This window comes from Solea solea, chromosome 9, assembly GCF_958295425.1.
Source record: "Solea solea chromosome 9, fSolSol10.1, whole genome shotgun sequence".
Classification (NCBI taxonomy): Eukaryota; Metazoa; Chordata; class Actinopteri; order Pleuronectiformes; family Soleidae; genus Solea; species Solea solea.
Genome location: NC_081142.1, coordinates 11,891,008 through 11,963,096, shown reverse-complemented (window position 1 = coordinate 11,963,096; position 72,089 = coordinate 11,891,008). Strand labels below are relative to the sequence as shown.

General features: G+C 39.9%; 3 protein-coding genes and 1 long non-coding RNA gene across 9 annotated transcripts; 2 read left to right on the top strand and 2 right to left on the bottom strand.

Moving 5' to 3' along the window:
• The first annotated feature begins 1,645 nt into the window (after positions 1 to 1,645).
• Positions 1,646 to 2,910, top strand: LOC131465147 (uncharacterized). The gene is made up of 3 exons (XR_009241287.1): positions 1,646 to 1,943; positions 2,022 to 2,081; positions 2,829 to 2,910. It is a non-coding gene; the product is annotated as an uncharacterized LOC131465147 (long non-coding RNA).
• A 19,096-nt stretch (positions 2,911 to 22,006) lies between these two features.
• xxylt1 (xyloside xylosyltransferase 1) lies at positions 22,007 to 38,867 on the bottom strand. 5 transcript variants are annotated; one of them, XM_058638875.1, is made up of 6 exons: positions 38,589 to 38,867; positions 38,329 to 38,470; positions 36,980 to 37,617; positions 35,265 to 35,412; positions 29,727 to 29,859; positions 22,007 to 23,489 (listed from the first exon to the last, which is right to left on the bottom strand). In XM_058638875.1, the coding sequence occupies exons 3-6, from the start codon at positions 37,514 to 37,516 to the stop codon at positions 23,093 to 23,095; spliced, it is 1,215 nt and encodes a 404-aa protein (XP_058494858.1). In that variant the 5' UTR covers positions 37,517 to 37,617; positions 38,329 to 38,470; positions 38,589 to 38,867; the 3' UTR covers positions 22,007 to 23,092. The 5 variants fall into 5 exon arrangements, with proteins under 5 accessions (XP_058494858.1, XP_058494860.1, XP_058494857.1 ...); XM_058638877.1 differs by having other exon boundaries at positions 38,219 to 38,470; positions 38,593 to 38,867; XM_058638874.1 differs by having other exon boundaries at positions 38,593 to 38,867.
• A 522-nt stretch (positions 38,868 to 39,389) lies between these two features.
• Positions 39,390 to 47,238, top strand: srsf11 (serine and arginine rich splicing factor 11). Of its 2 annotated transcripts, none has more exons than XM_058638872.1 (12): positions 39,390 to 39,747; positions 41,299 to 41,432; positions 44,051 to 44,160; positions 44,317 to 44,406; positions 44,500 to 44,546; positions 44,654 to 44,787; positions 45,044 to 45,125; positions 45,226 to 45,339; positions 45,802 to 45,891; positions 46,029 to 46,100; positions 46,189 to 46,366; positions 46,471 to 47,238. In XM_058638872.1, exons 1-12 carry the CDS (start codon positions 39,626 to 39,628, stop codon positions 46,681 to 46,683), a joined length of 1,386 nt encoding a protein of 461 aa, XP_058494855.1. In that variant the 5' UTR covers positions 39,390 to 39,625; the 3' UTR covers positions 46,684 to 47,238. The 2 variants fall into 2 exon arrangements, with proteins under 2 accessions (XP_058494855.1, XP_058494856.1); XM_058638873.1 differs by lacking the exon at positions 39,390 to 39,747 and adding an exon at positions 43,684 to 43,803.
• A 3,710-nt stretch (positions 47,239 to 50,948) lies between these two features.
• On the bottom strand, positions 50,949 to 71,645 carry ankrd13c (ankyrin repeat domain 13C). The gene is made up of 13 exons (XM_058638871.1): positions 70,898 to 71,645; positions 68,879 to 68,920; positions 64,124 to 64,228; positions 59,629 to 59,714; positions 58,868 to 58,913; positions 58,083 to 58,149; positions 57,011 to 57,155; positions 55,721 to 55,852; positions 54,850 to 55,011; positions 52,424 to 52,503; positions 52,022 to 52,120; positions 51,680 to 51,780; positions 50,949 to 51,233 (listed from the first exon to the last, which is right to left on the bottom strand). The coding sequence occupies exons 1-13, from the start codon at positions 71,277 to 71,279 to the stop codon at positions 51,103 to 51,105; spliced, it is 1,578 nt and encodes a 525-aa protein (XP_058494854.1). The 5' UTR covers positions 71,280 to 71,645; the 3' UTR covers positions 50,949 to 51,102.
• Between the last annotated feature and the right edge of the window lie 444 nt (positions 71,646 to 72,089).

The window sequence follows — 72,089 nt, the reverse complement described above, 5'->3', positions numbered from 1 at the left end:
TTCGACGACCAATTAAAAGTGCCCATTTTCATTTTCATCTGTTGGATGGTAATTTGGATAGTAATGATTGACAGACAGATGGAGAGGGCCTGACAGCAGGAGGAGAATTTTAGTTTCCTTCATCTTCATTAGTGGACTCATCTGTACTCACTTGATAATCAAAACTAAGGAACAAAGTGTGTTCCTTATTCCTTCCTGTTCAATATGGAACATCTTTTATCTTTCAAATACGGAGCAAGTCCTTATTTTAAGGAACGTTTGGCAACCCTACATAGGTGACAGGTCCAGGATAAGAATGAGTTTTATGGTGAAACTTCAAACTGTAACATAGTTACCTGATTTTTTATCCAAACATCAGGTAACTATGTTTGCCTTCACATATCAAAAAGGAAGTTGTTTTTCTTGTTTTTGTTTTGTTTTTCAAATAAATATTAATTAATGTGCCATTTCCCTATCAGATCAATCAATAAATAAACCTAAAAATGCAAAAAGCACACTGACTGATTTGTCTGTTTTGGCTGCTATAGAAGATGCACGAGATAGCATCCTTTGCAACACACTAGATCTTAAAAGTCTTTCATTTTGTCTAAAAATTCAGTTATTTTATGTGCACTGTATCTGTATTTATCATTTAAATGCTGACATATTCAGACCTTCTTTTTTTTCCCACTCATCTCTGCGTTAACCTGACTTTCACACCAAAAAATGTTGAGAAAAAAAAGTGTAATTAGTTCTCCGTCATCGATCCAGCAAAAGTAACCTCTCTCTCTCTCTCTCTCTCTCTCACCTCCATTTCCACATTAGTGTTTTGTCGCCATCCACAATTTTTTCCAGCCTTTTCAGCCACTCAGCTAGTTGACAGTGAGCCATGCAGACAAATGCACTACTCTAAAGAGCCCTGACTGATTTGATTAATCAAAACGTGAGCAGAGGGTGAGTAGCTTTGTCTGTGTGGTGTCACCTTTTTGAGTCAGTGTGTGTGTGTGGTGTGAGAGAGAGACCAAAACCTCAAAAGTTCTAATGAGGCAGAACCTAATTTCTAAGGAAGTGGTTAAGTTCAGGGCTAAGATTTGAATTTTGATTTAGCCAAGATTAGGCAGATTAGGCTGGCTGTGATAAGGCTTTGTTGAGGCTGTCTAAATGAATGGAAGTGAGAGAGAGAGAGAGAGAGGGAGAGAGAGAGAGAGAGAGAGAGGGAGAGACAACTATTGTTGATGCGTTTTTGTCTTTGTCTTTTGTCTAATAAATTGTATTCAAAACATTGTAATTGTTCTTCATAGACTGCTATATATAAAAATATAATCTGATTGGAATAAACAAAACTAGATACAAAGAATGAGCGACTGTAATTAAAAGAGACACTCTTTAATGCCACACAGGATAAAGTCAAATATCACAAGAGCCACTTTGGGAACTGCAGACATAATTATGAATTCCTTCTTGGTCTCTCCGTCTCTTTCTCTCTGACACACTGTCTGCTCTTCCATTCATTTCACATTATCTGCGTGAAGTAGCGACTGAGTGCAAGTTAATTATGAGAAGGAGAGAGGAACAGGGAAAGAGGGCGGGCGCTGACCAGTCTCTACACTCTAAACACTTTCCCCCTATTGGAGCGCAGCCTGAGAGCTGCCCCACTGGCTCACTGGTGCACCAATAAAAATCCTCCATGAGAGGCTTGAGTAAACCTCTCTGACTCAGTCCTGTGACCTAAAACTCACCCGGGCATCGGTGTAAATTAGCAGGCAGCCACTGTCCACACCCAGGCAGAGGATATAAAGTACACTGCACCCCTGGAGGACAGAACGTTGGTGCAGCATATGGCTGGAAACCGTGCATGAACCCTGATGCATAAAATTGGAGCTCACAAATGTGCAGTGCAGGGTGACCCCTCAGCCAGATGTGGACCAGAACCACTCACAGAGTGATCGACCAGAATCAAATAGGTAATTGAGTCATAAAATCTTTTCCTCTCATCTTTCTCTCTCCATTCACTCGTGAGATTGTAATTTCTTCTCCTACAGGTTGCACATCTTTCGGAATCATGCATCAGTTCATCAAAGCCCAGAAAATGGGACACTGAGGTATCATGCACCCACTGACAATCTGACAACAGCTGCCATCCTAATTCAATTTTCAATTTTACATTTCGCGTTTTAATGCCACTGCTGCTCCCTATACAGTCCCTCTGGGTGCTCATCTGGAACAGTAACAACATTTAAATAATAAAGAAAATAGTTATGCAATTGCTGAACGTACACAAAACGCTGTCACAGCGAGAAGGTTTAATGTAGATGTTGAAGAGATGAGACAAATTTCATTTGTTGCAATACTGCGAGGGCTACATGCATCTGGGATTTTTTCTTTTTCTCAATGTAATGTAATGTAAACAATATAAAAGGATACAACTATTATACTACATTATTAATGGATTGGCTTTTAAAAACAAAGATTTCACAGAAACACAAAAGATGCCAAACACTGCAAGGTTGCATGGTGAGTCCAAGTGGGAAACTGAGTAGTAACTGTTGTTCTTGTGACATAATTATAATAGTAATAATAATAATAGTACAACTTTATTTTTTTAATCTAAACATTAACATTTATTTTATCTAAACATAGTCCTTGAAGTCTGACTTAGCCATGACCTGAAAAATGAAAAATTGCAGATGAGAACACAGTGTTCCTCGCACTCACTCTGCAGAGATCATTATCAGCTAAACAGATACAGAATGGCCTTACACACCCTCCATTGCACTGCACTTAAAGTGAAGTCTAAAATGACTCTATCCTTTCCCTGTCTTTTTTTTTCTTTATATTTCTTTCTCCAGACTGAAAGGAGTGGCTCTTAGTCCCACAGTTCTGGTGGAGGCTGAAGTGGCTAGAATGGAGAACTGAGCATCTGAACATCAAGGCTGTGTCACAGGGACACAGAGGGAGCTCGACAACATGGGAAGGTGTTGTTGTGAGAAACATGAGCTTGGCAGAAGTGTGAAAGATACCACAGTCACGTCTCAGTTTTTTTCTTTTTTGTCAGGGCAACACCAGCCTTCACCACATCCTGTCAGGCTGTAAGACTGCACTCACAACCAAGTCCTGACAAAGTTAGTCAAGGTGCAGGAGAAACAAACTGAAGGAAGGATATGAGCAGGTGCCATCCACTACCAGGAGAACGCCCGGAACATTTCATCAGAGCAGGTGGGGGAAGCTCAAACACAAGAGTTCCCCCAGGGACAGTGCTCTCCTATCAGCAACATGAGAGTTGATCTTAGCAGGACGCTGCAGTTCTCTCGGGAGATCACTACCACAAGCCTCTGACCAGATCTTGATGTTCTAGTGACACCAAGATCCTGCCCCTTATTTAGTTGACATTTCCAGGAGGGCAAAGAAGATGGAGGAGAAGAAGAGGTTATAGTATAATATTATGACCTCAACACAGAATACAAGGAGGCCAAATATAGAACCATCATCTATCTGAAAGAAGTCGTATAACGTGGCTTCGTACGTCCCTATAACTGCGCACTATATCACCGATGACTAGAGGCTAATGTCACATGTGCTCCAAACAAGAGCAATGGATGAGAGCCACACGGGTGCTAATGATGCTGAGCTGTGAAACATAATTGCATGTAAAAGCACGGCTCAGTCTACATTTTCTCTTAAATTTGTGAATTGTGATTCAAGATATGACTTCTTTACAATACAGTTGTAACTTTCTAGCTTACACATTTCATTTCGTTTAATACAAGATAATGGAAATAAATTAAACTCTGTTGTTAAAAATAGTAGAGGGTAAGTGGTGAGTGATCACACAGTGATGTTCAAAAGACTGATAGATAGTGCATCAAATGCACCGATAATTGTTTCATAATCGAATCGTGGCCCCTGAATCATAATTGTAAGCACCTAAAGATTCCCACCCCTAGAGCAGACTAGTGGAAGACACTGAAGAAACTGGATGAGGAGGCCAACAAAAGTGGCTTTTGGCTTTGTTTGAGGAGGACAGGGTTTGGAGCAGGATGTAACACCAGCAGGGAGACGTCCTCGCTGTCCTGCCACCAGGAGAAAATCCCAGTTTAAAGTGTTGAGATGTTGCAGAATGGTGGATCCCAACTGAGGAGATGCTTCAGGCAAGCGGAGCCAGTACAGAATAACATTCGTCTGTATATTCAATGTCTTTCTCCTGGAGATGCTGCTCATTCTCTCAGAGACAATAACTATCTATTGTGATGGTCCTCCTTTCTCTTGGACTCAAACACGTGAAGTTTAGCACAAAGACTCAACATTCCCAACTGCATTTCCTTGGAAATTATACAAATCCTTGAGATTTAATATTAATTAGAAATAAATACAATGTTAAGTTAAATGAGATAAATACTTCACTTTTCATGAGTCTCTATTAAGATGATATAAAATAATAAAAAATATATATATATAAATTAAAGGAAAATCTAGAAGAGACCACAATCGTTGTGTAGCATAAAATATATATAGCAATTTCATAGCAATATAGAGCACAAGTGATGTCCCATCCCACAGTAAGTCATAGGCTGGCACTTGGTTGAGGTGGATTATATGTTTCTGTTTTTGTGCAAATAAGATAGGGCATCTTATCTTATCCCTTCTATTAATAATTATTTGATCTCATAATTAAAAGGTAATTGTCTGTGATTCATTTCCAAGAGTTGAGATACAAGACTTAACTCACAGTCAGCACAACCAGCTACAGACAACAAGTGGCAGACAGAATAGAATCGTGCCACTCAAACACACCAAACCAACAATTACTAAAAACACACACACAAACAGATTGTGCACGGGCACTGCACGTGTCTATTTAAGTACAGATTCAATCTATTCATTTTGCATAAAAACATTGTGTTAAAAGAAAAATGTTTAAGAACAATTAATATGCTATAAAATTTCTATAAGACACTGCTGCTCCACATCGGAAGTTATTTATAATACCAGTTTAAAATGTACGTGTTTGTTTTTGGTGTAAACAGGCGAGTGGTGGACTGAAGCAAAGATTGTGCATTGGTTAAGGAAAGGCACCAGAAGATTTTTGTCAGGAATGAGCTCAGCCAGTGTATTTCTAGCCTCTCATCCAGACAGTAGAATCAGTGAAATATGTCTCACTGCTGTGAGAACACATTACCTCAGGATTTAAGAGACAGTAATAGTGTGGTGCACAATTCAGCAGCATACACAGATAAGAGCGAGTGACAGCCACATTTTTTTTACAGTATGTGTGATATCATACACTATCTATCCTGACTATTATCCTACCACAGCACTCTTATCTTCAAACAGTGGCTTCTTGAAAACCAGTGGACACGAAGTGAATTTTAATTTCAAACCCAGCACTGCCTTAGCTTCAAACACAAACTGGAGCAGGATATTTCTTCCTTACTGAAACCACAAATGCCACGGCGGGCCAGGAAAATAACAATAATAAAAATAAAACAATGTTTATACCTGTGGTTGTGCTGACCCAAGGTGGAGGTCACCGTAATCCAATGTCCGGCAGTCGATTAAGCGGAGTACGCATGCCAATTTTGTCATGACCATCACGACCCTGGGATGACGATGTGGATGTGTTTGCAGTCCAGTCCAACTTTCCTGCCGACAGCCCCAGAAAACATGTTTCTCCGCCCAGACATAATTAAAAAAAAAAAAAAAACATCTTAAAAAGTAGCTGTTTTGCTATAGTTTCTGTAAGCTACAGGAAATCACTTGACAGAGCGACGTGATGTCACGTAAGCTTGACATCAGGCACGTAATATGAGATGAAGTTCAGAAAAGGGTTGCACTTATTGTAAGTTGCTTTGGATAAAAGTGTCCGCTAAATGACATGTATTGTAATGTAATGGTTATTTTAAAACACTCATGACATTACAATTTAACATTCAAAGCAATTATTATTATTATTATTATTATTATTATTATTATGATTTATTATCAGTATCATAAGCTTCACGAATCTGATAGCATTAGCAGGCTGTCCATCTGGATCGAGGCCCATAAGTAGATCTGCCCAAGCTCAGAGGCAGAAGTTAAAGTTCAATCAATCCTTTATCAAGCAGTAGTTGGTACGCAGGCAAAGGTATCGTAACAAACTCACTAGGAATGCTACCGAAAACACTGGAACACTCACTGGGGTAAAGAAGATCAAGCACTGAGGGAAGTGGATACAGAGCCTAAATACACTGGGAAGAGGGAAGACAACGAGGACCAGGTGCGGCACATTAGGGCGTGGCAGGTAATCACAAGAGCGGGAAACTTGACAGGAAGTGGGGATCTAAAAACAACACAAGAAAGATGTTACCAAAATAAAACAGGAAAAACCAAATAAATATAATTCAGTTCAATTCAATTTTATGAGACCTGGCAGTTATCATTATTAGTATATGAGTCTCACAGTGTTTTGCAGTAATTCTTCTTTTTGAGTAAAGAATGTTTCTACTTTTAAATCAAAGCTCAAAACCTTCCCAGGCTTATTACTACAATCCTAAACCTTGACCTCATTTTGATTTATTTGGTATTGTTTGGACTTGCATTTTCCTGATTTGGTTAAAGCTTTATTTTTGACAGTGGAGTGTATCTTTTTATATTTTAGACATTAAAAGGACATACACTGCAGCTTGCAGAAACTGAATGGAACAAGTATTAAACAAGTATTAAAATGCAATAATAGGTACATAGTGCAAGTATGGAGTTTGTGCAAGGTCCTGAAGGTGCAGATGTTACAATAAATGACAAAGAGTCCAGCATGTTCACTGCCAGAGAGAGCCAATGGTCCACATCCTTGTGCTGAAAAAGTCTATAAAGAATAAAAGCTGTGGGATGCCGGGATGCAATAAAGTAATAGAATAATTTGCACAGTTTAAAGTGATGAATACATATTCAGAGCTTCATGCAGACACTGATTTCTCTCTGCTACCTCCATGGATTAACAAGTCCCTCCCCACACTCTGTGTGAATGAGGTTACAGATGGAAACTGGGTTTGTGCCTCTGAGTACATAGGGGGAGTGTGTGAGAGTCGGGCATGTCAACCCACAATCACGTGTCATGGTCGCCTGCTGTGGCCCCCCTGGTGCCTTGTGGGGAAGAAAAAAACAGGGCTGATTGATCACCTGCTGCACAGAGGCATCAGGCAGCATCTATTCTGTGTCCACAGGGAGATGATAGAAGAGATGTAAGCAAAGAAAAGAGGAGAGAAGGAAGAGAAGAGATATGAACATGAAACAAACATAAAGCATGAAAATAAATTGACAACAAAGGAGAAAAACAAAGGCAAAGGAGAAGCATTGTGAGAAAAAGATGACAAAACAAAACAAGATGAATGACAACAGAGATAAAGATTTGTTTCAGTATAAAGCAGATGGTGGATGAGAAGCAAAAGGGGAAGCACTTGTTCAGTGCCTGTAAAGCACAGGTGACATTTTTTTATTCATTGATTATGCAGCATCACATCCACAGAGAGTCAAGTGCTGCTTTTGTGATTGAACACAAATGATTGTGATTGGGGAGAGCACAGGACAGGGGGAAAAACAATGATGATGCAGTAAGCACAGCTGCCCTTCCTTTAATTAACACAAGGGTCAGTTATATACTTGCTCATATTTGCTGTGTGAGTAGAGAAACAACTTCTTCTGAGGCCTGATGGATGTACTAATGTACACATTCTCTAAAACAACGTTGAAATTTACATTCAGTTTACAAGCAACAGCTCTGGTGGACATCGCTCCAGTTAAATTCTGTGTCATCTGTGGCCAGGATTCAAATTAAGGAGGAGTAAAGGAGAGCTAGGCTTGAGACACTCAATGTATGCGTTTACATGCATGTTCAAAGTTGGAGAAAGATAATAATTCCCGTTTCTTGAAGTCATATAAACACGATAGACTGACCTAAAATAGAGCTCGTCTTAGTGGGACTAGCATACCTTGATAATGTGATTCATAGTCTGATTACTCCTGCTTGTATACGCTTAGTCGGACTGGAGTCGGACTTGGTGTTCTGTGCATGCACTAAAATTTCCTTTCCGGTCTTTGACCCGGAAGTAGAAGGAGACAATGTATAAACTGCAGAACTGTTGCCGGAGAAGTACAAACAACACGATGCCAGAGCGAAATCTACGGAGAAGACCCACGTTTGGACTGATGTACAGCAGGTACGAAACATACAGAACCACAGCACAATCCATCTCACCATTCGCTGTTTGTTTCAGGTCAACAGGAAACTGATTCAACTAGCTTATAGAGAGATACAGCGCCACCTACAGAGGTAAAGTCAGACATACACAGCCAATAAATTGATTTTCTACCCCGGACTAGGGCCGTAGCTTGATTAAACTGTGCATGTAAACGTACTGACTGAGGGGGTGTTCTGAAACATCGTCTGTTTTTGTGTCACAGGTTACAGACTTTGATTTTCTGTTCTATGAGGTTCAAGAAATAAATGACTTAATGGTAAAATACATAAATATGTGTTTATTTTCCCACTACAAACACTAATAAACCTAATGATATTCCTGCTGTTGCCACCCACACGTGTCAGTGCTGCGCTCAAATCACCTACATTACATTCCCTCTTGACCTGCTCTTCACTGAGATGGCACGGCCACTGTATTTGCGTGGAGAATAATCGTTAAGGTGCCTGCGTGCTTGTAGGACAGTAGGGAAACGACAGGAGGGTGACATGACGTGTGAGAGAGGCACACACACGCTTATTTCGTAGTACTCTGCAAATGACCACGCTGCCACGTGCATGTGACATGTCTAGTGGCGGTGCTATCTGAAAATAGGGCTCCACCAACAGTCCCAGTGTAATTCAAACACTGTGTGTGTCATTGTTGCATGAAAGAACTGTACATTGAAGTGGCCTTTTATTGTGACCGATCCAAGGCTCACCTGTGCAAAAATCATGCTCCAAAAATTTGAGACAAAAAAAGTTTTATTTTGCATATAGAACACTTTACATCTTTTATTGCAATGAATGTGGAATGAAAGCAACCACAAAATATTTGCATTATATTTTTGTTGAGTATAGAAAATATATACTAAAGTAAAAAACAGCTCAAAGCATCTTTATTTATTCTTTGTGGCAGTAATGTGTACTATAACTCAGGGTTTCTCAATCCTGGTACCCGGGACCCACAGCCCTGCATGTTTTGGATGTTTCCCTGCTCCAACACACCTGATTTAAATCAGGGTCATTACCAGGTTTGAGAAACATTGCTATAACTCATATGCATGACTTCCTCCCTGGTCCAAAAACACACCGTGACACAATAGGTCTAGGGCTCACTTCCCAATCTCAGTGACTTCTGGGTAAAACAAAGGTTGAGTAAATCAATAAATGTGAGCAATTATCATCATCTGAATATGTCTGACACAAACTGAGGACGCATGGTGGGAGCAGGATGTGACAGTAGGAGGCAGTGGGATAAAGGAGGGGAGGAGAGAGAGAGAGAGAGAGTGCGAGAGAGAGAGAGAGAGTGCGAGAGAGAGAGAGGGGAGTTGCTATAATGAGTGATGAAGCCCAGAGATGTGAATGTAGGTCATCGATTCAGAAATGTATGTCAGTATGTTAGGATACAAGACAACATAAGAAAGCAGCATGTGAGAGACAGATGAAAGCACGGACCACCACACAAAGGGAAACAACGTGTTAGATGAGTAATAACAGGGAGAGTCGTTAAAGAATGGACAGGAGAGAAGAGAGAAAATGGAAGTTGGATGAGAAGTGGAAAAACACAGAGAGAGACTAAATCAAATAGAGAACAATAAAAGAAAGATGTGGCTGCGATATATTTTACAGCACATCAATCTGCTTTTGAATTATCCATGGTCCTAAATTGCTCAGGGATCACAGTGTGTAACCATGCAATTAACAGTCCTGTGGTAGATCAACAGGTCAATACTGTGACATTTAACAGGACAATACATGGATAGAGGAAAATAACAGAGAGACAGAATATGTTCACATTCACTGTATTACCCTAATACAACACAATACAATCTCTCCTCTCTGCAAAGACCTCATGTTGCTGTCTGACAAACACTGGGCTGAGAGAATCTGTGTGTGCATGCAAATGGATTTGGCCCATTTCATGATGAGCAGCGTCAACAATGCTCCCCCCTCTGAGTGCCTCCCATAGGCAGCCCACAGGAAGTTGGGACTCTTGACTTCACTGCAAACAGAACATAATGTACAGAAGTGTGAACTATGTGTATTTGCTCAACTGCTATGTGACACCTTTTCTGGCTCCCAGACTTGATATTTAGATTGTGAGCTGCTGATGTACACATGAAATGAAACAGGACTCTTCCACTGCACAGACACCTATGAAGTAAATTGATGAACTTAGTTCAGAAACTGATTACTGAGGATCATTTTGGAAGAACACTAGTATCACTCACTCACTCACTCACTCACTCACTCACTCACTCACTCACTCACCTTCTATTTGTTATCCATGTGAGTCGTGGGTGCAAATCAAGGTTATTATAAAACTGAAACTGAATTGTGTGTTTATAAAACTAAACTAAACTACAATTGTAGCGAAAATGTGCTTAGTTAGTCATCTTTGCAAATTGATTTCATACACAATACTTTTGAGTTCATATGATGTATATTTATTTTTTTCTCTGCAAAGCAATTTTGCAAGGTTATACCTATTAACACCTTCATGCATCTTGCACCTGGCAAATACTCCATATTACAAAAACTAACACTAAAACTAGTAAAAACTAAACTAAAACTAAGCATTTTGTCCACGACTATGTTAAAACATACAGTATAAACAGAGGCGGTAAGAATGTGCAATATAGGGTGTCTTATATCCTTTTTTCAGCACAACCTATAGGCAATTTGATGAAAATGTTTTTTTTTCATTTTCACCAACTACATAAACACGCCTGAGCAAAAAGAACTAAAAATGTCTGGAAATACGTCACATTTCAAAGTTGACTTGGCTCGTTTTGCTGGACAAAGAAGATTAAGGATTACAACCAAAAAGTCAAAACAAAATAAAAAATCCAAAACCTTTATAACCTTGGTGCCAATCTCAGCTGACATAGCAGGCAAAAGGCAGGTACACCCTGGACAGATTGCCAGTCCATCACAGGGACACAACAACCATCCACTCTCACACTCACATCTACGGTCAATTTAGAGTGTCCAATTTGCAACGGTAGCATCCTGTTTTTCTAATCATCTTTAGGGAGGAATAATGTAATCTTCGTCCAAGAACAAACACCATCTTGTGTTGTTTTTACAATCCTGAGGCCTGAGACCTTGAGTGAGAGCAGCTGCAATCGAGCTGGCATTGATAAATCAAACTACCCCTGCAGTGGTTAACATAAAAAAAAGAAAAAAAAAAAAAAAAGAGCCGTGGTTAAAGTTACACCACGCAATTAACTGGAAGCACAGTTGCATCAATATGTAATTCCAAGAAGAGCCAAACACCCTCTCCTCATTAGAGGCAGTCTCTGTGTATAGGACACATGGCGGTGGATGAGCATGTGTGTGCATGTCTACATTTGTGCATGCAGTTTTGCACTGGGCATGTTTTGTACATACAAGTACGTCTTGGGGTTCCACCAGCTTTGTTGTTTTTATGTCTGTCAAATGCTTTGATTATTGGAATTGGATTGGAATGCTGTGACTGAATGTACATATATATATATATATATATATATATATATATATATATATATACATATATATATATATATATACAGTATATGAGCAAACTGCCAATGAGTTTAACTCATACAACACATGAATGTTATTCTCAGGCATTAAGTGACATTTGTAGAAACCAAACAACTCAAACAATAAATCTATTGATTGCCTTAAGTTTACTGTATGTTTTGAGATACATTTTCTTTTCACATGTAATATAATTTATATTCTTATAGAGTACAACTAATACTGTACATGAATTCACTGTATACAAAAATATGTGTGACAATAAATGTAAAGTAGTTGGAAGCAAGTCATGGTTGTTTAGTTCAAGCCACGGTGTGAAGCACTGGGGGATTTTTGTTGTTGTTGATGATTCTGCCTCTGTTTGGTCTTTGTGAATAAAAACAATGTAACATTGTTTGTGTGCTGTGTCCTTCATCTGAAAAGTGTTTGTGTGTATACTGTGCAGCAGCAGCAGCAGCAGCAGTGCAGGGGCAAGAGACATGTATCCTATCTTACTGTTTCTGGAAATGACCAGGTTTCTAGCAGCAGAATTCCCAAAGGGCTCTTTTGTGTCTTCAAAGTCACACTTTACTAGAAATCTCAGTGCCGCTATTCTGAGAAACATGGACGGAGTCATGAAAGACTTCTGTGACACGGTAGGGTGAACATTAGAAGTGATGGTTCACAATTTCCCTGTGATTACACCCCAGGAAACCCAGTAGAAATCTATGTAGGTGAGATTACAGAGTTGCTGTGGTCAGTGTCACTCCTGCAGATGTCACAGCAGATATGAGTGGGTTGTCCTGGCTGCTGACCGAGGCTTCATGCCAGGACTGAACTGGCAGCTTCTGTGGGGCAGAAGGCAGAAGCAGCACTGCCATGGGGGTTTTAACCAATGATACATGGTTCTGCTCAAATCCCTGTGTGGCTTGAGCCAGAGAGTGTGGAGACTTTCAGAAACTCTGAATGTGAATTTTCATCCGTCAAGAGTGATCCCCTATCACATTAGAAAAATGAGTTCAAGCTTAAAATTGATGATTTAGTTCAAGCACATGCCGAAAAAGGGCACGCGCACACACAGCCTGTGGTGGCTGGATGTGCAGACACGGATAATTGGTTTGTTAAACCTTAACCTGAACACAAACTACAGAGACAGCTGGTGCTGGATTCACTACAACGGCATATTTATTACACTAAAAACAAAGAAATGCCGATAATACTTAACTGCCATCAACATATTTCACCAAGAACAGTAATTATAGGACATCTGAGGAAATGTAATATGGACGCTTTTTTTAAGCATGTCTTAAAAGTGACCAATGGAGGAAGGTCCCATAGCTTACAAGCTGTTTTTCTTCATCATCTATTTTAAACAGCTCTGCATTTCTATTTCAGTTTCTGTAGAGCTGGTGCGAAAAAATAACTGAAACCAGGTTGTGTTTTTTTTTTATTGCATAATCCTATCTCTACAGGAGGGCTGAAGCACAATAAAGATAAATAGAGCACAGTGTTACACAATTATTTTGGTTAACTTTCCTGCTGTTTACTCTGCTCAGGGGACTAAAATGTACCACACAATCACAAAAAAGGCTGACTTAACAGAGACAAATTGTGCCGCTCTTCAAAGCTGATTAAATCGGCTAATTGCGACAAATGACAGCGGTTAAGATGGAGATGGTACAACATGCAGAATAACTTAGCAATATAATATAGTGTGTAATTCATGCATGAGTACACTAAACGTTAGGCCTGCAGGTATGAGGCAAAGTCATAGTTTCCTTAAAATGTGAGCCGTGTGTGGTCTGAATTTCTTGTTTATAACAAGATCACCTGTGTCAACGCAGGTTACGGGGAAAGCGCACTGTGTGTCCTCAGGTTTACATTTGTAGTTTCATGTTCACATTAAAAGTGGGAATTCAGGCAAGGCTGAATTCAAACACAACTCAAATATTCACTGCTCAAATGCTACTGCTGAAATCTTACTCTTACAACACATGTGGAAACAAACCCTTTCCCTGAACAGAATGTACCATCATTTAAGCAGCTGAACATTTAAAGCAGTGCAAGTATGTAGCCCAGCAGAGCCACCGCCCCGCCCCCACCACGGGGAGCGGTAATTTTCATTCAAATAAATCAGTGCACTCAGAGAGAGAAAGAGGAGTGAGATTGGAACAGTAGCAATCGTTCCTTGTATGGACACAGAATGTGGGTCAAACTTGATAGAAATGAATTCATTCTGCTGCGATTACATTTGGCCTCACGCATCCATGTGAATTCCACACAAAGATATATTTGCATTGGTGCGCTTACCACAAATGTCCTCTATTTTATTCCCCTCATAAATGGGAAATGTTTAAAAAGAAATCGGATTACACTTGTGCGATAACCCCCAACCATCATAAGTGAGTAACATGACCTACATTATTGTATAACACCGGTCAGTGGCCCATGATGGAGAAGAATTACTTAGATAAAAATAGTCTTTTAGATTCATAAACAAGTCAGAGTAAGGGGGAAAAAAATAAACCAGCGGATGAATATATGGAGCATGATCATTCAAGACAAAATGAAGAAAAAAAAAATGTTGTCAGTGGTGTCTGTTTTACTTGGTATTTTCCCTGCATAGAAAGTATATATACATATATATATATATATATATACATATATATATATATATATATATATACATATATATATATATATAAAATATATACTGTATATACCTAAAAGAAAGAGAAAATAATGCAATCATTTGTTTTCTTTCCAATAACTTTACGTTTAAATGCCCATTAGCAGCACTTAGTCATCAGTATCAGTGAGTAAGACAGAAAGAAACTGACACTAGCTTCCCTTTTTGATTTTCTGTACAATGAGGTTCCTGAGATGAATAACCTAATAAAAGTATAATATATATCAATATGTGTTTATTTGCTCATTACATACCAATTTCCAAACATTTTTTCAAGATCTCCTCTAATGAACCTAAAGATATTCCTACTGTTGTCACCCATGTGCGGCAGCACTGCGCTAAAATCACCTACATTTCACTGTTATGATACACATGTTTTTTTTTTGTTGGAACTCTGCAAACGACTGTGCTGCCACACACTTCCATGTGTGCATGCGTGCTTAACAGCGTCACCTGACAACAAGGCTCCTCCAAATGTCACGGTGTAAAAAATATCCCATCAACATCCACAATGAAGTATCCTTGACATAGTATATGAAAACAATATTTACAGCTAAAGAGCACGAGCCATGGTGTTCAAGTACTGTATTTTTCCTCTGCTATTGGTTTGAATTGTTCTTTGTGTGTGTGTGTTAATTATTGTAAGAGCAAAACACCACTGTTCTGTTAGGGGAAAAACATTGCTATTCTATTCTATTCTACAGCTCATTTCTGGTTAAAGAACAGAGTCATGATGAACTAGACTCATCACAGGCCACACTGTGACAAGTCACTCACTTGTGTGTGTGTGTGTGTGTGTATATATGAGGAACTTTTGATTAAGACGCCTTCCTGTTAACGAGCAGTGTGGGCATTTATTAAGAAGGCTTTAAATAAGTGACTTCTCGGTCACAAGTGCCAGTGAGTCACCACCACTGCTTTGGCAAACACAAAGGTCATGGACACTGGCCATCTGGGCCAAGGAATGAGGTCAGAGCTGTGGACACACAGGCTGCCTGTGGGGCATGCAGTCATTTGGTAGTGGCTTATAATGATGCTCTTAACAAAAGAGACTGGATTTGTTGAGAAGTTACAGTGTGCTTGTTGCCATCACAGTGCTTCTTCTTCTTCTTCTTCTTCTTGCTGGATGGACACAAAGCCCAGGAGAATAGGGATACATTTAAGCTGTCACTTTTGAATATAAACAAATGTCCGCTACATTCAAATCATTGTGAATGAGATCACAAAATGCCATCGAAGCAGTGATTTGTTTTTAATGTATCATCCATCATTAACCAAGATGGAAAACTAATCTGGACATCTGCACATTTCTATACAATTTTAAATTGGGGCTTTTTTTCAGGTGTTTTCTCAGCAACACTTGACCAGATCGCAGGCAGAACAAGTGACCGAACATCATCCAGAATCAAAGATGGACCAAATGCTGCAAATTTCCTAGAAACAGCAAAGACACCAAGACAGTGGATTAGCAAACCAAATAAGCCCAGTAATTTGGTTATTCCATCTATAGACAAGGTTAAGGTTAGTTTAAGATGGGAGTTCAGTGCCTCCAGTGTGGCAGCTGCTCACTGTCATGTAACATAATCATTAGTCTAAATGACTGAGACTCCATTGGCTGGTCACACTGACCCACAGTGAAGAACTACAACATTTTCATAAGTTTTTATTGTGGTAGAAAATACTTTTTCCTTATTGTTTGGAGTGGATCACTGATGAATCTTCCACAGACGGACTCTAAACAGTGACCTCCGTACCCACGTCCTGTTTTAACATGTGTCACTCTCATAATGTATGGAGCGACAGGGCCTGAGTGGTTGGTAATCACCACTGAAGCCTCTCCACTGCTGCCCTGTTGCATGTACAGTAGCACACTGACCTAGTTATGTGCTCTGCCGTTTGTGTTTTACGCATCTTTCCTGACGCACGGAACACAGAATGGGTCTGAAGTATCAGCGCCTCATTATAACACTCTTTCACTCTCCTTTTTCTCTTCACTGTATGCTATTACTGTCTGTATATAGGACAGTGATAACTTTGGCCAGAGAGTGTCTGTACTTAGCTCTATTGTATAAGTAAAGCAGCAGATATGAGTTAGGAGCTGGGAAATAGGATCTTAAAAATTAAAACACAATATTCCATCATGATATCGTAATAAAGATATTCTTGATGATAATTTCAAAGTAAAAGCAATTTCATATGGAATGATGTACACTTAGAAACACATATAGGACACAAAATAAATCTATTAAGATTAAAAACAGAAGTTAAAACACTAAATTATATACTGTAAATCATATGTGATACATTTAATAAATGTCTTATTATTACTATTATGTCTATATTCTATCACCTCTCTGGCAGCTGTGCCTTGGTCACAACGCTAAGTTTAATTATAGATTTGTTTTTATATAAGTGGTGTGGCCACATATAATTGATTTGAGTGCCGCATGTGGCCCGGGGGCTGCAAGTTTAACACCTCTGTCCTGGCCCCCTTACCTTAACCATCTCAACTAAACCAACCCTAACCCTAAAATCAAGTTACACAAGATACATAAACACACTCCCATAAATGCAATCTAATGATCTTGCAGAGGTCTTACGTGATGCCTCGTCATGAATCAGACGTCACATCTTCAGAATGGGGTTGATTTTCAGGTCGTGTCAGGAATCTGACACACACACAGAGCTAAAAACTTAAATAAGCGCGGCCATCACCGAGTTCACAGAGCTCACAGCCGACGTGCTGTTTCATCACAATAAGCTCATCCGAACTGTTGTCTCTGGGCATTTTAACAGGGTGGTCATTCTGACCTGGAGAGTGTCACAGTTGCAAAGGCCAAGTCTGTCAAGATTATTCAAGACCAAATGAGGTTTCAACTATGAAGTAGGTGCCGCGCCTCTGCCATTTTCCAGAGCAGACATTTCTCTCAGCCAACCCATCTCCCCGAGTGTCCTATAATCAAAGTCTTGTTTGGTTCGAGGGCCATTGATTTATTTATTTAATCAGTGTTTAATGAGTCAAGGGCGCTTTTCTGCTCTGCCACGTCCACTATGAACTCAGGCTTCACTGAAAATCCTTACACAGAGTCGATCAAAACAGAAAAAGGGGCGGCATTATGACTTACTTATACCGTACTTTGATAAGTGCAGTAGTTTCGATTAACTACGTGTATTACATTTTTTTTTTTTTACTTCAAATTAAAAGATTGGCTGTACTGTATAAATAAACTAAAGTACAATTATATACTGTTACTACAGAGAACACACAGAGAGTGGAAACCTTCCACAAGGCTTCTCAGTTTTCCACAATGTCAATAATCTACACAACATCCCTGTGCCATAACCCACATCCCCAGAATATTTCATCCGTGACTGTCCTTTACCTTTTGAGTTATGCAGCTCACAAACAGAGGCAAAAACACAAGCTCTTTGGCAGCAGTATAACTATATGTAGAAAGTGCATAAAGCAGAAACTGCAGACAACTGTGATTCTCCATGACCAACTGCATTAAGTTACAGTGAACTGTGTGAACTTGGCAGGCAGAGCTGGCAAGCAAAGTGTAAACTGTGAGTACAGTCCAAGACGCTTGTTAAAAAGGAGGTGTGTAAACACCATTGACGGTGATTAGATAAGGTTCTGCTATTTGAGACTTATTTCAGAGTAAATCCAACTTTAATTTCAGGAAGTAAAATATTCATTCAAGGCAACACATTGTTTTATGATTTGGGATTTAAACAAATGAATCATGAGTCATGACACAATTATTTTACCGCTCCACTGCACTGGGTTTATGTTTAATGAAATTACCTGTATCTTAAGAATAGTTTGCCACCTACAATTTTACATCTGATTCCGCAGCTGAGCAACACAGAGACCTAATTTCTGCCGAATGGAGCCATATATTAAATGGGTCAGCCTCCCAGCCAGTGTTCACAGTTCACATCCTCCCAGAAGGCATTATGAGTCCATATTTAGTGAATAAAAGACAGTAATATGTCTAGGTGTAGCTCTTGAGACAGTCTGTTCATATATCTCACTGTCGACACAGTGTGAGCTGGTGTCCTCCCCATGGTGCGTGATACATCTCCGTCTATCTCCTGTACCCAGCCCATCTCACTTGGTTTACCTTGTGTCATTCACATGATTGGAAACTGAGTATACAGTGCATAAGAGGAAATGAGCTTACGTGTCTCAGAGTTCTCTTGTTGTGCTTTAACTGTACTCTTCTGTCCAGTGTATACATAATCGCTTTGTGGCTTTTTAGTAATATTATCTCACAGTGGCTGTGTAACTATAGACTATTGTGTTTCCATTCATGTCGGCAAGATTACGCAAAACCTACTGAATTGAAATGCACTCAATTGTGTAAAATGTAAACAGCACAACATTTATGAATGTTACATCAGCATAAATTGCACAAAGGCTGAGGTACACACTCTACGGAATACATTCATAGTTTCTTAAAGTTTGACCATGTAATGAGGAGTTAAAAGAGCAATATTTTGTGCTTTTTTGTCTTTGGAGCTCACTTAGTACAGTTTTTGCTGCTTTAAGGTTGAGTGGTAAAGACAACCTAAAGTTTTAATAGAATATAGATATAAATACATTTGCCTGCCACATTTACCATATCTTACCATATCTTGTGAAATGTCAGCATCTGTCTGCTTATCCACAAAAAAATCATTTTAGCACAACTTCCTGTCAGATGCGATTATTCCAAATAAATCGAGTATGTGTTTGTGTAGAGAAGGTCACATTATAGGGTTATATCAGAAGTGCTTCTAGTATCTTGAATTAAGAAATGCACGTGGCACACACTGGTGTTAAGGCAAAAAGTTAGACAAGATCAAATCTACTGTCATTAAGCTTCGTTTAACATCCCTATAGGTATGTTAACAAAATCAACCATCCAGTGCTGCTCAACTGATCTGTATTATATATTTTTTCTAATCATTTTAAACTCTTTAGTGAAACATTGACAAGTTTTTAATGTTTTGGACCAGGCAGCTCCTCCAGTTCTAGTGTTTATGCTAAACTAAGACAGAAGAAAAACATAATATGTATCTTGCAAACGACGCCTTCTGTGATATAAAGCACCTCTGAACATTGTGATTGTGATTGTGAGTATATTTCATTTGATTTTTGATTTGATTTGATTTGAAAGGCACCATGTGCAATTAAAAACATAAATGTCACCATTTAATGTATTACACCAGAGTAAGCCTTGGGCTAATTTACATCTGCAGTCCCTACCTAAAGAAAAATACAGCACAGATAAAACATTACGCAACAAGTAAGAACATACAGCAATGTAGGAAGTGCCCCTCAAAGGTGCACACACATACACATACGCACACACATACACTCACACAAATAGCCACTTGCAAATTAGTGGGTGCATTGTTGTGAGATGTTGTGTATCTCATCGTCTCTTTGTAGCTTATACTTTCTATCGTCAGCATCAGCTCACATTCATTTTAAGATCACACAATCACACCTGCCATTAACTCAGACTAATGAGTGGCAAACACGATGTTGACAGGCGGAGGTACATTTACGAGCCATGCCCTTTCAGCTGATGTCTCACAAAATGCCCCTCTGTCATCATGACCTCCCATCCTGTGCATGAATTACTGTGCTCTGCTGCTACAGTGAGAGGTTGAGAGGTAGGAAACAGAGATGAAGGCCACAGCTAGTGGCGGTGTTCACATGCGTCATTATCTGTGTCCCTCTTTTTAAGCAAAAAAACAAATAAGGTGAGTGCACGGTGAAAAGGAGTCAGGGCATCAAACACGAACCCTCTGCTGTCCCCAGAATTGTTGCTTCCTCAGCTGATGGAGTCGTGTACATGGACAAGATAACTGACCATAATTTCCTCACATTCACTGAATCACTGGTGATTTTCATCATTTTGATTTCTTTTTTTTTTCCCTCACTACCAGGCAGGCACGTGAAGGCCTTTACACGTGGAGTCAGCAACACACGTCATTCCTGATTGCTTATATTCACCTTGAGATTGGCTTTTGTTGACAAACTGTCAGGTTGTCAGGAAATACAGCTTTTGTGGCAGTCTCCTGAATGAATGGAGCATTTAAGTGCATACTGACAGTGTAAAGATGAGTCAGAGGCATTGGCAAAAGACGGCGGTGTATGTTGCAGTGAGGCCGCATCGCATATATAGGCATCACACCATGACGGGATGCAACAACTAATAAAGACTTGGATGATAAAATCATTTTTATAAGCTTAATATTAATTTGAACTTCCATCCATCCATTTTCTACCGCTTTATTCTCCACATGAGGGTCGCGGGGGCGCTGTGCCAATCTTAGCTGGCATAGGGCGATAGGTGGGGTACACCCTGGACAGTTTGCCAAACTCCACGCAGAAAGGCCCTTGTTTTACGACTGCGCTCATTTGTACTTAAGTTTTAAATAAATATCATAAATCAACAGTTTTGTACAAAGAGTGAAAATGCTGTGCAGATGTCTTTAGATGTTTTGTGACTCCCAGACAAAGTAGAAATTGTAGATAATCAGCAAAAAGCTTTAAAAATGTGGCAGAACACTGTCAGCCTAAGACAAAAATGGTCTTCATGTGACGTTAGCGTAGTCAGACAAAGGCTAAAACATTTAATCCATTTTAGGAGGGTAAGAGACGAAGCCACACGGAGGAAACCAACAAACCACAGGAGGAGATATGACTCAGGTTTGCAACTACCTGCATGCAAAAAGTTGACACAGTAAAGGACAAAACAAAATAAAAAAAGAGCATATGCACCGTGTTACGTCGACAGGTATTTCTAATATTTTGTCCAGCACACTCAAATCGTTGAGATTTGATTTGCATGATTTGGTGCCGTTCAACAGCACGAGACCACATCCACCGAGGAAGGTTGTACAACTTTAACCCTGACACCAGGACATCATCGCACCTGCCAGCTGGATCCGTGTCTGACGACAAAACAAACTTTGCAAACAAGAAAACAAACACACACACACACGCATGCTGGTTTTGCATTATTTGTGTGGACATATAGACATAATGCATTAGTCCCTGACCTTAACCTTAATCACAGGCTACTAAAGACATGTACACACACACACACACACACACACACGTCAGTACTCCATAAAGTAAGGCATTCCCACCTCATACTGTGCCGTGTTTTGCATCTTGTGGTGAACACACGCACGCACACACACACAGAAAACAGGTTTATAGGTCACTTGTTTAAACACCATTTAGAATTTGTCGTCATACGCACAAGCACAGGTGCTTGTCTGTCAGAGTAATATTATATATGTGATGTTTCTGTTGGCGAAACGCGTTATTCCCTTTTGGATGAACGTCACAGTGAGGTCACTGCATGATGCGGTGGTTAATTTTGATCTTCACATGGTTATTTTAATGTCTGTACATTAAGTAGTAGCGGCGGGTTGTTGTTTCTCCATCTATGAAGCCTTGGTTGCCTCATGTCTGGCTTATAGCAGACAAACAAGAACACAGCTACAGCTTTAACAACTCATTTTTTTTACCCTCATTTTCCAGCACTGAAGTGACCAAAATCACCCCCACACACACCTTACACACTAGAACAAAAACAGGGAATGACTTTTGTGTAGTTTATTATTTTCAATAAAACATAAAATGTTGCCATAAAAGCTGAACACACAAAAGTTAAAAATATATATATATATATAAAATCACTATTACTATTCTATATGAGATATTCACAGATATCTCATATATAAAAGATTTCTAATCTGTTGAGGGACATTCATTCATTCATAAGCCCGTCAAAAATATCATTGCACATTCAACTTACTGACGCAGATAAATCATTTACTGCTTGGACACGGACAGCATTGTGTAAAACCGTGTAACGTGGGAAATTGAATTTCTCACCTCACTCATCACGCGTGTTGAACTGTTCATCACTGAAGACATTTTTCAGACTGAATACTAAGTATGAAGTGGTTTTGATTCTGCGTTTTTATAATGAGCGAGCACAGTAAAAAAACACTCACTCCTTATGAAAGGTGTTTGACTTAAGTGGGTTCGTTGGCCTTTGCTGAACTGTAATTGCAGAGCACTAACCACAGCCACCTGCAGAATTATTGTTCATTCTCTGACCCCCGCAGAAAGATGCATTAGAGAGGAGCTGTGGCAGAATGTTATGGCCGACTGGTGTGAAACCTCCCTATCCACAAGCCACAGAGGTGGAAAATAAAGTGCCCCAGATTGTTTCTTTAAAATTTCCACAAGGTGTCATGGGCTCCTCAGATGCAGTATTATGGCTTTTTTCCACTACCCAGTTCCAGCAAGGCTTGCCTCGGCTCGGCATGGCTCAACTCTACATGGTTTAGTGTGGTTTTCCATTATAGTACCTCCTCAATGTGGTGTCATCATCGCACGGCTAAATGTTGGAGATTAACGCTTGTCTTTAGGATTTTAAATCTTTTTTAACTGATCTGCAGTTCTGCACTGTTCGGTTTCATTCTTGTTTCGGACGTCATGCTCATGACTCCTCCAGTGCCGACACTCTGCCAATCAGTAGCCGGCAGTCTGTCGACGTCACATTTAGTATCGTCTCAGCTCGTTTTGAACCTTGTCAGAGCAGATATTAAAAAGAAGTACCATGTCCTATCGCTAATGGAAAAGCAAAAAAAAAAAAAAAAGTGCTATTAGCACAGCACTTCTGCATTTAGTCGTCTGGTATGGGGGAGTTACAGTTCCCATGATAGATATACACGGGTCCATCACAGCGATAATACAGCTGAAACACGTTTCCGTATCCGTGGTCCCTCCACCACGTGCACAGCTGTCTGTTCCAGCCACAGAGCAGGGAATGAAACAGTTCAGGATGCTCCATGCCAATCATGGTGAAGAAGTCCTGGTCACCAAGGTGGCCCCGGAAACGATACTGGTCAGCCAGTTTGGCCACGTTACTGGGCTTCAGCAGTTCGTTGTAGAGAACCGAGGTCCTCATTGCTCTTAGGTCCAACAACATCACACCACTGTTGAAGCCCGGAAGGCCGTCAGGAGGAGGCTCGCCAACTTTACTCTGAGGGTTCTCTTTCCGATACTGCCAAAAGGTGTGTCTGCAGAAAGAGGAAGACAGGTGCTTGATGTAGGTGGAATTGACTGTGGCGACTTATTTAGCCCAATCAGCAGGTGAGGAAAGTGATTTATATTATTCTGCTGAACATTTAGTCTCAGAATTTACAATAATTAAAAAACATTATTCACATGAAGTGGCTTAAAGTCAATACATCTAACTGCAGATTTGCCTGTGTGAAGGGTTAGGGTTAAAGATAGTGTGTCAAATTTAGCAGCATTTATTTGTGAAGTTGCATTTTGAAGATCCCTCACCTTCCCTTCCAAGTGTGCTGGAGAAGCTATGTAGCCTTCAGTTTGCATGAAAACTCAAAAGCTGGTCCATTATGAGGCTATTGATAAAACACTGTGGTCCAAAATGACGGCCTCTGTGGAGCTGACACAGCTCGTGATATAATTATCCAAATTTTCATTCTGGGATAATGAAAACCAACAACTAATACAATTGTACAACGAAAAAAAACTGAAATTCCTGACTAATGAAAATAAGTTCACCTTAATTTTACACAATGGACATTTAAGTAAACTGAAAGCGTTACCAAGCTATTCATACCACTTATTTCAAATATGAATTTTATTGTGCCACATTTCAGGGCCTACAGAATTACTTCTGATTTCACCCAACCCCAGTATTGGTAATAAAAAATCGCCAAATAAAGACACGGGTGAGAGATTAAATGCAACTGTTTGGACTCCAAATGCTGTAAACACCAGAGAAGAATTAAAAGAACACTTTTGGGAAGCATACATGACACATATCCCCCTGTAAAACCCAATTACTTAAGTTGAGTGAGTAAAAACAATACCTTCCTGTAACTAATCTCTGTCCACCGTCAATGATGACTCATGTGATTGTGGTCATATATGAGCATGTTTGGGCAACTGAGGGGAAAGTTTCACTTGTTTACTGAACAAACAACACTGGCCAAAACAGGAAAAGGGTTCAGACAATTGTGCTAACTTGGCGCTAGGGCTGGGTGATATGGGCAAAAAATAACTTAGAATATATTTGTACAGATTTTGACTATAACGATAATTATTCAAAACCAGCCATTCAGGGAATAAATCTTTCCCACCACTATTTGGCACCTAGTTCTGCCAAAGTACCAACTCTCAAGTACTGAAACACATTGATTTGATCTTTGAACCAATTGAGGGTTTTCTTTAAATTAACTTATTTCTTATATTTTGATAACAGATTTTCCAGGAAAGGTAGTTTAGTATAACGTTGACTTTGTAATAAGTTATGCATCGAGTAAAGGACAGTGATACTTGAGGAACATGCATACTGGAAAAAGTATCAAGCAACATCGTTTTACTTTCCTAAATAAGCACAATAAATCATTTTATTCAATGGTCAGTTTTTGTTGTTCTTGGTGTTTCATGGCAGTCGGCGTCCGGGATGTTGTTTCCTCGATTTTTCACAGTTCCTACCTCTAAAACAGCTGGGCTGCAAACAGATTGTATATGCATGTCAGGACTATCAATCGACGTTTAAGATTTATTCGCGATGAATTGTGGTTTTGTCCATCGTATCAATGCCTAACTCTAACCTGAAATGCAATTCTAACCCTAAAACCAAGCTTTAACCCTAAAAAAAAGGACCAGCCAAAATGTCCTCACAATAAAACAGAATGTCCTCACAGTCTACTACAGACACGTGCACACATGCACGCACCCACACAACTAGAGTTGGTTATTTTTGTCACTGACCAAGCTAAAAGAAACCTCTACATTAAATATTAATGGTACACCGTGCACTCCGAAACACATGGGGATAGAGGAAAAGGAGCAGTTAAAAAAAGAAAGAACCGCGCCAGCTCTTTTGGTGCAGATAAACATGTGAGAAAAATCACATTGAGTAATTATGCTTGTTATAGTAGAGAATACTACCCCCCTCCCCCCCACCGTATGTGTATGTTTGTGCACAGTTTGTTTAAATCATGAGGGATTCTCTGAGTCACACTTTGATATTATTATTACTGACCTATATTTTGCAGCTGCAGCATGTCAGCACAGTTGTATAAAGTCTGTTGATTTGGTGGCTGGGGACCAGTGGCCCCCGTGGAGCATTCATCACTTTAAGGACTTACATAGAGACTACGTGCTGGCAGACACATTCTGGGTGAGCGTGCCCCATAAGGGAACATTTACAAAACTTCACTATTCTGCTGTTTTGACATAATGTACCAAGTGACTAGCACTGCATTTATTTTAGTTTCATGACAGGTTTTGATGCTCGTCACCAAGCTGTACAAAAGCCTGATAATGACCCATTCATTTGATTTGACTTAAAATCACCATCAGCATAATGTAAACATTTCTCCAGTCAAGTGCTTACTTAATAACACCAGGGATTATTTAGAGAGCTTCAGACATGATGCACAAAAGGTACATGTGTACAATTACTAGTTTAACCTAATTCTCACACACTGTATAAAATACACCATCACTTAAATATAACCTAATAATAACCTAAACAATATATTTACTCCCATGATACCTTATGGCGCAAAAGTACCTGGTACATTTTCAGTACCTGCTCAGGCGAGGTTCCAAGAGAGCTGAGGTGATACTAAGTGTGACGTCGTCAGACTGCCGGCCACTGATTGGTCAGACTGGCGTCACTGGAAGAGGCGCAAGAATCAAACCGAACAATGGCGATACTGTAGATCAATTAAAACGACTTGAAAATCCTCACAACGTGCGTTAATCTCCATCATTCAGCAAGGAAGTGTCTAAAATCACAATATTTAACAGTGGAGTCTGGGGTTGTACTTGTGCAATGACAATTAAGAGATTACAATTCTGATGACACACTCATTGTCTATCACTTTATCCTCCACATGAGGGTCGCGGGGGGGAGTTTGAGGCAAACCCAGCCGACATAGGGCAAAAGGTAAAGCCTTGAAACGTCGTCAGTCCATCATGAGACAAACATAAAACTTCAGCATATACGGGGCACTGTGACAAAGCTTCTTTTAATCACGTCTGATGATGTTGTGAAATTGGAGTGTCGAGTACAGGATGTAGCTCTGTTGTCTGTGACAATGTTCCTTTGATCTGGTGTACTCTAACAAGACTGAGTCCAATGACACAGCCTAAGCCTCAGACTGTCACTAAGATCACTGCTCCAAGTGCCACAAGTGCCTCTTGTCCGGCCCTGCCAGTTCACAGCGCCATCGTCTACTCTACCGCTTCCAATTTTCAACCTTTCAAGTTAAGTGTCTCTCTTGGTTGTGAAAGAACGAAAAGCAATAGCAGGTGATGGGGACATTCTGTACTGAAATCCCACCCAAATGTGTCCCCCACTTTGTTCAGGACAAGAAACAGCCTGAAAGCTGTGTGTAACACTTACTGACAGGCGGGAGTCTGGTTCTAGGATGCACACATAGCAGTTTGGCGACATAATGGGCATAAATTGAAGAAAATAAAGTCAAAACGTTGAGCCTTCAAACGATTAAGTATATGGTGCTTTTGCAGATTTAAAATTGAAAGTCGTCAATTCATGAAATATTTTGATCAGAAAAAGAGAGACAGGAATGTCCCAATTGGAACCTTGTACACAACTCAATACTATCTGAGTGACAACACTGAGACGCAAAACTTGATAAAAAATGATAAATATTTCACACAGTATCAGATTCCACCCGAGACCAAAACTTGAGAATACGTGGGATGTGTCACACGAAGGAGACTCGACGTGTTTCATGCTGATGTCTTTCATTGTGTTTGCGGTTTCGACTGTAACACTTATGTAAGTGGGTCTCGTCTCCTGGGGTTTAAAACATAACAGATGCAGCTGCAGAGAGAAGACATGTGGCATTTTTTCCTGATAATGAACTTTTCATTGGCAGGATGTTCTCTGAATGTGGCTGGTGGGAGGATGTGTGTTGTTGTTCTCCTGCATAATGCTCTGTCCATTAGCACTGCAACAGAGTGGGAGCTGAGAGCCCTCTCCACTCTTCACAGGAAGACACTGCAGTAAAGAGGAAGCACACAATGGCTTAAAAAAATATATATACATGTAATATTTCAAAGTACATCAGCCACTGGCTATGGGCAAACAAGCCCATTCAACAGGCTTAAAAAGAGCTGCTAGATTTGTTTCCTGTATCTTAACCTGAATAAAAGACACCCTGACAATGTATCACTGATGGTTTATATTGGGATGTAGTGCCACTGCACTGACGAATCCTCCTCCATTCTCCAGTGACTTTCATGAATCACAATGTAATGAATCTGATTAGTCTATACTTTTACATGAGTCAATGACGTCTTTTTGCTTGTACAATGAAGAAACTGACATCTGTTAAAGCATAACCAAAAGCCCTTCTTACTCAACAAGTTCTTAGATCAAATTAGTTTCTCCAGTCACTATAAATTGTCACTCAATTCAATGAAGTCTCCTTCAAACACTTAAGGTGCAACGTAGCGACAAGTTAATCTAAGATTAAGAATGACTTTTCCAGCAGAAAATGACAAAGATATGACACTTTGACTCTCTATAATAAGATAATTCCATGCTGTTCTCTCTCCCGAGTCCCCCCACAGTTGGTAAATGGTATCATTTGTTACATCTGTCATAAAATACAGTATAATACGGCTGAACTGTGATGTATGCCATACATTAGAATGTAATTTGTAGCTCTTTTTGTGGCACCCACTGAAAACCAGAAGTTACACCGTGCCAATGCAGGCGATGCTGACCTGCTCAGGCTTTGACAGAGACATCATTCATCCTGTCCCAAGTTCATGTAGCATCAGAATAATCTTGGAGACATTATTTGAAGGGTGAAATCCTACAGTGTGTTGCTTTATATATAAATATGAATTAAAGAGGAAACTTGCATGACACACATTTACAGGTAGAGAAAATGCTAATAAACGCTATGAGTAATACTTATGAGTAAAACATTTGAATAAAGACATTTAGGGTGTTTAGGGAATCGATTTTACACTTTTGTTTTACTAATCTAGTGATTTTGATCAAGACAACAAAAGGGTCACTACAACTTGAAATTATTATTAAATGTTATTGATGGATATAAATTCATTTATGAACCAGACATATAGGGCAGATGATACAACGGGTTGTAAGAGGTTATATAGGGACCTTTCAGTGTGTTGCCAAAGGATATGAGAAAGTTGTTTATTTACTCTAGACAGGTCTGACAAAATGGTATATCCAATTCATAGGATGAGTGCAAAACATTTCCTGACAAGAAGCGTCTCTCTGCTCAGATCCTGCCAAACCCTCAATTATTCATCTTAAAAAAGCTTATTCATAAAAAAACATTACATCATTCTCATCAGTCAGTGTAGCACCAGCTCTTTGCGACCACTCTACTGGCTACGATCACAGATTAGTAGTATTTTGCAGCACTGTTTTGATGCTGCCAGGTAAATGGATGGGGTTTGGTTTGTAATTTCCTGCAGATTTTCATTTCTTTATTTGTTTATTTATTATGTGGGGAAACAAGTGCAGAACACTTAGGGCTGGGGGATATGGACAAAAACAATAATATTCCAGTATAATTTGGCTGAAAAGCAACATACTTATTATTTATATATGAAAGAGAGAAATAAATTGGGAGTCGGGAGGAGCTGTATGAAGTAGCTCTACTACTCACGGTGCTTTAGCACAAAACATTAAAAAAGAAAAAAATCATAAAGGTGAGATCGGACAATGTTTAGTGGAAAAATAATGCATCCAAGGGTGCATGCCAATTCCACTTGGGGCTGTGAGAGTACATGTGCCTATCCTCCTCTTCCTCACACACACTTGAGATGTTGTGAGCAACACTGGACCGAGACAGAGCGTGAGGTGAGTTACTTCTCTCATGCTCCCATTAAAATCCTTCAGAACTTCAATCACTCTGACAGAGAAGACTCTTCTCTGCTCTGATGAAAGAAAAGTGACAGTGTGGATGGAATTGGGTAATTCTGTACCACGTTGGAAAATATATCTGGATGTCACAGGGATGATTATAAATCAAATTTGATCATCATGATAATGAATTTGGCCCCACTGACTTGTGTCCAACTGAGATGCTTGAAAAACAAAACAAAGTGTGACACTATTTCTAGGTCAAACACTTTATTAAATTGCATTCTGTGTCACATTAAAGCGGTTAAAGGTCGAGGCTACCTTTAACGGGGTGGACACAGCAGAAGCCCTTTAATACCTGTTGTGCTGTAGTGTGTTGCATAGTGTTTACCTGTAAACTGGCTGCATCTCTCTGGCGATGCCTATAACTGCACCTGGAGGAAACTGGTCAAATTCTTGGAAGAGGTCTCTGATGTTGGTCCGGTATTTCAGATCCAGGTCAAGCTGCACAATTCGTGTCAGATCTAAAAAAAAAAAAAATAATAAAAAAAACACATTTACCGCATCACTTTGTGGCAACTGCAACCAAAATACACCAGTTAACGCTTAAGTTTAATCGGTGATTGTTTTAAACATAAGCACTAAAAGGATAGTTACTGTTTGATGACGGATGAGTGACCTACATTCATGTGGATAAAAAAATTCATCATTTATTTTAAACCAAGTTGAAGAAAGGAAGATGATGGTAGGAGATGCACTGTATATGCAAGAGTAAGGGCTGCAATTCTTGACATCTAGCACATCACACAGTGACTGCCTGCCTTATCACTTCCGGGAGGCCCTACTCTGGAAGACAGGGTAATAACAGGAAATTAGCACAGACTGCATGACAATGTCTCTCCATTGTAAGGCGGAAAGGATGGAAAGTTGCAAATACTATCAATTTGTGCACAGTTTGGGTTTTCACAACTGTGAAAGTATGCACAGTAAATAATTAACAATGTATCTTGTGCAAAGATAAACATCAAAATGGTAAACAGGAAATATTCGGGCCCTCATCTGTTCATTGTTTCGGGCTTCCTATGTTTTGCTGGTTGGCATGGCGCTGAAAAGATGGGGAAATACTCAGGATTGGTGCACCACAGCAGGCACAACCTAATGAGTGCACTGATGGAAACAGTTGCCATGTCAGCATGAGAGATGCCATCAGATGACAATGGCCTGTTGTTCGTTGGCAGTAAATGTTTATTGGCAACACGAAAGGTTTGGCTTGATGGCATCTGTGGAACTGATACAGCTGGAGCTGTGGGACTTGGAGGATAGAGCTACTTAGGAAGTATTAGCTGCACAAAATATACATGCTTAAAATGCATTAAGCTTGATTAGAGTAATGGCAGCAAAAATGTGTGTAGCACAAAATGCTACTAGTTCAAAAAGGTTTTATAGAACCGTGTAGAACTTTCCCACCATGAGCATCCAGTGAGAAGTGAAAAATGAAATACTTACACAAAATAATTGATCAAAAACTGGTATTTTAGTCATAATCAATATTATATGTTATCAATATTATTATGGATCACAACTGCCTTAAAAGAACAACAAATAAATAATGCCATCCAACAATAGACAAAGTTATTGTGCATTGTATCTCTCAAATAATCAACTATTAGAGACTTGAACATTGCATATATTGACTGATGAAGACTCAGCGAAATGGCAGCAACCTGTTTTCTGTGCTCTCCAAACAAGGAAGCGGTCATGGTGAGTCTTTCGTGCATTGTGGCAACAGTGAGGGTCATGGAATGTAATCTATGAGTGGTGGGCGCCTTTTGTTTGGACAGACGGGGCTTAGCGAGAGGAAGTGAACCAGAAAGAGGGTCTTAAGTTGTTACAACATTGTAATGTTTTGGATTTGATGTTTGATCAGTGACAGTTTTGAAAAGTTTCAAAAGTAAAACTTTCCGTCAAAAATGATAGAGGAACATCACCTCGAGAAATTCGCAAGTGTTTGCAGCTGAACCAGGATTGGGACATAACTTTGCCTCATTTTAGGACTGACTGACTATCTCCAGATACATTTACCCAGGAGTTTTCCTTTGTTCTGTCAACTTTGTTCTGTCTCTCAACACTATCACTTTGTACAATTCTTGACTGCACCGTTTTTATTTATTTTTGTTGCACTTCACTGGCCGTTCTTATAAACTTGAGAGTTGACTGGGATTGTTTTGAGTCAAGTTTGATTGTGCTGTGCGTGACTATGTTTTTAGGTGCTTCTTTATTGTGTTTTCTAAATTTCTGAATTGAGTTTTACCAATATAGGGTAACCGGTGGGTAATGTGGCCGTACTTCAATCCACAGCCAATTTGCCTCGCTTCGGCTCAGCCGATCAACCTGATTCTCTGATGGCTGAGATAAAATGATGACGATGCTAATGAATGATGAAAGTAATTGCACCAATTACACAATTAACCCAGGAGAAGTCAACCGTAAGCAGTAAATAAAAATGACAGAGATTCATTTAGTATTGGTATGGGGGTGTTTGCAGGAGTGGAAATGTATTGCAGGAGTAAAACCTTTAGCGTGGCTTAGAGCTCGCTTGAGGGTTTGATTAAAAGAGGCATTATTAACTAAACCTTTACTCACCCACAACAACAAAACAACAGGAAGCTGTTATTTAACATGCCAATTTTTCAGAGAAAAAGTGGGTCAACCTAATTAACCTCTAAAAATCAGTCTTGATGTGAGCATTTACAGCCTCTTTGTAAGGGTCAATGTTTTCTGTTCTGTCCAGCATTTCCTGGAAGAGACACTGGTCTACTCTATTTTTAAGAAGTAATCACTTGGAATTCATTTAAAAAAAATCATCAGTTTACCCTGGCATTGAAACACGTGTGAATCGTCACGTAACACGCATTAATTAGAGGAGGCGACCAGACAAATAAAGAGAAGAAACAGTGAAGAGAGGAAATACATAATTGAGCTTTAGAGCAGCATTGTCTCTGAATGAATGAATGAATGAATGAATGAATGAATGAATGAACAAGGCATTTATTCTATCCAAATATAATTTTTAAACCCCCTTTAGTAATAATAATGATGGAGAGCCAGGCTACAACTGGAAATTAATGAATACAAAACTGAAACAAAGTGAACCCCTTAGCTGGCTTTCATCACGATTGTTTTTGGAAACTTGTATTTCATTGTAAATATTTCCTTCAGTAATTAATGTTCACTCAAATGACTGGAAGCCTTCCTGTTTGTAAACTCCAGTATGCTTTTTCTCATGCATGTCCGATAGATTGGATATGCTTTTTGTCAACAATGGCTGTTTCCCTCGCGTTTGTCTCTTGCTTTATGTGGGAAAATGCGGCCCTTCAATTTTCTTCCACTTCACGTGTGTAACATGATCATTCTTGTTGGTTGTTAAAGATTTTATGACAAAGTCCACATTAGACCCTTTGTCGACCTGAACCACTATATAACCGCGATGCAATCAGGACATTTAAATTCAGCCTGAGTGTGTGCCGTTCCACCATTCCAGTCACGCTCACTCTGTTACCTTACATCCATATGAGAGAGAGTCATTAGCTTTGTGTTATAAGCTCAGGGGGAAACAGTGTGGGAGGTTTGATCGTTGCAGAAATGTCTACTGAAGTTCAGCTTCGTGATAAAAAAGGTAATAGACCAGATATTAAAGTCACTTGATTCTTAACAGGTTTAATCAGCAGAGCAGCGGTTTGTCTGCATTGTTAGTTTTGATCATATAACCACTTCCCTCGCTTCTTTTTCACATTGGTGGTGCCACTTTTATTTTAGGTGGAAAAAAAAGGTTAGAGTTGTTGAAGAGGCTCAAGTCCAAACATGCCGGGACCTCTAGAGGGGCCGCAGAACACGTAACACCTCGTCACCAACAAAAACAGTTTCTTAGGAAACTTTATCATTAATTACCGCAGAGGTCCACTGTGGAGTTTTATTGATGTCCCTCTGAGGACAGGTGGTGTTAAAATAGTCCTCTCTCTACATGACTGCTTTCATTATGGTGTGTGAGCCTGTCAAGGTGGAAAAAAGCTGCCGAATATTTTAGGAAATAATCTCATGTTCACGTATTCTTGTTTGGACTGTATCTCATCAGAGACCACCTGTCCATTCGCAAATGAAGACCATAAGACACGGATGAAAGCTCAAGAGCATTACATTTTTTAAACTTCTATTGTAGATCATTATTAAAGACAAGGTCACGGTCAAGGATGAGCTTTCATGCTCATTAGCATGCAGTAAATAATGAGAACCATTGATCTGAGGCCTGAAATATTGTTTCTTTCATAGCTAATGCTGGCACACAATTTCCACTCATCAGCTAATAGAATACGATTGACTTCCAGCTGACATTTGTCCAACAATATGGTCAATGGTTCCTAAACCAAAGGTTGAATTGTATTTCATTATTATGACCAAAATATGTGTAAGAAATTGCTCATGTTCATTGTCATCACCCCTATTTTGCATGTAATTTTAAAACACTGACAAAAAAGAAGACTGTAACTTTAATGTCATCAAAGCAAACACTTTCATTCAGGCTGTGTAGCTAAATCCTAACTTCTATAACAGTCTTCCTTTCCCCCAATAAAATCTACAGAATGTTAAAAAAAAGGGTCAATAAATGACAAGATTTGTGCACCACATATCCCTGCACTAGATGAAAGCCTTCTTTATATAGAGATAGACGACTGCTTGGAAACACAGGGTAGATGGGTGATGTGTGGCTGATCAATAAGTAATTTAGGCAAGCAACAAGACACAGACACACAACTCCAGTTCAGCTATCACACAAAAAACACTGTTTAAATGTTAACATTTAGACAAAATCAAACCAGACTTCCCTTGGGGCAGAATCAGTTATCATCCTTTTTGTCTCAAGAAAAAAAAAAACACATTCAGCTTTTTCATTACAGCTGTGCACCTTTGTTTTCAAATAACTTTTAAATAACATTGTCATGATCAAAATAAAACCTGAAAGAACCTGGATTTGACCACAGAGTTTAATCAAACCCCTTAAAAGGAGCATGTAGACAAACATTGTATTTCTTTTTAATCTAAATAAATAAAAGGTTTTTGAATTAACCCGATTGTCTCAGTGCTGTCGTTTACCTTGGGAGTGCAAAACTATGAGTCAACACCGACACAGGGTGCACAAACTGTATGTGGGTAGCAATGACAGAAAATACCCCCTCTCGCTCCACAGGGGTCCTGATGCATGTCACGTGTCTCTTTGCTACCTGGCTATTCTACCTTCTCCAGCTGTGCGCTGTGCCAAAATAGAAAAGTGAGCCTCTAAGTGCATGTTAACACATGTTTGGGTGGACATATTGTAAAGGATAAACCCTTTTCAGCCAAAAGCAAAACTGGAGCTGGGCTGTTATGGGTCATCTCGCCTGTTCATAACTGTATATTCAGATAAAGAAAAACTCTAAAGGAAGCACACAGTAGTTATTGATCCTCAGCTGCCACCATTACAAGGTTCATATTATTTTTGGATTTTGGTGTTTGAAATGGTGTGGATGAACTCTCAGGACGAATAATAAATGCCATGTTTGCAAAACAAGTACCAAGTATCAAATTATAGAATCAGAACCTGCCTTGACTCAGGTTGGCAGGCTTTTAAAAACAACACAACACATCTCAAACTAAATAATTCAAGTTTTCTGATGCTGTATAAGGAGTAATGTATATATACGAAGGAGCAGCAAAACTATCTGAATGGGCAGTTACCATTAGCAGTAGGACAGATGAGGCAACCTCTTCAGGAAAAGTTATACCTGTAACATTTATCTTTTCATCAAGTAACTCATTAAACCAACCAGCTAGTATGAAGCTGAGATGAAGATGAGAAATTGCTACAAAGAAATTTGAGAAGAGGAGTTGCTCTTACTGTCAGGCATGATGTGATGCATGGCTACAGACAGGAAGAAGATGGCATCGCTGTAGTAAGCTCCAGAGCCAGCACTGAAGTACTTCTGCATGGCCTCCACTACAGGGAAGAGCTTCTGTGTGAGAGCAACCACGTCATGAAACAACACCTGCAGGAAAGATCAGCACAGTGGAATCAGATCACCACAATAATCATCAAACTGCAGTACAGCTGGGGACCAGTTAGGATTTTATTAGCATCTGAGATTTCTCTTACAGGCCATATAACACATTTGTATTACCCCTGGCTTTAAGTTTGTTTTGCTCATTTTTCAAAAATAAATACAACGTAGGGAATTATAGGCATGTTTGAATCTGTACTGACCAGCTCATTAATGCAGACGGCTGCATTTCAAGATAGGAATCATCATCTCATTTCAGATCAAGAATAAGCCTCTGTCCTGCATTGCACATTGCAAGACCAAGTGTAAACTAAGCGTAGAGAAACCCAACAAAGCAAACCAATCCAAAGGTTCCAAGCTGCTAAGCTCATGCCAAGCTGAGGAAACCTCTTACCAATTCAAAGCAGGTATGAAATCAGTCTAGGCTAAAAGGAAGCAGTTACATTCACACTGGATATTGTAGATGATGAGGCATTCCTGAGAAAAAGGGTCTATCTGGTGAGGAGGATTTAGGAAGTGGTGAGCAAAAAGTCCACAAAAGTGAAGAAATGAGGCAGGATGTTGTTGTATGTAAGACAAAGACCAACAAAGGGGGAACATAAGCCTGTCCTTTGGCAGAACAAAAAAAACAGTTGAAGAGGTATATCCCCATTACAGATGTCTTTATTTAACAGGCCAACACTGCCCCCGTGTGTTTCAAGTTTCATCTGCATCTACAGCCAGTGTTTCTCTTGTAGGATGCCATAATATGGGCTGAGTGGTCAGGAGGTTTTAAACTGAGCACTTGTTTTGACCTTTGTTATTTGTACATTATGACGATCTTCCAGAATATACTAAAAACATTCAGCTGTCAATAAATAAATACATTTTATCTAAATGTAATCATTTTCTTTTGCATATCTGTAAACTGGAGACTTTACTGTCAAATAAAACAACCTATTTAAATACATCATGTTGGCCTTTGGGAGAAATATCAGATGTCTCTGCATCACGTCTACTGCTACATCCACACTACACACATTTTTGTTTAAAAATGCATACACAACCAGTGTTCTAGTGCAGGATTTCCTGAATCCTGGTCCTGGGAACCCACTGCCCTGCATGTTTTAGAGGTTTCCCCTGCAACACACCTGATTCAAATAAATAGGTCATTATCAGGCTTCTGCAGCGCATGCCGTCGAGCTGACCATTGGAATTAGGTGTGTTGGAATGTGAAACAATTTTCTAGAGACTGCTGGTTTCATTTTTTCCAACTACTACAGTGTTTGCATACAAGAACAAGCAATATATAATATTTTGCCTGCCCATGTACTGATTGGCCACGGCTTTACAGTTACGGTTATGTTGCTACCAGTTGACTTGTTATGCTCTTGACAGCACTTAATAGTGTTTTTTTGAGGTTTTATGTGGAAAGGAAAACCTCAATTTTTTTTTTTTTAAATATATGTGTGGACTAGGTCTATGACAAAGTCAAAACTATTGTCTCCGTCTTGAAACATGCAGGTAATGGATAATTAAGTGCAGTAACACCAAAACATTCTTTTTTACATCCTACCTCATACTTGAATGTGGCATCAACAAGAAATTGTTGCAGCATCCTCTCTCCCATTTCTTGACTGGGCTGGTCACTCACGAAATGAAGCACCAACACCTCGCCTTCCAGAAAGCGTCCATGTTTCACCATAGACAACATGGCCACCCGGAACTTGTCCTGCAGGCTCCGGCTCTTGTCCACCTTGGTGAACATCATGAGTGCATGGTAATGTTGGTCAGCAGCTTTGCTGTCCCCATGTTGTGTCCCAAACCTCTCATTCTCGTCTCCAACATCTTGATCCTCCTGTCCTTGCTCCTCTGATCCAGCTGTATGCGAGAGCCTAGTGTCCACAGTGAGGTCTGCATCATTTCGGTTGATGTTATGGCTGGCCTGGGTCTGCTTGATCCTCTTTGTAGTGCTGGAGAAGTTCTGCTTCTCTGAGCCAAAGTAGTAAAAAGCTACAACAGCTAGTGCAGCAGCCAGGAGAAGCACAAACTGATAGGATCTAAATGTACTGATCCTACCCATGATTCTGGCTACCAGTCTCAGGATGCCCATATTTTCCTGTTGGCCTCATGAGAATGGGAAGGTAAATGAGAAAACATTCACCATTTTGTGTCCTTTTGGTTCATGGTTATTTTTCAGTTGCCAGCATTTTCCTGGAAGAGAGGGGGAACTCTTTAATTTTTAAAAGTAAAGCTGGAAGAATAAATTAATTAGTTGATTCATGGAAAAACAAATAAGCAGCTTCATTCGATATACAATAAATCTATTAATTCAGTCTAACAAAAATAGTGAAACAAAGAGAGCCATTACAGCTTCTCAACTGAGTAGATTCACCATTTTTTGTCACTACAATCTATATTGTATATTTGTTAGTCTTTGAATCCAAAAAAACAACAACAATATAGTGACTCTGCAAACCTGTAAATGACATGTTTCCACATTTCATGATTAGTAGATTAGTTGAAAGTAGTTTCGTTCTTAACATTAATAATGGGTTGTGTACTGTGTAACACATTTTATTATTGTAATGATAGCATTATTGTGTTGACTTCACCAATGAACCAACCCAAATTTAAACTTTACAATATTGTTTTTCTGTCTTGCCTTTCGTTTTTCAATTGGGTTTATATTTAATTAAATATAATAAAATATTTAATGATATTACGTCCTGTTTCAATTGTTTTGTTTGATAATTGTGAATAAATACAACGGCTAAACAAGTATGTCTTGGTGCTTTCGTGACCGTTTCCATACCTTGACCACAAACGTTGCACCGTCAACTCTGTAGACCCACTAAAATACCATCTTCTTATCATGCTCACACAAAACCATCATTTATGTTATGTTATTTAGTATCCTCTTGCCTGTCCGATACTGCAACTCTGCGTGGTCACATCCCGACAGCTTTTAATCCGTGGATTAGACTTCTCCCTCCAGTTCCTGGATCCTCGACTTTATGAAGCAATACGAAATTTGCCAGATATAAGAAGAGTAATCGTCATCGTGCTGCGGTGCAGAAACAACAACAATGGAGTTCTAAAACAGTCAATCTGTAAAGTTACGACACAGTAACCGTCCACGCAAAAATCTAAATAACTGCAGTAACACACACTCAGTCACTCACTCACTCTGCAGCTGCAACCTGTTGACACTGCCTGGCTGTAGGGATGCTAAATTAGCAAGCAACGCATTTGCGCCCAGATGCAGATCGTGCAGTTTTCCGTCTTCGACGCTTTGTTTGCGCTAGATTGTTGGAATTCTAAAACATGTGCGTGCAAACCTGTGTCGCGCTAAAACCGCCGCTGAACAGCTACGCGATTTAGAGAGAGGTAACTGACTGCAGCGATGTTAGCCGCATGAACCAGGGCTAGCAGCAACCTAGCAACAAAACCGTGTGACATCGCCTTAGCCACACCCACTCCAAGTAATGCTGCCTTCATGTGCTGTCGGAAAAATAACTTAGATGCTAAAAAATATTATAACATTATGATATAATAACATTCTGGTTTGAGTAACAAAGAAAATCTTGTGTCGAACATTGAAAGGGTTGAAAACACAGAGAGTTTTTTTTGTTGGGAATTTTAATTTTGAGCAGAAAGACAAAATGAACCCAGGAAATGTTTACATTAGGTGTTTCCTACATACTCATTAATCTTGCGTAAACGTTAAATTCGTTTCAAAGCAGCTGGACGACAAAAAATGTCTTACACAACAATGCCAATAAATAAATACATTAATGACAAAAGCAATGAACTGTGAAAAGTGTATTTCAAAGACTTAAAGTTCTTCCAGATTAAAAAAAAAACATGAACTACAAGTATAACTACAATCTAAATTAAAAAAATAATAATGAAGAAACCGACGATGTTTCTGAAAGAATTTTTAACGTGATTGCCTCTTGTTATCCGAATCGATGTGCTGTACTTGAACGTCGCACCCTCCTGCAGTCTCGGCCGCGGTATTCTTGCCCTCGGCTTGCAGCTGTAGTATCTTCTCGGTCGTGTTGTACGACAACCGCGGTCTGTATCGTTGGAGAGATGCCAATTTTTCTACTCGCCTAATGTTACTCTTTTCATAAACGTTTCGTAGCTCGTACTTTTAACCCTAATCCCCAGGCACATTGCTAGCATCGCGCTAGCCATATTGCTAACCAGTCGGAAAATGAACTCCAGCACGCACGTCATTCAGGTGACAAATGTCTCCCCGAGCACGACGTCCGAGCAAATGAGGACTCTGTTCGGGTTCCTCGGAAACATAGAAGAGCTCAAGTTGTTTCCACCTGAGTGAGTATTTTTCATTAAACTCGCACATGTGATACCTCCGCGTACCCCGTGCTCCCCCGAAGGCCTGTAGCGCAGAGTAGGCCTCGCTGCATAGCTTGCTAATGCTAACTTTATATTTGCCCGCGCCTTGGCTGAGCTGCAGTCGACCCCGCACCACAAACACAGTCATTACGGTTTAATAAACACTTATATCTTCATTTTAGACAAATCATTCAGCCATTCCCCGGTCATTTTGTCTTCAAATGTCCATTAATGTTTAAACCAGTTCCATATCATTGGACCTGGTCTTTACACCATGTTTGTGTGTGTGTATTATACTTGCCCAGTCTCGTGACTTAATCAGCGACACAATCAGGGTTTATTTACTACGTTTCACGTAGTAAATATTCGCACACCAGTTGTTTTAGCTGTTAAACATGACTTCCCCTCCAACAAAACGATGGTTTACGGGTTAAATGGACCAGTCGATATTGATAATTACCTTAATTGTCAAGTAATAGAAGATAGTTTCTGTTTTTGGACGTGGATGAATGTTGAAGAAACACATCTGAAGTTAAACATTAAGGTTACTAAATGTGTAACATAGCAAAATGTGTGCAGTGCACCAACCCCGTGTTGCTACTGATGGTTATATAACAACATATTTTATTATTCACTTGTTACCTAACCCTATTGGTCAGGTATGTGCCCATGATTCAGTAGTATCAAGATTATAAATTAAATAAAAAATGTTTCCCTGTGCTCAAGGTGATGGTTTTTAGGTTTTTTGTTTTGACTGACCAACTGGTGACAACTGAATTTTTTTGGTAAGATGGCAACAATTGGTATTTGTCAATGGCTTTTAAAAGATGGAGTCCTAATGTGTAACAGACTAGATGCACAACTCTATCATAATCTGTGGCAATTCCTCACATCCTTCATCTTAATGTGTGAGTAGACATTATTTATCAGTTATATTAAGGATAGGAGAAGAGTCACTACAGCTCTAATCTAACTTAAGAAAATGCATTACAAAAACATTTTCTTGTGTAAATGTCAACATCAGTGACTTCTTTTAGATTTCACAGATTCCTGCAGAAACTTGAATTGGTGCATTTTTATAAAATCTACAGGAGAAAACAATTGTGCTCTGCTTTGTTTTCTCTTATGATTTACATCTGGCCACTTTGCAGGTAGGAGATGTCTTCAGACTGTTTCACTGGCAATCTAGTCAAGCATCAAAATGCAAACAGTAAAGCTGCAACACTCAAGTCATATTACAAAAATCCAATGAGATGAAGATGTTCATTGGTTTAAATGTGCATTGTACACTAGCAGTGTATTTAATTCTCAATAGAGTGGACAAATCATTTCAATACTCTGAAACTATTGTTTAATAAGATTTGTTTCGTTTTTTTATTCAGTGTGAAATAATGTAAGCAGAGGACACATCAGGCTATGCTGCTTTTCTCACAGCCTTTCATTACCTCAGTTGTCCCTGGGGACACAAAGATGACATGTTGGGTCTCCTTGTTTGTATTCTTTGCACAACATATCTGTATTTTTTTCCAGTGACTCTCCCTTGCCTGTGACTTCACGTGTCTGTTTTGTAAAGTTCCTTGAGTCTGAATCGGTGGGGGTTTCTCAACACCTGACAAACACCGTCTTCGTGGACAGAGCCCTGATTGTGGTCCCTTTTGCGGAAGGTGGGTGTCTTTAATATTCTTATGTCACGCACATGACAATCTCTGAACACATCGCAATGCATAAGTGTATTTATCAGCATTGAAAACACTATCTGAGCAATTGTGAGTTTTTCCTGACCAATCTGCTAGCTAAGCTTTTCAATGCTTGGCATATGTAGGTATGTAAAAGGGTTATGTGCATTTGTGTCCATGTCTTTCAACCTAGCTGTAAACTTCTCTCTCTGTTATTTGTGTTGTGGTTTTCATAGTGGACAAGTCATTTGCAGAGAGCCCCTTCCTTGCTGGCTGACAGTGGTCCTCTGCTGCCATCAGGAGATTAGAAAAAATAATGGCACCAGGCTCGCAAGCCACCCTCTCTCTTGTTCAGCAGTAATATATTAACTCTGTTTTTTCTCTCTCTGTTCAAGGCATCATTTCTTTTTTTTTTTTTTAAAGTTAGCTACACAACTCTTAAGCAAAAAATAAGGGAGTTGGGGAGAGGCTTTAGGGCATTCTCAACTCCTCACTCAATCAAAGTATCTTAAAATCTTGCAAATTTAATGTATGTTGATAAGTAGGCATGCACCGAAGTAGGGATGCCCTGAGCAGATCTGCATCAAGGCATTTTCTAAACAAAAATCATATCTACTGTCAGGCTTGATCCATATCCTATCCTTTGTTTATATTTGAATCATTTTCTACTTTACTACTTTCAATGCAACAGTCTCCAAAATGTTCCTTGATCCATACTAACAACATTCACTTGAGGAAAAACTCTTGATGCTTAAGATTCACCATCAACGGATGTGCAGTTAAAAGGGTCTAATTTGATAATGATATAAACATGCTGATATTTTACATAAATATGCTGCACTTGCACATGGGTGTTTTCACTTACTGGCTGATTAGACCGAATTTTTAGGTTCATGCAAAATGGGGCTGTTGTTGCTGAGGTCACCAAACTCCAGATTCTACCTTAACAAGTGCAATATCGCTTAGAAATAGAGATGGAGTTGACAACTAAGGCTCAAACTGCTGAGAGGAGGTATAATCAGCCAGACAAGTGAGAGTAGTATTTCAGAACTGCACTTGCAGTTTTGGCTCGTTTAGGCCAAGTACACAGTGCATCACAAAGAAAAATATAAAAACTGGATCAGGACATGGTATTTATTGGCAGATATTAACTTGTTCAGAATGGGAACAAAAAGAAAATGTTCGGGACCTCCCTACACCAAGCATAAAGCATGCAAGATAGATTAACTAATCAGCTCTGCATGCAAGTCTAGATTTTGAAAGTGTGCCACCATCTACTGTTATTTTCAGTGGAAGTTATTTAGCATATAATTTGGTGATTAATCATGATAAGCGCACAGACTGCCTTTGGCTTATACTTGCTTCATGTGCCAAAGCATTATAGTGTTTTAGAATGTGCATTTTTGTTTCCAAATTTCAACTAACAAGCTAAAAAGTAGTGTTAAGCCTCTGCTTGATGTTGCAGTAAAAATGCATTTTTTCTTAATTGACCCTCTCCACACATGACTCTGAAAAAGAGTTGAGTGAATCTCACATTTAACAGTGGTATTTCTTTTGTTGTTGTGTTTTACAGTTCTTTTTCCTGGTTCAGCCAGCCCTATATACCAGGCCCTGCTGAAAATGCCACCAACAGTTTTGTCCTCTGCAGCCTTATCCTGTTTCTCAAGTGTCCTTTCTGTTGTGTGTGTGTGTGTGTGTGCGAGTGTGTGCGTGTGTCTCTCTCTCCCCCTCTCTCTCTCCCACTCTCTCTCTCTCCCCCCTTTTTTTAAAAAGTTCAAAATGTCAGATTTAAAGTAGCCTGTTTTCAGATTGCACAACCGTGGATGATCATCTCCATAAGATTTTCCTTTTTGATTTTTACTGTTTGGACATTCTTCAGCTTTGGGCACATGTTTCATGATTTTATCACGGCTGTTGCTGGCACTGTTTACTGTAGATTATCTTGGACATAGTTTAAAAAAAAATAAAAAATTTACTTAATGACATACTGTTGGTTAACATCAGTATTGTAGCTCATTAATAGTATTTTATCTGGTTGTAAAGTAAGTTATTTTTTTCCCTTTTCCCCTGTGGTGGTATTGTACAAAGTAACCATGATCAGCCCAGAAAAGGTAACATGACTAAACCTTTTCTGTGTTTTGTATTAATAGTGGTAAGTTATGTTGAAATGTACCTTTTTGTCTACACCCAAATCATGAACTTTGTTTTCTGTATCTCAATGTTTTTGTGTGCTTTATAGCGAAGCAGCCGGCGTGAGTCGCTTGTTCATAAAACATCTAATGAAAGTTGAGAGCACATCCCACGGGACAACTGGCTGTGCTTGCTTACGTTTGGTTCATGACTTAAAAAACAAGTACAGGTGATAAAATCTTGGCAGTGTTGACCACAGTGTGTATTGTGACTTTTAAATTCATAGCTGCTAATCCTACAATCATACTTTGACAAAAAAAAGTCAGGGATCAAGGATTACAGATGAGTCAAGTGGATATATTATTATTTTTTTTTATTTTCCACTACAGAGTAGTTAGACTGAGGTGGCTTTTCTGCAAGTCTGAGTGTTTATCGATGTTTCTTGGCGCATGTACTGAAATGTTATTTTCCTCCAGGAGTCATTCCTGATGAATCTAAAGCTATGTCGCTGCTGGCTCCAGCCAATGCCGTGGCAGGAATGATGCCTGGAGGAGGCCTTCTTCCAACACCCAATCCACTGGCATCAGTTAGTATTTGCTTAAAGTTTGTGCCTTTTCATAGAAGCAACTGTGTCTATACAGCACGGTTTGTTGCATGCAGATGTTGTCATCAGTATTTTCATCATTTAGCTGCTTCTGAGTGCCTTGCCTTGTATTTCAACTCACCATGTCCACTATTCCAGATGGGAGCGACACCATTTGGAGGTCTTGGAGCTCCCAACATGGATCAAATGGCTGCCATGGGAATGTCTGGACCAAACATGAACCCTCAGGTGAGCATGTGATACACAATAATAATTGTAGCATTTTCAAACAAAAATGTTTAGAATCTTTTTTCATTTTTACTACCTTCTTGTCTCTTTCAGGCTCTGTCTGCGGACTTCCTGAAGCTCATGCAGTCCATGGATCCCAAGTAAGAAACTATAGTGTCTCATTCAGAGACAGAGTGGTGTGCGTACATGTATAAGTATATAAGTACATATTATGTGGAAAAATCTAAATGATCACTGGTACTTGCAGATTGAATCCATTAGCGGCTGGACTGAACTTGAATCCAGGGCTTAAGAGCGATGCCTCTAATAAGGAGATTGAAGAGGCCATGAAGAGAGTCCGAGAGGCTCAGTCTTTGATCTCTGCAGCCATCGAACCTGGAAGTAAGTGGTTATCTTGTGTTAGTGGTTTAGAATAACCTCTTTAAAACTTCAAAAGAAAGTCTAGTGAAGTGTCTATTGAAAATACTTTTCTTACACAAGGAGGCAAAATACAAACCTCAGACTGTCACTTTCATACTTGACTCTTAATGATACTGTTTAAAAAGGATTCCTGCTTCACTTTAGCAGGTTTTAGAACAGTTAGTCTTAAGCCTGTACCACATGGTTGATATTTAACATTGTGCAATTGTGTTTGTAGATAAGAAAGATGACAAGCGCAAGCATTCCCGCTCCCGTTCGCGGTCTCGTCGCAGACGGTCCAGATCTCGCTCAAGACACAGGTAAAGACAAAGCTGTCAGCAAGCAGAGTGATGAGCTTTGTGTCCATGTACAAAATATAGTTATTATGCTTAAACAACATTTTCGTCATAATTTTGGCAGACGCTCAAGAAGCAGATCTCGGAAGAGGTCACATTCAAGGAGTAGGAGGAGGTCCCGGAGCCCACGAAGGAGGAGGTCCCACTCCCGGGAAAGAGGTCGCCGCAGTAGATCAAGGTCAGCATCTCTAAAAATGTGTAGCAGTCCTGTAGTTTTATTTTACAACTTCCTGCAGCTGCTACGGTTACTGCAGAAATGGGTGCTTTAGAAGAATAACAGGACTGAGAAGATAATATGATCTTTAACACTTGTCAACTTGTAAATGCAGTAGAAGAACAAGATCTATTCAATTGTACTATATAATAGGAACTTCTCATCCGACATTTTGAATTTTCAACAAAAGTAGTTTTATAGATTATAGAAACAGAAATATAATAACGTGTGTAATGCTGTGTTCTTGGTCAGGAAGACGAGCATGTAAATCATGTCCTGCCATGAGCACATATCCTTATTTAAATACTTCAGTTGCGGTTTCTCCAGCTTTAAAGCCAAAATGCTGCCAAGTTGGCAATTATCCATCTTACAAACTAAGTGTGTTTGCGGTTAATTGCAATATCCGTGACGTTGTCTCTTGAGCAGGGACCGGAGAAAGGAAGAAAAGTCCAAGAAAAGGTCAAAAACACCCCCCAAGAGCTACAGCAGTGCCAGGAGATCTCGAAGCATCAGCCGGTGAGTGATTTGAGTGCAGTGTTAGACACACGTAAAGAATTAACTTTCTTTCAGTTCATATTCTGTTAACATTCACAACTCAGTGTTGGGTTTTTTACTTTGTAAAGTGACTTTTTGTACTTACTTTTCTCTGTCAGGAGGCACAGGCGAAGCCGCAGTGCTTCTCGTTCCCCCAGGAAGAAGCCTTCCAGGTCTCCATCACCTAGACGGTGAGTTGAGTGATGTGCAGTATGTCTTAATTTGACACACAAGTACAAGGCTGAAAATAACAATATAATGAATTAATAATATTCATAGTCACAAGAAAGAGAAGAAGAAGGACAAGGATCGTGAGAAGGAGCGGGATAGAGACAGAAGAGAGGACAGGGACCGGAGTAGGGATGAAAGGGAACGCTCCAACAGTAAAAAGAAGAAGAGCAAGGATAAGGATCGCGAACGAGACCGCAAGTCTGATAGTGAGAAAGGAGACGTAAAGGTATGTCCAGCTTTACGATGGGAACATTGAGGAGCTCCCAGCTTCAACCATTTTCAGAATTCCTTTAATTAGTCATTAACGGCGTTAACTTGTGGTGACAACAGGTGACCCGGGATTATGATGAGGAGGAACAAGGTTATGACAGCGAAAAAGAAGGAGACGAGGAGGACGACGAGAGGAAGAGCGACTCTGACTCTGCCTCGTCCCCCAAAGGCCAGGAGGAGAGGGAGAGGGAGAGGTCTGAGGGCCAAATTCCCAAAAAGTCAAAACTAAATGGAGATGATCACCATCAGGAAGACATGGAGATGAGCGATTAGAACATCCTCAAGACCGTTATCTGTCCACTGTCCTTTTATATTTTTAATATCGGCCACATCATATCTGTGCCTGATCGTTCTGTTGAAAAGATTTGTCGTCTTAACGGTAGAAGCCTTGGGGGAGGGGAGGCGAATGATTTTTGTAAAGATGCGGAAAAACGAGACGTTAAATAACACGTGTCGTGGTTTTAAATTGTCATTGCTGTACTTTTTTAAGATCTTGTTGATTTTGTGTTCAAACTTTGTCTTTCTGACAGTAGAATACACAGCGTTTTCCTCTGAAATGCTGTATTTGTAAATATTGTCAGAACTAACCCTTTCCTGAGTCAGACTGTTAGTTATGCACCACTCATCACTGGCTTTATCTTAGTTTTATTGTTTGTTTGTTTTTGTTTGGGTTGCTGAACCATTTCTGCTCCAAGTGTAATGCACCCAGTCGTGTTTCAGCTTACCTTCCTATAACTGTACACTGTAGACTGAAAAATGTTGCAAGGAAATACTTAGTTTGCAACAGATTTTCCAGAGGAAACAAATAAAAATGGATCAAACCGTCAACTTGTTTTGTTTTATTTTTAAAGAATTTTTGACATTTCTGGGAAACGAGAATTAATCTTTTAGAAATTGGTTTAGATATGACATCATTTTTCAGTGGCGCTGGGAGTCCGAGTCGAGCTTTCATTGGCTGTTTGTCACTGTGCTGAAGCTTTTTTTATGGGTTTTTTTTCATGGCCAACAGTACATTTGAACATTTAATTTTAGGTCAAACAACAAATGGAAAATTGTATTTTATTATCAAATGAACTGAATACATGGTGGAGGTCAATAGAAAACAGACTTGTGGCTTCAGAGAGGTTAACAAAAACCCTTTGGAGTACAAATATAATTTTAAGAAACATGGGAGTCCACACTTGGGGTATATTGAACATTTTAAAACTGTTAGATTTGCACAATTTGCTGTGCTGTATATGGACATAAACATGTTCCAATAATGCGGATGCTAAACAGCACCACAACAAACAACATCCTCCAGATCACCTGTTTGTAACCCCCAGCAAGCTCATGAGCTGTAACAGCTGCTATACACTGTCATGACTTTGTGTCCTTTTCCACATGTGAATGAGAGTGAGTCTCATACAGTTTATCAGATAAAACGAGTTGAGGGGGGAAAATGACACGAGGAATTAAGAGATTCAGTATTTTCTTTTTAACACAAGTATGTACAAAAAACCTGCCACCATGTCCCAAACCAATAACCAAATAAACTTCCATGAAACTTTTTTTTTTAAATTCCAACAACTTGTCATCTTGTATCAGACATCTTCAACTCATCAGCACAAATAAAAAGCAAACATAGAAAAAAACTAAGTAATAACTCATAAAACCTGTATTTACTTGATGTGCAGGAAATAAGCCTGGTTCTTGTTAAGTTTAAAACATGGCTTGAATGTTCTCATTCATTCTGTAACATCTACTTCCTGTACAAGACCCTTCCTTCAGCAAACAGTTTGTTGTTTACTTTACAAAAGTGAAAGAAACAAACAAACAAAAAAGGGCTTGGACATACATTCACCACCTCTTACACAAAGAGATAACTCCGTGGTACCTTAAAAATCTGCAGCATTATCTAGTGTCACCTCCATGGGTTCACTGTAGTGGATCCAAATCATGCCCAATAGGTCAGTAATGGCGGAATTATAACACATGCACACAATTTCAAAATTGTGCAGAGTTTAAGGGGAGTTCTCCCACAAAAACTAATAACTTGCTATAACTTTGCTTACATACAAAAGTAACAACTGGACGTCCATCCATTTTCTACCGCTTTATCCTCCACATGGTGATTGCTGGGGTACGGGTGCCAATCCCAGCTGACATAAGGCGATAGGCGGGGTCACACCCTGGACAGGTTGCAAGTCCATCAGAGGGACACAGAGATAAACAACCATCCACTCTCACACTGACACCTACGGTCAATTTAGAGTGTCCAATTTACCTAATCCCCATATGTGCATGTTTTGGACTGTGGGCGAAAACGCATGCACACACGGGGCGATCATGCAAACTCCATGCAGAAAGGCCCTTGTTTTCCGACCCGGTTTCAAACCTGGGTCTACAACTAGACAATTCATTGGATTTTAAATATTTTAACAGTGTTTATCTTTGGGAACATTTCTATATTTGATAATGACCAGTAAGTGGGAATAAAAAATAAAGAGAATTATTTTAGATTTTATACTCAACATCCTTCTTAGAGGTTTGATTTTTTTTTTTTTGTTATGACGTAATATCCAATATCACAAAGTTAAAATGGCTTTGCACCTTGGGGGAGGAGAATCTACATGAACAGGAAAACATTTAAAAAAAATGTTATGGAGTTCCTCCCCAACTTCTCACACAGTAATATCAGTGCTTTACTACACGTCAGTTGAACAGTTGAACAGTTGCTTTAAAAAAACAAACATGACTTATATACGTAAATATAGAGAAACCTCAAATGTTCTGCTGTCACTTGATTTAACTTCAATGCCCTTTCACTGATGAAGACATTCACACTCATTAGATAGTGTCATCCAGTGGCGTCATTAGGCCTATTTTAGGGGGGCTAAAGCCCCCCTAAAATATTCTTAAGCCCCCCTAAATAATTTTATCTTCATTTATAAAAAAAAGGTTTTTTTTTTTTTTTTTTTACAAAAAAGTGCTGACAAATTCAATATAATGTGGCGAGAATTTGAGTTTAGATAAATAATCATATAACCAGTTATTATTAACTTAAATGTGATCATAAATCTTAGTTTCCTTTATGGAAGCGGTAGAGAGTCAGAGTCAGTGCGTCGTTATCGAGTCCATTCCACTTGTTCATATAGAGCACGCCCAAATCACTGAAATCCAGTCCACGTTTTCCCTGCAACCTAGCTTGCACTCGGTACCTGGGTACCTGCAGTGTGTGTACCGGGAGCGGAGCACACAGAACCGACTAGAGCAGCATTAGGAGAAGAACGTGAACAAGAATGGACATACAAAATTTTTTCAAGAGAGTAAGTATCACTGCTGATAGTAACAATAAGTTAGCTGCAGCCCCCCAGCTAACAGCAGAAAGTCCCACGTAATTGCCAAATGCTCCCTGTTTGAAAAATAAAAACCTGGCTTACACACTCTGTAGCCGAGAGCCCCCTGTACAGGAGGCAGCATGAGATGCGTGCTGTATATCTCTGTGCACGTCTTACCTTTATTGTTTGCGGTCAAAAGTTACATTTCAGCTCCAAAAGAACTCTGCTACTTACAGTAGCTAGCTAGTTAGTCCGAAATGCAATGTGAAGGTCCTGGTTGTTTATAGAGTTAGGTGTGCACTCTTCATATTATCTTTGGGGTGACTTCCTTCTGGAGCATCAGCTCCAGCATCAGATGCACACCGTGAAACAGCTCATTCACGTATGATTATGTGGATAATAATAATAATAATGATAATACGGTAATAATAATAATCACTCCACCACCCCTATTGACCTGTAGGAGTCAGGGCAGAGGAGCAGAGAGAGTGAGAGGGGAGAAACCTCTACTGGAAAGGTGAGTCTAAAGGATTTCACAGGATAGAGTCATTTGTGATGCAGACAGTACTGGAATTTTATGGAACTCAATATGAATATGAAATATGAAACATTTCAGTCCAAGTGCACCATACAAGACTTATTTAACTTGAGCTTTTATTTAGGAGAGTAATGATTGGAAAGTGGAGATAGCCAAGAGAGTGATGTATAAGCCAAATTAGCCTGGCCCAAATATTTTCAAGAGTACCTTAATATAACAGTAATTTATGTAATTAAGTTATATTTTTTCAGGGCTTAAAATTACAACCATTTTAGTCACATATGTGCCCAAAATATATTCTGTGTGACTTCAAAATATTTGGGAGTAAACAATTATTGTGTTGTTATTGTTGTGAGTGAAAGTCATGGCATTACCCTCTTTGTTGATCAGTTATTAATTCAAATCATTGTGTTAAATGCATCTTGAAGGGTCAGGCAGAAGGAGATGCGGAGGGAGAAAAAGATCAACAGGCAAGGTCAAGGCAGAGAGAGCAAGGGGATCCAGACATGGATCAAGAGGCATTTGCACAGTAAAGTATCTCTGTTAAATCTGTCCAAAACGTGCCATTTCTCAGTTTTTGTTAGCTGTTTGCGAAATTAAACGTTCGCTCACATTCTGTGCATCTCTTGGGGGCTAAGCCCCCCCTGTCCTTAAAACCTAGTGACGCCCCTGGTGTCATCGTTGGCCATCATGTCTCATGAGGCCATGTCTGTTATCTTTGAAGTCTTTTTTCATCAGAGTTTTTTTTTTTTTATCCCTCCAGTTTTCCTTTTGTATTTAAAAGAGTTAGTTTTTGTTGCACAATGTTGTTCTGTAGTACATGTGTGTGCAAGGTTAAAGATCAGGGAAGCGGCTCGGATCTTCTTTGTACTCATTGGGAATGGTAAAAATGCTCTCATCAAACTCGTCGTAGCGAAACTCCTGAAACGTCACCGTGGCTGTGATTGTGGGAAAGACGGGGATGTCTGCAAAAAAAAAAAATAAAGAAAAAAAAATTACAAACTATACTTAGATGGTTTTTCAACTTTGACAAAGATGGCTTCTCTCTCCAAAAAAGTTTACATTTGTATCTTCTTGTCCCCTCACCTACAATGCTGTCCTTTCATCCTTTATTTTAGCCTCAAATGACCACAGAAACAACAGTTGCCCTGCGTGAACTCAGGGCACTTATTAGGTAATAACGATGGTTAATAACCTAGAGCCAACAACAGCTGGAGTTGACTCTTCACTGACAGTTTGTGACTCACCCTGGAGCTACACTGACAACACCCATAGACGTTTAATCCCCGGGTTTCACCACTGACTGTCTGGACTGTACAGTAGAAGCCTCTTGGATGAATCTCCCAAGAAATCTACTCACTCACGAGAATGAGTAACTACACTGTCATCCTGTTGAATAACATCTACTTACCAAGTTTGACAGGAAAACCGGGAGGGAGCTTCATCTGCACAAACTCCCTGAGTTTATTAAAGTGCTTGAAGGGTGCAATCACCTCCAGAACATTTAACAACCTGAGAGGTAGCGGGACAACAAATGGTTAATAACACCTTCACAGCATTATGACTAAAATCGAAAAATATTTACAGATCTTAGGTTGTTTGATTTTGACATGGTGAATTTGGAGAGTATTTCAATAATCATTCATTTACAGCTTAGCACAAGTCTGTAAAACAACACAGCAAGTTCTTAACAAATATAATTAACACAACAACCTGACAGTTTCTGTTTATTTTGATTAAAGACAAGACTCACGATTCAATGCCCAGAGGGAAGTCTTGACTCATGGCTATGGTGGCCTTGAAGTTTTTCTTGCTCTCTTTGCAGATCAGCTCTCTTCCTAGATGAGGTGCTCTGAGGAGACAGACACAAACAAGCTCAGGTCAGATTATTTTCTCATGTGAGCAAACTCACTGAGGAAGAGCCGACACAGGTTAATGACCTTTATCGGAAAAATCGGAGCTATGGAGTTAAACTTCTGCGATTGTAAAAACACCGATATGTGCAAGATTTATAGAAAAAGGAAAGCATGTGTATAAATATAATAATACATTATTATAATGTATGAACATTACCCAAATACAATTGTAAAAACCTACTTTTTCTGTGTTATTAAATATATTATGTTCCATTGTCTCCATGTGTTCAGATACCTACTTTCCATTATCAGCAGTGATGTATTCTTCCCAGGAGACAGTGTTGGGTGATGGGGGAGTAAGAGACTGTCTCCTCACCGGCTGAAGAGCAGAGAGCGAGAGAGAGAAAGGAAAAAAAAAAAAACACAGAGAGAAATAAAATATTTGAAGGTCGGACTGAATCACAGCAGACTTAACATGAGTAAAGACACGATCAGTGGCAGACAAGACCAAAACAAGACAGTCAGTTAAACTAACAAGACACAGTTTCTGTGTTCTTCACATGAGCCGCCAACTTCAGACCCCCCACAGACACCCAAAAGTCACAGCAAGACCTTGTTTGAATTCATTTTAATACATTTATTCTATCTGTCTATTCTTTTATTCCTCCAGAGTAATAACATGCACAGCACAGGCCACTAGGGGGCCCCAGTGGATCACAAAAGTAACCTCCGTTAAGCCTTTCCAGAGTTCCCACATACACTTTTTTGTTTACCTTACCTTTACTATCTTTTTCACTTCATTCAGTTAAAATATATCAGCTCAGTCTGTTCAAGGTGAATGTTTGCAGAGATGGGAACACTGTCAGGTTTGAACGTGTTTGATCATGACTCATAAGAAACAAATAATGGAAATATTGCACTGCATCAGTACAGTGAGGAGCCTCCATGCTGCCATGCAACCTGTTCTATGTTCTACATTAGTTTAAACTCAGCTGCAGACGAGTCTGTTTGATCAGCTTGTTGACTGATGTTTTTGCCCACACAGAACCACAGGTAAGCATCGCAAAGAGAACGCTCTCCAAAGCAAATCGCACACTGTTTACTTCCTGAGAGCAATGATCTCGTCTCTACCGCCGTCGATGAACTGAAAAGAGTTCTCTTCCGCTGTCTGTACTGTCTGTTCTTGCTCAAACTGAACTGGAACCGGGATGAGCTCCATCCTGTTTTCCGCCTAAATTTGTCTTTCTCTGAAAATGAGCTTGCTGTTCTGTTGCCAATGTTGAGTTTAAAAAAAGAGAAGAAAAACAGCTGACCTCTCCGTTGTGGGCAAATAAGGAAACTAGGGCAGAATAATGTGGAAAAGTGGCAAACTCGACGGACATTTTGCTCTCCTTTATTTTTCCCCACTACATTTGAATTATCACAGCGATGAGGCTTTGATAAGAGCTCACTCTCACTGTATAAGCTTTGGCACGCTGTTGCGACGAGGACAGAGTACACTCAGTCTGCGGAGGCCGTGATATGCTGGTATGCTGCTCCCGCCCGCCATCATTCCATGGCACCAGGGGTTTTAACCTTCATTTGTATGATCAATAACGTCGAGCCTTTTTTGAAAAGCCCCCTCACACTTCGCTGTGTCGGCAGGCGAAGAGCTGCCTGCATCTCCCTTGCTGTGATAAACACGGCTATGTCACAGCGGCTTCTTATTTAACTTCTCTGTAACACATTTCCACCAGCATGGAAGGGGGAGTTATTTCTATATCTACAGCAATTGAAATACAGACTTTCTACTTCAAACCCGAGTAAGCTTGACTTCATATGAATAGACTGTGGCGAGGCAAAGCCCAGCACAGAACAAAGGGGGTGTTGACAAAAACAGGAGCAGTTAAAAGGCATCTATTGGGTGTTCAGTGGCTTTGTCTTTACTTTGTGACTGGCTTTATGCTCAGTGTTTGGACAAGGGCTTGCTAAGCAAACTCTGGAACCTACTGTAGTAGGGAGGTGGTGGATGGGAGACTTGTCTCTATGAACAAGGTGCTGGTTTGTAACCTTTGTCAACAGGTGGCAGTGCTGGGAATAACGAGCATGCAAAGTGGATGACAAACGGAGTCCATTTTTCCTCATTACTCAAGTGACTGGAGCAGCTTTTCATATTGGGAGCAGATAGAACATTTAAGAGACAACAATGAGCGAATCATGCCAGGAGTTTTTGCATTGACCGTGTGGCAGGAAGTCCATGCTGAGTCTGCAGGGTTTATCTTAGTACTGATACAGCAGGAACACTCTGTGAGGGTTATTTTTCAGAGACAAACATCCTACCCCAAGTTTCCAGCGGGACAGAACAGTGTCAGGACTGCACTGGTGGTTATGCTGCAGAGAGTATAAATTAACAGCCTTGAGTACTTTCTCTTGGTTTGGACACTTTTGCAGTGGCTTACACAAGACTCCACTTTGGAAAAGTGGCCACTGCAGTTTCTGCACCACTTCATTCACAGGATATATTTTTAGGAGACACTGGTAAAAAAAAGATTATTCTAATTGATTTGAGCTGAGCAGTTTTTTGTGGGGCCTTTATTGGACGGGACACTGAAGAGTGAAAAAGCGGGAGAGAGAGAGGAAGACATGCAGCAAGGGACCATGGGCGGAATGGAACCCAGGAATATAAAATGTTCAATTTACAATCAATGTTGTGACCATAGGCAGCCCGATTCAATGCCACACTCACCTCAAAGTTCTGCTCGATGAGGTTTCCTCCCTTGCTCAGGCTCTCCATGATGGCTTTGTTCCGTAAGATATCTTCCTCACTCAGATGCTCCCGCCTCTTCCTGGACTCAAGGACCAGGCCGTTCACAGAGTAGAAATCTGCCAGGAAATTTCCCACGCGCTCCTGGAGATAGGAAAAACAGTGAAAAAAGTTCCCTCCCCCGTGGAGCCGTCGATTTCCCTTTTAAACACATGTCAAAAGGACAAAGGAGCAACGGGACACAGAGCAGTTCTCACATATCTCGTTCACTGCCTCCCTATACTGTCTTTGTCGTTTTTAACCATGAATATGGGATTCCTTCCCGGGTTTATCACTGCTGCTCTTCTTATGTATTTACTGTCCTTTACTGCTAGTGTGTGTGATGAAGCACAGGAAATAAGATCGGGATAGTGGAGGCTGTCGACAGCACTGAACAGCTGAACTGCAGTTTCAGTAATAGAAGAGCTTATAACGGGTGACCCAGAGAACCGATATTCACACATCCAACAAGTACAACATAATGGTGGCTTCAAAAAACCTTCCGTGACCTTAGAATGTCCAATCACAGTTTGTTTGATTGATTGTTACTGATGTTGCAGGTACAGGGGTTAACCCAGGATACTTCAACTGTTGTTAAATGTACAATACATTCTGATATGCAGCATATATCTGTGTCTTCCTGTGTCTTTTTTCGTCAGGGAAAAAGTTACTAAAAATTCCAGAAATTCTACAGAAACCCCTGGTGCCAAATTCCATGAGCATCTGGAACCCTGCGACCCAGAGCAGTGTTTGGAAAAGCTGAGGCAGTGGGAATAATATCGTCACACCATCGAGTACAAAAACTGACACCAACCGTTTTGTCTTCTCTAAACAGCCAGCCAGTCTGCGCCCTTGAGAAAGTGATAGACTTGGTGGAGAGTGTGGCGGAGTAAACATCGCTGCTCATCAGGATGTCCACTTCCTCCTCCGTCTCCATCTCTGACTCCTAAAATTGCAAGACACAGGCATAAACAAGGGCATGGACACTGGGATCCAACCAACTGCAAGATGAATAGTTTAGTTCTATCACGTGAATGAAGTTTTTACTTGTGAAAAAATAAAAAATTAACACTAATAACATTTACAGATGACACTTATATCTGCTGAGGGCCTTTTTGATATCACAGCTTTGACCTCTTCAGTTTTCTTGTAGGTTGTGTGTGTGTGTGTGTGTGTGTGTGTGTGTGTGTGTATGTGTGTGTGTGTGTGTGTGTGTGTGTGTGTGGGGAGCGGAGTTGCGATATTGTCCTGCTGAGCAGTTTGGCCTTGATTAGGTCCTAAGTACACCTGACAGTTTCTTTCACTCTCCCAGAAGCTCTTCATGTGCACACACACACACACACACTTACTGATGTAATACCTTTTCTGAGAACAAACAAATGACTTGGATGACTGAAACTTGTGTGGACTCCCTCTTCTATTTTGAGCAAATAGTCTGTATTTATATAGCGCTTTTCTAGTATTTATTTACCTTTTTAATTGCCCCCTCGGGGAAAAATTAAGTGTAATCGAATTTGAATCTTGATGAGCACTCAAAGCTGCTTTACACCACAGCTTTTACCATTCACACCCATTCATACAGCACATCTTTGTGCTATCTATCACATCTGTCACACAATCTTTCATACCCATTCACACGCTGCTAGCACAGCCATCAGGAGCAACATGGGTTTTCCCAGGGACACACCGGCATGTAGACTAGTGGAGCCGGGAATCAAACCCTCAGCTTCCAGGTTGAAAGACGAGTAACTTCGACAAGCTCGAGCAGCTTGTACCACTAGTATCATTATCTTAAAGGAATACTTCAGCGATTTGCATTTAGCTTTGTATTACTAGAATAGGGGTAGTATTTAAAAAAAAAAAATAATACCCCTATTCTAGTAATACAAAGCTAAATGCAAATTGGTGAAGTATTCCTTTAACAAACATTCACATTTGTATCTCCATAGTTGATAAAGCTGTAATAATATCAAAGTTTCAGACACACTTTCGGTAACGGGATTAACCTAAAATTCTTACACACGGATATTAATGGACACATCATAAATAAGGCTTTCAGAGACATACATCTATTAATTCATTCACATTCTACCAAAATCCACACCTCGTGATGTATCCGCTGGTAGACTTTCTGTTCGTTGTCTAGCACAACAAAGGACTCGGAGGGGATGGCATTGCCGTTGAAGATGAAGCTGAGGTCACCGCGCTGGCACTTCATGTCTGTGAAGTCTATCAGTGTAGTGTCCAATCTATGTTCACGCAAATAAATGAATACAGATCAGGGTGGGGGACTTCAAATAAATGAAGGGAGAAAGACAGGAAAAGGATGGGAACAAGCTAGACCAAGTATACCAAGAAACACACATTTCAAACTCTAAAGAAAAGAAAAAGAAGCTGCGATGCTTCCAGTAATGCCAGGATAACAAGAGGTTATTCTGAATGCCAAATTCAACAGCCAGGAGCAGTCTGACAAAACAATGACGAGCTCCAAGGTTTTCTTACACATGAACAGCACACAGAGTCCAAAACACATACTTTTACTAACTGAATTCAGTCTTTACTACATTCTTTTGATATGTTAATGGCCCAACACAGAACACAGAAATATCTCTGTGTGTGTGTGGGTGGGTTAGACATACTGTAGGTCTGCCAGGTTTTGTTCAAAACAAAAATACGACAGTGAACTAGCTTTCAATGGATGTACGAGTCCTGCTGTAGATTCATTGTTTTTGTATGTGTCAGCATACATCTGCATCAGAATGTGTGGAGTGTGTAAGTGAACCTGGCAGCGCTTCAGACTCTGCAGTAACATTTCCTCTGTGAAGATCTGCTATAAATCGTAACACAGAAGTGAAGGATTTGCCCGTCAGCTTCCTTCTACTGCCGGGAAATTGTTTCATACTAATCAAACTAGGCTGAGGAGATGAAATCAGAGGTAGAAGAGTGTGAAGAAAGAGGAGAAAGAGAAAATGTGGTGTTGTTGTGCAGCACAATGGCAGATAAATAAGTAAAGGTTTTTCTCATGAAATTACAGTTTCATTTGATGTGGCTTTCCATTTTTTGGATGTTGACTTAAAACCGCAAAATATAATGTTGTTAAAAATCCCAATGTCAAATTAACTTAAATCATCATGTAAACATTTTACATTAATGATTTATTTGTTGACAGGACTTGCCTGATGTTAATGCCCTGCTTGTAGATCTTGCACGCATCCGAAGGCAGGATTCTGGAGAGCAAAGGCACTGCAATACAAAGAGGCAAAATTCAACATGGAGAACTACCTGAATGTTAGAACCTCACACAATAATGAAGACAACCACCCACTTCAAAGCTCATCACTCCATAGACCTCAGGGTCACTTCACTTATTTAAAAACGATGCCTACACAGCATAATTGGAGCACATCCAGAAAATACAGGAAAAAATGACTCCGTATGAGAGGTGACCAAGAATCCAATATTCAATACAGTGGAGAGAAACTTCCAGAAGAAAAACCATCAACAAGGATCAAAGCCTCTGCTTTGAGAAATACACTTGAAAGTGAGCTTGGAGATAACAGCTGTTAAAATTGCTTTGGAAAACAGAAATTACAGCCATTTATATTTAATATTAGAGCCAGCAGATACATCTAATATAATATTATTTCCTCCATTTATGTGAGGCCATTGTTAAAAGTGTACACTTTGCTTTAAATGGAGTGTCGTGTACAAAAGAGGATGGGATGACAGTTCAGGTGCAGCAGGAGGAGTAATATGACTCCAGCAGTAAATATTTTCCCTCATAAGGCAAACACATTGATTACATCATATTTTCCCATCTGTATCTATAATACTCTTGTATTAGTATTTGAACAACTTTCTCACTGAGAACATGTGGTTACTTTCCAGAGTGAATAATGTGTGTGGAAATAATGCTTCGTCTGTGCTACTTAGAATCACTGAGCATCAGCACTTAACTCACCCCAACTTTGGAAGTCCCAGTGAAGCTCCAAGTAAAAATCACCAAGCTGCAGGAGATGATATAAAAAATTAATTACTAGTAAAAGTACATGGGTGGGAAAAAAAAATATAAAGAAAATACAGAGTTGTTATGTACATTACAATTAGGGATATATACGTAGCAAAATGTGCTCTTTTCTGGAAAATAATAAATAATTGTGTTTATGTGTATGCAACCAAAACAATAAAGAAAAAATTGACATGAAATGTGCTTTAGATAGGCCCAAGTAAATGAAGGACTATGCCTATCCTAAATGCCACAGCTCAGGCTGGGATGCACTGATCTCATCTCAATCCACCCTTCTCTGATGACATCAGACTGTCAAGAGGATCATTATTTCCCAGCCCTTTATTATCTGTGAGCTACAATGACACAGAAAAATCATGTCTCACAACTCTGGCTCATCATCCAGGAGGGTTACTCAACAGTACCAGCGAACACCGCAACAACTGACTTTCAGGCAACTTGTTAAGACATCAATATCAGTTGTTTAAAATATGCCATGGTAAAAACATACACGGCTTTTAGAGTAGTAGGCTTTTAAGTTTGCATCTTTTTGTCTCTTATTTTCCCACCAGTTAACTTCTTAACTGCCTTTCTCCTTGACCTGAAAGCAATAATTGTTAGATGATAACATCTACAGGAGTTCATGACTTAATGTTAGGGAGCAAGAACAAGAAGGTCAGGGTCAAAAAACAGCATCTACACTACATGCTACTTACCTCTTTCAGAGCGTTTAGCAGCTTGGGCCTCTTGTCCTCCACACTCTCCCTGGACTGCTGCTTGAGCTTCCTCAGCAATGCTGTGACTGAAGAACGCAGAAATAAGGCAGATTAAGGGGAAAATCAAGAACGAGAACAAGAAGTGAGTTTAAAAGCATCTTCAAAGAGGAAGCTTTTAGCCAAGTGACTTAAGAACCTTTGGTGAGAACCTGGACTAAATCATCATCATCATCATCATCATCATCATCTACCGCTTTATCCTCTGCCAGAGGGTCGCGGGGGGTGCTGTGCCAATCTCAGCCACATCGGGCGATAGGCGGGGTACACCCTGGACAGTTCGCCAGTCCATCGCAGGGCCACATACAGATAGAGACAAACAACCATTCACTCTCACACTCTCTCCTATGGTCAATTTGGAGTATCCAATTTACCTATCCCCACATTGCATGTTTTTGGACTGTGGGAGGAAGCCGGAGTACCCGGAGAGAACCCACGCACACACGGGGAGAACATGCAAACTCCATGCAGAAAGGCCCTTGTTCCAACCGGGGCTCGAACCCGGGTCTTCTTGCTGCAAGGCGAGAGTGCTAACCACTAAACCACCGTGTGGCCAACCTGGACTAAATTACATTTTTAAATAACATTTTTGACTCTGATCCCACCAATGAAAATGCTTCAGGGGGAAGTTTTAGTCAAGGCATGAAAGTCTCACTATAAGCTGCCTGGAAAATAACTTTTTCTAAAACACTGAAGCTGTCTAAACTAATGATGAGTGCCTAGCATACATGTTTTTATTAATGTAAGTGTAAAAGGTTTGGTGCATGATCACCTCCGAACACAGCTGTCATTAGCATGCTATCACTCACATGACCAGAATTATAAAATGATTACATATAAAAAGCAAACATAATTTACCACGCAGCATTTTCAGCTGACCAACAATTTGAGTTTACGCATATTAAAAAAAAAAAAAAACCTATGGCATTTGTATGATGGCTTGAAGGCCACTCTGACCCTGGACCTTTCTGGAGCTTTTGACCTCTGTATCTAAACACTAAATATGGATTTTAAGAGGCAATATCAGGGCAGACTTGAGAGTATGAATGTATTCTATAGGTCACCACCATTTTCTTGAGAAAAGGTTCTCAGCGCAAATCTTACCACTAATGAAACAACCAAAAGTCAAAGGGCACGTCCATTACAGCACTGATGGCCTTTAGAGATATGTTGACTTCCTGCAGCCACATGGAACACTCCCAGCAGCACCCGACCAACCCTGTGCACCACGGATTAAAATGCTCCACGAAGTTCAAAGGGAACAAGCCTTGCAGAAATAAGACCACCTGCTGATGAACTGCACCTTTAACCTATTTAATGATCTGGCGGATAGGCGACTTTGAACCATGGTGGGTTACTTCAACAAGCTTTCACATCTCTTTAGCATCCGGGCTGCATGAGACTTGCTTGGTTATGTGCAAGAAAACTGGTTTTAGACGCACGAACGCACGCACGCACGCACGCTGCGTGGCATTGTTAGAAACCTAACTAGCGCCTGTGCTCCTAAATGTCCACGTGGTGAGTCAACATAAACAAACATGACGCTCATTATGACTGACCGGCACTCCCCATGAAGTAGAGCAAAGGGGGCAAAGTCTGGGTTTAATGGTAAAAATAGGGCACATGGCACGCATGCCAACATAAGCGCGGGTACAGAACACGGGGTGTCTTTTTGGCCTGGCTGTTTAATGAGGGTAGACAGACTGAATGAGGATCCTCCTGATCCTTGTTGTCTCTCAGTGGCATAAGGTAAGGAGTATAATCTTGCCATCTGCTTACAGCTGACCCAGCCAAAAACCAGGTTGAGAAAACAATCCTGACTGCTTCAGCACTAAACCAAACTGACTTACCATGTTGGCACTAATTCACTCAGATACTGATTGTGATTAGGGCACTTTCCTGGCGTTAATAAGGTGTGTGATCTCAATCAAGTCACCTCCTCACATTAATGAAAGGAGACAGAGTCAGAACAAGTTAGCACTTAGAACATCACAAACTGCCGCTCTATAACAATTAGTATTACTGTTGCTGACACCTGTTGCTGGCTGCTCTCCAACATCACTGACAGGCACAGGTACATAGACACTGTGGTGGAGCAACAGTTGGGGGGGGTTAATCTGGTTTACACTGAGGTCACCAACTGTTTTACTTTTATTTATAATACTAGTATGATGTTGCAGTATGAGTTTTTATTGTGTTTTAGATAGACCACCTCACTTTGCTGTGAAGCCTGCAGTACCAAATATGTAATACTAAAGATGCACTGTATAACCCATCCCCAGTACAAGCTAGGCTTTCACATATTTCACATATTCAAACATACTTAAATGGTTGGCTGTTCAAATGTCAAATTACTTTAAACAGACGCCAAACTCACTGGGTATGAGTAAGACCTGTGAGTGGTGATAATCCTTTCATAAAATCACACCACCATTATTTTCTGTCCCTTGGACTCTGGAGGGATATTTCCCTCAAATATAGATTGACCATCACTGATGGCTACACATGAACTGCAAAAGAACAAAACTTCCCTAAATCATAACAAAAAACATGTTCACAGTGGGTTAATCGTGTGATCTCTAGTATAGTGTTTCACGAATTATTGAACAGGTGAAAGAATTTTGATAATTCATTATCGGTGTGTGTGTGTGTTTTGATATTTCAGCTTCCTAAATATGAATATTTTGAGGTTTAGTTGCTCCTCTATGACAGTAAACTGAATATTTGGTTTGTGGACAAAACAAGACATTCAAAATGGTGTTATCACCATTGTATGCACCAAACAGCTGATCGATAAATCAATAAATTCTCAACACATGAACATATAATGAAAATACCAACATTTTAAAGCTGCCTCAACCTTCGACTTGCTGAAATTCACATCAACACACAAAACTTATCTGCAGGAAATTTGAGTCTGGCTGTCTATTTGAAAACCAGCTATAAAGACCACTGCTGTCTGACACCCACATGAAAAAAGCAGTTATCTCTCTAATAAACACTAACATGGCTGAGGCAGCCCTTTAAAAAAGTTCCCGAGCTTGACAACACAGCTGTGTGCGTGGAAGGCAAGTAAAGACCGAAATAGCTCTTTCTAAACAAAGCACACGACAGCATCTATTTCTGAGCCGCATTTTACTTCTGAAAATGAATCACTTAAAATAACAAAGAACCGCATTGAGTTAACGCTCTTTTTAAAAATCACTCACTTTAAAGCAGATGCCTGCTTTTTAAACCACATGCATAGAGAGCTGTTGAAAAGTTGATTGAAACATTGTTAACGCATTGTTAATACTTAAGACATTTTAGACTTAAATACTATTAGGATTAGGCAACAACCAATCAATTACTCAAGTATTAAACTAAATTGATTGCCAACTATATTTACTCGAATCGATTAATCGGTTTGAGAGTTTTCTGGTTTCTTTACTTCCTAGAACAAAGAAATATTTACAAAACAAGACATTTGACAACATCATTGTTCATTTTCTGACATTTCGTGGAAAAAAATCTAATTTACAGATAATCAATTGTGTAAATAATCCTGAGTTGCAGCCCTAAATACTATAACAGCCCTACCCTGTAATTCAGTGAGCTATTACAGACCTCAAACCGATGCAAAGTCCCTGTCTCTGTAACTTCATTACCACAGCTAACCAGAGAGACCGGTAAACTGACCTACTGTACGTCTGCAGTTTAAGTCTGTACCCGTCTCCTGTGTGATCTCCTCACACAGCAGACAGACAGATACAGACCCAGCCACCAGATACTCACCTGCAAACTCCCCTCAAAGGCCTGACTCCGTCCAGACAAAGTCCTGACCGGATTCTCTGGACATTGTCTGCACAATGACCAAACACACTTCAACTCAAAGATGTGTATTCGCTGGCCAATTCACATGCTTAAAAAACAAAAACACTTTTGGAATTACATCCATGGATATTTATTATTTATGCAGACTGACACACATAATTCTTCTATTATTCATACAAATTTCACTGCCATGAACCAGTAAAGGCTAAGACGATTGGCCTCTCAGTGTTGCAGTCTGACTGGCTTGTAAACCTTGGGCCTTCTTCCATCAAGATAATGAACACAAAAAAAACATTGAATCTATCTATTCTCTCTAATGAACTGCTTTTCATTCACACTCAAAAGCAAGAGAGTGGCTTTGAGGAATGTAACCTCTTCCTCGAAGGGAAGAGGGAGGCAGCATTCGTGTGGAAGAACGTGCCAAACCATTTGTTAGTTAGCATCTGCAGATAAGACCTTTTTCTCTCAGGACATCTGAAGTGAAACTCCACTGGGGAAGCAGTGTTTACTTATTGAAGGAGTCGAGTAACTGACTTGTTGAGATAAGATAACAGGTTTGTAGCAGTGGTGCTGGGAAAGTTTCAAAAGGTCTGTGTCTCAGTGTGTTGACGACGCTTTTACTTACTCATCTGTCGGTCTCCATAGCTAATGGCCTCTGCGAGGGGGCTCCATCCCTGAGCATTCTTCACTTTCACTGGTGCATTGTGGGCCAGCAGAAGGTGGGCACACTCTACACATGGTCCAAACAGACAGAAACATCAGTATTAAACACTTTATTTGAATCATAGAATCACAGCTAATAGAAAAAGGACAAAGAACATGAAAAAAGAGAAACTCCACAGCTTCCCCCCTACTCTCAACCTCAGACTTTTTTAATACAATGACATGTTTTGCATGTAAGGGGCCTAGAAAAGCAACAACAGTCAAATTCAATGTGCTTTAAAAGAAAAGGTGCAAACAAGCTATAAAAAAGGCCAATCTGCAGGTAAACATGAATCCATAATACAACATAGAATTCAGATGTAGCTTTCTGAAATTGTAGCAGCTGCTTTCTATTCAAGCAAAAATAACTGAAGACATGTTTAAATCAGGCAAATTGTGTGTTAACATGAAAGTTTCTCAGAAGAAATTCATTTCCTCTTTCTGCATCCATTATCAAAGATTACCTTGTCAAAAAGACAGTAAACCCCCTGATACTAATATAACTTCATGCCCACCATTTTGGTCAATCTAATTCATTTATCTTGCCTAATCATTTTACACTAAATGTGAAAATAGATCATTGCTATAAACATCCTTGATAAAAAAAAAGCCAGAGATAACTCCTGTGGCATCACAGATTTAAAAATAATCCTGGTTTCATAGAGGGACAGATTGTGTGTAGGATTGAACCGACAGCTGACCCATTAACTGAAGAGCCATATGGGGCCCACAGTTACACAAGACTCAGCATCCTATTCACTACTGCTGCAAAATGAGGAGAGCTTCTCTACAGTAAAATAATCTCACCAATAAAAATGCTGTGAAGAGAGACCCACAGAGCCGTGCTTGAATCAAACAACAGGAAACCAGCCAAAAGGCTCTCGTCCCTTTTCTTTGGCTAAATGAATGGCAAGTGCGGCACAAAATCCCTCAACTCTCTGGACAGCTTGTCAACAAACTACCGCCAGGCAAAAAAAATGAAGCCTGTTGTTCTGGCTCAGCTGTCAAAGGTTTGTCGTGACATCATTTATTATGCTGTTGGCATCAATACAGATCTGTGGCACCACTGGGCAGAAGCAGTCCGTCACCTCTGTGAGCAGCAAACCCAACAAATGCAAAGCAGAGGCAAATGGCTAACAGTCCACCGAGTGAATAAGTAGGGCTGTTTGATTTGCCTTTTCAATGATCATTTATTCTGAACAAAGCTGCGTACGAGCTCTCAATACATCTGGTTACTCACAAGTTCAGACTTGTTTCTCTGCTAAACAAGTCATAATGAACACGAATAAAAAGCCTGCCTCCAGGGGCGCATTCACAGAGCCACCCTGGTGTCTAGAAACAGGAAGAGTAAACTCTGAGTGTAACACAAAATTGTCACATAATCACCTCTCTAATCTACATACATACTATGTTTCATTAATAACAGAAATGCTGGAGTCTCATACATTCTTTATGACAAAGACATTTCAAATTTCTATCTAATTAAACAGATTATCCACACAACCAAGAATAACGTGGCAGTCCAGACAATGTGGTTGCAGAGAAATAGAAAGGCAGGTTTGGGGCAGCACCAAAAGCACCTTTCCTTCGCACAGTAAGTAGTATGGACAATGCCATCATTTTAAAGTATGGCTGACTTGAAGGTGAAGGCATGGCAAAGAAAACCAAAATGAACAAAGACAGGCCAGTAGTAAGTAATTCTGTTGGCACCAGGGAGCAGCTCAAGCTCAAAGACTTGGCTCATGACTAGTCTGAATACATTGTCTCAATATATTTCTGCCCAGTTCGTAGTGAGGTGATCTGCAGGACATGTGCTATAGGTTGTTTGAAGGCTCACCACCAAAAGATAGACTAAAGATTGTCTCCACACTTTGTTACATGTAAACATGTGATATCCCAATAGCACTCTGACATCCATTTCACTTAAATCAAACAAAGATGCTGTGCTGAACCAGAACTCTGTTCTGCATCAGTAAAGGACAATGTAGAACTCCATGTTAATACATTCGAAATACCAGAGTTCAGATCAGGGAAGAAGCAGCTGTTAACAGAGAATGTCAGAAAATTACAGCCAGCCGAATGCACAAGTGCTTACTTTCTGATGTACGGGCTGCATTCCCTTGGGTCGTTGACCTATATTTCACCCTGTTAAACCCAATGATTGTGTAATAATGGCAACATTTAGCAGATATACAGTACATTGCATAACCATTGGAGAAAACAGTCAGACCATGTGGCCTGGGCTACAGACCTGCTACCTTCTGATCTGGGTCCAGTGTTTCAGCTACAATGAAAAGACTTGGTCTTTGAGTATGAACGGACTTGTGATTTAAATGGACTTGTGTTTGCCTAGTTTGAATTAGAGAGGTAAATTTGGACTTGGAAAATATTTCTCATCTGGGCACTAGAGCTATTATGAACAAAGCAGAACTATAACATGCTGAGTAGAGCTACAATTAGAACGTACTTTGTCCATGTTTTTAATTAGTATGTGGTGAGACATAATCAAAATCAAACAAGTTCAGGTCATTTCTTAGTATAAAATCAACAACTAACATTTAGCCTATACCTAATTAGGTGGTTTATTTGATCCAATATGGAGTTGTGATGGTACTGATATAAAGAAATCGCCTGTGAGTTTCTGTGTAAGTAGCATGGGCAGCAGCTGCTTGAGTCACATAGAGCTCTGAGTGACGCAGAGACGAGTGGGGAAATGAAGTGCTAATCTAATGCTAAACTACTACATTGGTTACACATGGGACCCTGGTCAACGGGCTCTGTGGGCTATGCAACCCCCCTCCCCTCATTCTGCAGTACATCTAAAGCGTGGCTATTTTGTGCTCATTTCCTCTCTATCGATCACACAATGATCCTGTTTTTTTCCCTACTTTGCAACCAAACCGGTGATGTTTTTCTGCAGATAAAAATAATGTTTATGGACAGTGCATCATGGGAGCCTCGTCTTTTTTCTCTCACTTTAACAGGTGGTTATTTATTAGTGATGACCCTGACACTACACCTTTAAAATATCTCAATTGTATCCTCGCTACCATAGAAACAAATATCACTCCCACTAGCCAAAATAGAAAGAATTGTCATTATATGTCGTTAGACAGAACATGACAGGAAATAGTGTGTCATGTTTCATTTTAAGAAAATGCATTCATGCACCATTACTAATAATGAGTCAGATGATGATTTGACCACTCACGTAATGTATCAGTTTCTTTTTATATTTTATTCCATTTCCTGTTTGGTTTCCTGTTTTTCTAGAATTAAAACAACCAGTCTCCATTCGCAGAATGTGAACAACTATTCAGGTAATCACTCCATGTTTCTTTTGGGTCAGTGTTAATTTAGCCTTGCACCTTCAGTTGGTCACAGCAACACTACTTTCTGAGCGTTTCATTTGCATCCTATAACAGAATCACAAATATGAACTGCACAACAACAAGTAAACAAGTATAATTGTGAAGGAGTGTCATTACTGATTACTTAAATAATAAAGAAACACACACAATATACAAAAAGAGAGCCTCCGCCTCTCAGTCTCAGTGGGGCGGCCACACCCAGACTATGATCTCATGCTGAAGCCTTTCCCATGTCTGGTCATGGCATCCCTGGAGAATAGGGCAGCAGCTCAGGCAAGCGACAGGCAACCTCATGAGCGCAATCAGTTCCATATCAATTCATCTATCGGCACAATTTGTAAAGCTGCTGTCTGAATTACCGAAAGCCAGAGTCTTCACTCTGGCAACTGGTATTCCATCTATCCATTGTCTACCACTTTATCCTCCACATGAGGATCGCAGGTCAATGGAGCCAATCCCAGCTCACACAGGGCAAAAGGAGGGGTAGACCCAGGACAGGTTGGCAGTCCATCTCAGGGCCAACATACAAATGTGAAATCAGTGGAGACCCATGCTCCAATGGGTTCCAATGACACAAATTAAAAAAACAGGACTGTGCAGTACAAGTAACCCTACGCCGGAACTGCTCACTGGCAGCCTCCTGCACAAAGGGGGTATTAATTTTTCAATAGGATGCTCTGAGGTCTCCTTGTGAAATTAAATGTAAGCATCCAACGGAGCAGCATATTAATGTTTTATGCACATGCTTTCAGTCTGACCAGCACAATTCAGCAGGAAACCAAATCATGTTGAGGTTGTAGAAAGCCCGGAACTGAAAATGCACCAAGCTCTGAATGATATGGCACAATGCTACAAACATATTAAAACAACACACTAAGCAAAAATAATGTTGTTATTTAAAATGCCATATCTTCTCAGCTAATTTTCCTCTGCAGCCTTCAAACTATCAGTCTTCAAGCCAGCACTGGAACAACAATCGGTACAAGGGACTTCAACCACAAAGAGTATTCTATATCTTCTCTGTGAGTGTATTAATGTAAAAAGGAGACACTGCTCAATCTCACTTTTGCACAGGCACAAATCCACAAACATAACCTCTTTTTTTTCCTGCATGGGCATCTTGCTTTCTAGAGGGGAGAAATAAAGTAGACTCACACACACACACACACATACAGGAAAGAATGGAACCACAAACACAAACTATACAGCCCAAAAGAGATGTATTTAGAAAGCCACTGAGACAAACACAGCGAGTGACAAAAAAAACCCCCAACAACATGGAGGTGCATTTGTAAAACAGTGCTCACCTTTTTGCCCCATCATGACAGCAAGATGCAGTGGAGTGTTTCCTGCAGAAGAAATGAAAACAGAATTTACTGGCTGTTTTAAAAATAATCTCAGGATCTTGGACAAGCACATTCCCTTTAGGACAGTCACATTTGAAGAGAATGTGATGTTTAAACCAAATGATATGGTCAGTTGCAATACCGCAATTAATCAAACTACTGCGCCCCCAAAATAAGATGATCCAAATAGCCATGGACAAACCTCGCCATCAGACACTGAATGGTCGGAGCTGCACCCTAGAAATGAAGTCAGGGAAAATAACATTTTCATTTTGTGTGAAGAAGCACTGGTAGTCTTCCCAGGACATGAAATGTGCCTCATAAGCATTGGAGAGGAAGCTGAAGTCCTCATGCTAGGGAAGAGTGGGCAAGCATCCAGATTAAAGAGGGCCTGCCTTTTAGAAGACTTGATGTGGATAAAAATGCAAAGTGAGGAAACAAAAAAGAGTGTAGTGGAACAACAAAAGGTCATATTTGGGAACACAAACATGTTGCAGGTCAGTGGAGTCAAAGCCTCTCCTGCTCTAGTCCAACTCAACACATAATATCTTGTGGAGTACTGAAACAATAACTGCACCCAGACTACTTTTGAGATTGAAGACAAATTCATTTACTGAGTCTATTTCTGAAAATCTGAACAATAATGTGGCACTAGACCATCCAGAATTTGCTGTCAGCGGCTTCCATTCCGTTTGAGAATATGAACGAAAAATCTCTGAAATGACTGAATTCTGACCATTAATCGGTTAAAATGCCCATTCATTTCAGTCATCTAAATGTTTTCATGCACACATAACAAAGCGGTTTTCGTTTCTTAAATTTTTTGCAAATAATATAAAATTGAACATGTCTTGGTTGAGTGGGCATTTGGCAACTTTATTATATGCATGGACAGATTTGAATACTTTTATTAGATTATTAGTTTCCACAATGTTTTTTTTTTTTTTTTACTGTGTATGAATCAGTACCCACTCATATTATGGTGCTTAAGTTATATCTGCCATGTATGTGGCATATGACGTGACATTTCTTAGTACCTCGTTCATTCAAGAGTCCACTGTGTGCCTGTTCAGCTTCGGTTTGTAGACACTAAAAGCTAAGGTAATGTCTGAGTAAACACAAACGGCTGCCACTGAAGCATACCAATTCACAGCCGGTAAAACCACTGTAAAGTACAGGTTCAAGTTGCACAACAACATCAGCTCAGGCACATAACTTGCCTGACACCATTGTTGCTTTAGACCATGTCAGAGCTTTGATTTGAGGACAGACCAGATTCCAGTCAGGAACACGAAACTCAACTACAGGCCAGTTGTTTATCAGCGAGTGAACCGGAACACAACAACCTTGCTGTTTCATCAGTTCAGGAAGTGTTTAACTGGAAACAGCCTTTGGCCTTTAGGCAACTGTTTATAAGTCTGGGACACCCAAAGTTTTACAAAACACCCCTTAACTCATCAACTGTATGTTAAAGATAATGTATTGATTCATGACTAGCTCTAAATTTACAATAATGATTAGGTAAATCAACTATTTAAAGAAGGACCATCTGTTTAAGAGCTTGGGTTGTTGAAGACACCTAAAGACATCACCTTGAGCTATGGAAAACAGGGACATGTTTCATATTTTTCTTGTATTAAGTGACAGAACCATCACAACTGACAGATTGATCAATAAAATAACCAATTGTTACTTGCAGTCCTGGATCTGATAAATATTGGTAATAGAAAGCACTGAGGCTTCATGTGCAAACAACAATTAATGTATTGTTTATGCTGACTTGAAAAGACTGGGCGTGAAGTTGCTAAGGAAGCCATTTACATACCAGTTATCCAGGCCTGACAGGTAAAAAAGCCAATTGTTTCACTGCTGCTTGGAGACAGGTGGTTTATCATGAAGACATAAGCTTCACTGTATCTTGAAAAGGGTGGATCACGATTTTATTTTTCGTTTATTGACTGCAATACCTGTTAAACTCACCATGCACATCTTTCTGGGCGATGTTCTGCGTCCGAATGAGCGAAGAAAGTCGCCGGACATCTCCCTTAAACACACATTCATGCACTGGGAAGTCCAGCCCGGTTCGAATGATTGGGTTCTTGTTGTTGTCATCGACAACATTCGCCGTTGAAAGCGTGTTGGTGTTAGCGTTCGCATGTGACTGTTGTTGCTGCTGCTGTTGTGTGGACGACGACTTGACCAACTTGTGGTTGCTGAAGATTTTACTCGCTCTGCTCTTGTTGTTCGTCTTGGAGGCAGTGAAGGTCCCGGTCGCAGCCTCCTCGTCCGGCTCCAGTAAATCCTCGTCCTTGCTCGGCCTCTGCTGATCCTTCCGCAGGGAGCGGATCTTCTCTCCGGTCATTTTCTAAACAGTTACGGAGCATAGGGTGTCGTCGAAGGACGATGACCCTCCGGGCCAACTGATGCGATCCGCCAGTTGGAAGTGTCCACGCGCACACCTAAAACTGCAAAACATGAAACACTCGCCCCTTACACTGGTCAGTTTAAAGCGGATGTGAACAACTATGTAACCCCCGTTCAGCGCCGGGTTTTAATCAAAACAAACAGTCCACTCTCCTCTTGTCTTTTAAAAACTATCGCTGCTCGCTGCTCAACGTAAGCGGCTCCAGTTGACGAGTGCGGGGATATTTTCCTAATGCCTTCCGCCTCGTGGTATCGCGAGAGTTGAGGAGAGCTCGCTAATGGTCACTGACTGTATATTAAAGGAGAACATTTGTTGACAAACATAAGGACTACAGTATTCAATTTGTGAAAATATTTCGAAACAATTCTACACCAACATTCATTATAGAGTTAAAATTTATATTTCTTAGGAGCAAATTATAATTTTGATATATAAATTATATATACAGTAATGAAAATTTAGCAGACTTTCCCGTTCAATTTTTCCGAAAAAGAAAGAAAAATCTATGGTTTAAATTACGGTCAAGCTACCAGGCTCTTATTCCTCTGTAATCAAACCAGCCAACCCTAAATAATTCTCTAAATCCAAAAAGAAACATGTATGATTTGCACTATGCACATGATAGTAGTATTATACACATTATAGTCCTTTCTAGAAAACGGTGGAAGCATGTGTTTTTACAGCAATTTAAATGTCAAATTGTCAACATTTTTACTCTACATGTGGAATATTTAACTTGTGATTTCT

Bases quoted from the DNA above. Each gene is read 5' to 3' on its own strand.
- xxylt1 (XM_058638876.1), bottom strand. From the start codon at position 37,516: ATGGGCATCCTGAGACTGGTAGCCAGAATCATGGGTAGGATCAGTACA. The intron at 35,413-36,979 runs GTAGGATGTAAA...TCTTTCCTGCAG, and splicing joins ATGCCACATTCAAGTATGAG to GTGTTGTTTCATGACGTGGT. The intron at 29,860-35,264 runs GTAAGAGCAACT...TTTTTTTTTTAG, and splicing joins GCATCACATCATGCCTGACA to ATCTGACACGAATTGTGCAG.
- srsf11 (XM_058638872.1), top strand. From the start codon at position 39,626: ATGAACTCCAGCACGCACGTCATTCAGGTGACAAATGTCTCCCCGAGC. The intron at 44,161-44,316 runs GTTAGTATTTGC...CCACTATTCCAG, and splicing joins CACCCAATCCACTGGCATCA to ATGGGAGCGACACCATTTGG. The intron at 44,407-44,499 runs GTGAGCATGTGA...TGTCTCTTTCAG, and splicing joins GACCAAACATGAACCCTCAG to GCTCTGTCTGCGGACTTCCT.
- ankrd13c (XM_058638871.1), bottom strand. From the start codon at position 71,279: ATGACCGGAGAGAAGATCCGCTCCCTGCGGAAGGATCAGCAGAGGCCG. The intron at 52,121-52,423 runs GTAGGTATCTGA...CTGTCTCCTCAG, and splicing joins ATCACTGCTGATAATGGAAA to AGCACCTCATCTAGGAAGAG. The intron at 51,781-52,021 runs GTGAGTCTTGTC...GCTACCTCTCAG, and splicing joins TTCCCTCTGGGCATTGAATC to GTTGTTAAATGTTCTGGAGG.